Consider the following 72,089-nt stretch of genomic DNA (forward strand, 5'->3'; position numbering starts at 1 on the left):
TTTCAGCTAGGCGCAGAAAGTGTGTATCAAGTATTATCAAAGGGTGGTACTTCTACAGCGGGGTGTGGGCTTTTCTCAACCAGGCATAGTATATTAGATACATAAGTTTTAGCATCTCCCTTTTCATTAGTCTTAGGCGTGCTACTCTCATCAAACAAATTTTCAGGAACAAGCCAAGCATAGTTATTTTCTAGTGCATCATTCATAGCTAGGAGCTTACATGGTATTGGTGCTTTGATCTCCCCTCCATCATCAATATTATTAATGTATCTTATTCTATCCATATCCATCTTTTCAAGGAGACTAACAAAATTAGTAGGAGAACCAAGCATATTAAATTTAGCAAACACCTTTCTAGCTTCTCTTGCTAGACCACCAAATTCTCTAAGAAGGGTTTCTAATACAAAATCTTTCTTTTCCCCTTCTTCCATATCGCCAAGTGTGAAAAACATGTGTTGGATTATAGGATTAAGATTAACAAATTTAGTTTCCAACAGGTGAACTAAATGCGCAGCAGCAATTTCATAAGTAGGCGCAAGGTCTACCAAGTGTCTATCTTCAAAATTTTCAATAGTACTAACATGATTGAAAAATTCTTCTATATTATTTCTCCCAACTATAGACCCACGTCCTACCGGTATGTCTTTTGTGGTAAAATTAAAAGGAAACATGATGAAATAAGTAAAGTAAATGCAAGTAACTAATTTTTTGTGTTTTTTGATATAGTAAACAAGATAGCAAATAAAGTAAAACTAGCAACTAATTTTTTTGTATTTTGATTTAGTGCAGCAAACAAAGTAGTAAATAAAACTAAGCAAGACAAAAACAAAGTAAAGAGATTGAGAAGTGGAGACTCCCCTTGCAACGTGTCTTGATCTCCCCGGCAACGGCACCAGAAAATGTGCTTGATGGCGTGTATTTCACACGTTCGTTGGGCAACCCCAAGAGGAAGGTATGATGCGCACAGCAGCAAGTTTTCCCTCAGAAAGAAACCAAGGTTTATCGAACCAGGAGGAGCCAAGAAGCACGTTGAAGGTTGATGGCGGCGGGATGTAGTGCAGCGCAACACCAGGGATTCCGGCGCCAACGTGGAACCTGCACAACACAACCAAAGTACTTTGCCCCAACGAAACAGTGAGGTTGTCAATCTCACCGGCTTGCTGTAACAAAGGATTAACCGTATTGTGTGGAAGATGATTGTTTGCAGAAAACAGTAGAACAAGTATTGCAGTAGATTGTATTTCAGTATAGAGAATTGGACCGGGGTCCACAGTTCACTAGAGGTGTCTCTCCCATAAGACGAACAGCATGTTGGGTGAACAAATTACAGTTGGGCAATTGACAAATAAAGAGAGCATGACCATGCACATACATATCATGATGAGTATAGTGAGATTTAATTGGGCATTACGACAAAGTACATAGACCGTCATCCATCTGCATCTATGCCTAAAAAGTCCACCTTCAGGTTATCATCCGAACCCCCTCCAGTATTAAGTTGCTAACAACAGACAATTGCATTAAGTATGGTGCGTAATGTAACTAGTGACTACATCCTTGAACATAGCACTAATGTTTTATCCCTAGTGGCAATAGCACAACACAACCTTAGAACTTTCATCACTTGTCCCAGTGTCAATGCAGGCATGAACCCACTATCGAGCATAAGTACTCCCTCTTGGAGTTACAAGCATCTACTTGGCCAGAGCATCTACTAGTAACGGAGAGCATGCAAGATCATAAACAACACATAAGCATAACTTTGATAATCAACATAACAAGTATTCTCTATTCATCGGATCCCAACAAACGCAACATATAGAATTACAGATAGATGATCTTGATCATGTTAGGCAGCTCACAAGATCCGACAATGAAGCACAATGGGGAGAAGACAACCATCTAGCTACTGCTATGGACCCATAGTCCAGGGGTAGACTACTCACACATCACACCGGAGGCGACCATGGCGGCGTAGAGTCCTCCGGGAGATGATTCCCCTCTCCGGCAGGGTGCCGGAGGCGATCTCCTGGATCCCCCGAGATGGGATCGGCGGCGGCGGCGTCTCGGAAGGTTTTCCGTATCGTGGCTCTCTTGCTTTGGGGGTTTCGTCACGGAGGCTATTTGTAGGCGGAAGGGCAGGTCAAGAGGCGGCACGGGGGCCCCACACCACAGGGCCGCGCGGCCAAGGGGGGGGGCCCGCGCCGCCCTAGGGTGTGGCCCCTCCGTGGCCCCTCTTCGTCTCTCCTTCGGACTTCTGGAAGCTTCGTGAGAAAATAGGCCCCTGGGCTTGGATTTCGTCCAATTCCGAGAATATTTCCTTACTAGGATTTCTGAAACCAAAAACAGCAGAAAACAGCAACTGGCACTTCGGCATCTTGTTAATAGGTTAGTTCCAGAAAATGCACGAATATGACATAAAGTGTGCATAAAACATGCAGATAACATCAATAATGTGGCATGGAACATAAGAAATTATCGATACATCGGAGACGTATCATACGGCTCTGCCCGATAGCTGTAGGGTCTTGCCCTCTTCTCCATCATGTGAACTCTTGATATTGCTTCACTCCTGAGGTCATCACAGAACTGTCGAATTTCCAGGAAGTGTCGGCAGTTCCTCAATAGGTGACTGGATTTCTCCCGACCGTCCTTTGGGTCGATATAGGAGTGGAGATAGCATGGTGCATCGAGTTGCTCCGTGTCCGATAGGTGCGGTGAGCGAGCGCGGCCATGGATCGGTTGCACGCCCTCCTGTTCGGACTGACGAGGGTGAGGCGCTGCACGTTCTTCTTCTCCATGGTATAATTCCCTCCGTCTTTTCTTTAGCCCTGCTGCGGGATCGAAACTTCCTCGGCTGCCTCCATGCGTGCTTCTGGGTGGAATTCCCAAGGTATCCTCTGTCGAAACCGAGGGCCCCAATCTGGACATATCTGTCCTGGGGAGGCAAAGAAAGCCTCCGGAGTCGATGATGAAGTGGACGCCTCCAAAGGTGGTGGTCATGTCGTCACATGATTCCGCAGAAATCGAGTGCGACGACTTGAGGTGTGGTACAAACTCGAAGGATATGCAGCGAATCGGATCTTTTGGACCTGGAGGTGATGGTGACTCGAGCACGAACGCTGCAGATGTGACTGGTACTGCCGATGCCCTGCCTTGTGCCGACAGGTTTCCCACAGACGGTGCCAATTGTCGAGGGTGCTCCTCGGCAATGCCCTCCGATAGGGCTTAGGGTTGATGGAATCCTGCAAGCTGACACGAGACATCGGTACACAGATAAGAGGGGAGAGCGATTTACCCAGGTTCGGGGCCCTCGATGAGGTAAAACCCTTACGTCCTGCATGTCTGTTCTTGATTATGATGAAAACAGGTTACAATGGGGTGCCGAATAGTTCGGCTGTGATCTCGTCGAGATAGCTAATCGCTAGGGTAACCTAGTTCTAAGCTTCTGTTGGCTAAAATTGCTAAGATTGATCGTCCTCCTCGATAGCCCCTCTCCTGGCCTTTATATAGCTGGCCAGGTCCCGAGAGACCTAATCGAGTACGAGTAGGTTTACAGTAGATCTATCTCCAATCTTTCCTTGTTCGGCTTCTTCCGTGTCTTGTACTCCAAGTAATCTTCCGCCGCACCGTCCTAGTGGCCCATCTTGCCATCGGGTACCTTCATGGGCCTCCAGTTGGACCGTGTAGGGTAGAGCAACATTGGTTACCCTAAGGGTAATGCCCACATCACCCTCCTTGTAAGTGGGAATCAGGTTTTTCCGGATTATGCATGTAAACCGGTTACTAGCTGCCTGAATTAGGCGTATTAATCATGCTATTGACCTACCGGGGGTCATCCCCCCGACACTAGGTGTTGGTCCTCACACCGCTGCAGAACTTTGTTAAGATTGAATAGGCAATTATTGAAAGAGGTACCATTTACAAAAAATCATCCATGAATACATCCATAATTTTCTCAATATAATCAGCAAATATAGCATTCATGCATCTTTGAAAAGTAGTAGGAGCATTACATAAACCAAATGTCATTCTTCTATAAGCAAAAGTACCAAAGTGACAAGTAAAATTAGTCTTTTCTTGATCATCTTAGTGCATTGGAACTAAATAGCAAAAATATGAATGTTTAGATAATGTTTCTAGTATTTGATCAGTGCATGGCAAAGGATAATGATATTTATGAGTAGCTTTATTTAGCTTTCTAAAACCAATGCACATTCTACAACCAGTAACAGTACGCTTGAGCTACAATTTCATTTTGATCATTTGGAACCACAGTTATTCCACCTTTCTTAGATACACAATGAACATGATTTACCCATTTACTATCAACTTTAGGATAAATAATAGTTTCTTCAATCAGTTTAATTACGTATTTCCTTATCACTTGTTTCATTTTTGGATGAAGACGGTTTTGGTAATCAACCACGGGCTTTGCATCTTCTTCCAAGTTAATCTTATGCATGAATAAAGCGGGACTTATACATTTTAAATCATCTAGTCAATAGACAATAGCTGGCCTATGAGGACGCAACACCTCAAGTAATTTTGTTTATTCTTCTCCTAAAAGGTTAGCACTAATAATAATAGCATATATTTTATTCTCATCAAGGAATGCATATTTCATATGTTCAGGCAAAGATTTTAATTCAAAGCTAGGATCATCTTTCGGTGGTGGTAATACTCGTAGATTATCAGGTGGAATATGCAGTCACAATTGTGGTGGTTGTTGAGGTAATATTTGTTTTGATGCTTCTCTTGCATTATTCTTAAATGTCTCCTCTTGATTAAGTACATATCGTTCCACCGTGTCCGATGAAGCGATTGTCACAGAAGCAAGAGTTTCCACTATATCTTTTTGGAATTATTCTTTTTCTAAATACTTATCAGTAAACTTTGAAAATTTAAATTATAATCTTTCACTAGTACATTTAATGAATACTTTATCCTTTGGTAAACTAATTTGAGCATCCACATTATGTAATAAAGGTCTACCAAATATAATAGTACAAAATGCATCTTGAGAGCTACCAAGTACCATAAAATCAGCAGGGTATTTAATCTTTCCTATTAAAACTTCAACATATCTTACCTTACCTAAAGGACAAATGTAATCTTTATTAGCAAGTTGAAACACTGTACTTATCTCTTCCATGTGTATGTGATCAATGTTAGGCTTGATTTCAAGATATAGAGAATATGGTATCACACTTATACTTGCTCCAATATCACAAAGACCATGATAACATGAAGTTCCAATATCACATGATCTAATGGGTTTGCCAACTTTAGTGGTATTACCTTGAATTGCCTTAGTGGAATCTTCACATAAATTGACATCACAAGGAGTTTCTTCATTTAATTCCTCAATGGCCGAAATTTGATTCGGCATATCAATTTGTTCATATGGTTCATGACATCTTCGAGCTCTCTTGTTTGCAACAATGATGAGTAAATTTTCCTTCACTCTCCTTGGATATGGATGAGTTTGAACATATTATTCTATTATGACAGATGATGCCTGTTTTACCTGCTTCTCATCTTTAGAAACATATGAAGAATTTTTAAGAGGTTCAACATAAACTTTAAAACAATTTTTAGGAACATTCAATTGGTTAGCAAAAGATTTAGTAACTTCTACCAACACATGAGGATCAAGCCCAAACCTATTATTTAATTCTTCAAACAATATAGTAGTAGAGAAATTTGCTACACATGCATATTCATATTCAAAACGAGATTCGTTACCTTTATCAAGATGCGATGCATCGGTATTATTAGTAATAGTATCCAATAAATCCCTTGCTTCTTGTTGAGTTCTATTAGTAAGACTCCCTTTAGATGAATTATCCCAAAAATCCCTATGATGCTGGGGTAGCCTCACATAGAAATTGATCAATATAACACTATCAGGAATACCATGACGAGGATTCTTAAGGATGAGTTCATTAAGACTCCCCCAAGCTTGAACAATACTTTCTCCGACATGAGGCCAAAAATTATAAATATGACAACGATCGTCATAAGCTTATTTAGGATTGTAGTATTTAAAGTAAGGATTTCCTCATACATTCCCAATCAAGATGACATTTATCATTCAGAGATCTAAACCATATGCGAGCATCACCAGAAAGAGATACATATAGTAATTTCATGTTCACTTCATCATGATGAATACCAGATAATTCAGGTAGAGAGCACATATATTCAATAGCATGTAAATGTACCATAGTAGTTTGACTTTTATCCTTTGTTAAAGTTAGTTCCATAGCTCTCTTGTGGCAATACCAATAGGAATTTGATATGCCACTTTTGGTTCAGGGGGGTTCTCAGTATTATCCTTAACAGATCGAACATATTCACAGAAAGTTAAGCGCATAGCATCACGACTTGAAGTACCCATGATGAGACACATAAAAAGTAGTAAAAATAGTAAACGCTTGCTTACCAAGCCACTTACCAATAGCGCTACGCTCCCAAGACAATGGCGCCAGAAAACTGTCTTGATGGTTCCCAAGTGTAGGAGATCAATTGTAGTACTTTTAAATAAGAAAGGTTGTCGAAACCACGAGGAGCTGAAGGTATTGGTTAGCGGATTTGACAAGTAAACAATAATAAGAATGCACTAGTTTTGGTGTTTTGGGTGTATAGTTTGCTACAAAATAAAGATGGAAAGTAAATAGCAATATGTAAATGCTCTCAATGAGAGAAAGCTCAATCATCTATGCAGTAAGAGGACACGCTTAAGTGTGTGTGTGTGCTTATATGTGACAAGTGTTCCCGGGGGCGGCTTAGATTTACTATCATTTAGAGTTCTACACAACATGGTAAATATTTTGTCAAGTTTCATCCCCTTAGGGGCCGAGCCTAAATTAGGTGCAGCCATAGATATGAGCAAATGCACCCCTTATGATGGGTCCTAGAGCCATTTACATGTGAAATTATAAGATTCATTAAGACATAAATGTCCCACCATAGCAATTAGATCATTGGTCCTTGACATAAACCCCTCTAATGCAACTCAAAATATTGGAACACGGTTTCTGTCATTCCGTCCATTCCAACACTCATTCATTATATTAAAGTGTAGCCATATGTGCCCATATAGTTGAAGTAATAGGCAGTCGATGGTCTCATAAAACCATCATAGAACAACATAAATGATAAAAACTTGACCAAATAATCATTGCACATCATATAGAATCATAGCCAAATAATCCTATACCCTCATGAACATGGGGAACTACTCAAAGTTTCAAACATGATATGGACCAAAGGCATACTTATTACAACACAATTTGAATATATAATCTCTCCACCAAATAAAGACAAAGTATCAATCACAAACATGCAACTAGACCTTAAATTAATAATATTCGGGGTTCAATCAAACACAACCTGTGAGGGGGATGAAGTCAATCTCGTAGATGGTGATGGTGGTGATGATAGTGTTGATGGTGTTGATGGAGATTTTGATGGAGATGCCTCCCCCTATGTCCAGGAGGAGTGGTGGTGACGATGGCGTCGATTTCCCCTTCAACGAAGGCACCAGTGTGGCAGGATCTTCCCTCTCCCAGAGTAGGAGAGGACTTTCGCCCCCACCGCCACATCATAAATCTCGGGAAAAATGGCTTAGGTTTTTTGGCGAAACGGAGGCATCTGTATAAAGGGGAGGCTAAGGCGATGCTCGAGGGCGAAACGAGCCTAGGTGGTGCGCGTAGGCAGGGGGTGCGTGCCACCTGTCTATTTTGGCCCTCGTGGCCTCCCTCGCGTGCTTCTTTGGCCCACGGTCCTTCTCCAGGTGGAAAATTGATCAGGTTTTTTTCCTTCGATATTTAGGTGTCGGAATGTCCCTAACACAACAAAATACAAAAAGGAGGTTTTCTGCCTCCCAGAAATTAAATACCAATGAAAGAGACTTTGTAGGAAAGTCCCGGTAATCAACTAAAAATGCATAAATAATGATTTATGATGGAAAATATCAATGAAAATTAATCATATATGTAACAATATGGATGATGTAAAATGCACATATCACCCACATGCGCTCTACACTTCAACACAAGTTTGCAACATTGTCCATTGGTATCTTGAAAAAATAATTTAGTGCATGATATTTTATTTTATTGCATACTTAAAGGTTATGTTATCTATTTTACTTCATATGATGATTTCTCGTTATTATTTACTTGTGAATGATTTATCATACATAGAGTAGAAATGATCATACTAAACTTTTTGTATTGTCAGCAAACTCCAAAGTCCATGTTTATTTATCAACTTTATGCTCGACGATAAGTATAGGTTATACTTGGGGATGTTGATACATGTAAAATGTATCGATGTACTTGTTGGATATGGTGCCCTAGAGGCAAATAATAGAGAGTATTTATTATTATATATCAATAGTTCACAATAAGTTTTATGTCATGCTATAACTATATCAACCGGAAACATTGGTGCATGTGTGGTATGTAAACAACCCAGTGTTCCTAGCAAGCTTTATGAAACTAGCTCATTAATTGCTCAACAGATGATCGAGGTTTCCCAATCATGGACATATACGTCAATTGGAAATGGGGTTATATCATTGGGTAAATGATATGATGAACATCTAACTATAAGTATTGCAACAGTATCAAGTCACAAAATACACATTGCGATAGTTAAGAAAGCATAGTAACCTAATCCTTAGAATGTGAGATCATATCTAATCACTGTAAGTGGAGGGCATAGTTGTCAGAATCATGATTCTACTATGCGATTCTATGAGTTTGCAACCAAAACTTGATGCAACAATTCAACGATTCTGTTAAGTAGAATCTAACTTTTTATGATTCTAAAATTTAAGATCCTACCATCTCTGATCCTACAATAATAGAGGTTATGTTCTGATTTAGAATCGCGATTTTGACAACATTGTTGGAGGCTACTATGATTGCACCAACCGTCACACCATAACTGGGTGATCATAAAGGTGTACACTTTGTATTCTGAAGCGATGGGTTGAGGCGTTGATGCATGTAAAATGCATGGATGGACTTTGTAGTTTGCTGACACATATTAACATATATTTGAAACATATATGATGTTATATGCATGTTTTATATTGCGTTTTGGGGATTTAGCAATTATCCCTTTATTTGGGTTATAACTCTGCACGACAGGAAAACCATGTTTTGTGTATTATTATTTTACTTTTACTAACCTAAACGAAGTAAAATAGATGTCGGGGGGAAGACCCCGGGTAGGGCAATGGACGCGGAGCAGCCGGCTGGCCACTGGCCGGCTCGCGGCAAAGGCCGGCTGAGGTGCAGCCGGCTGGCGCCGTGGCCGGCTGGTCCGGAAGCCGGCTGGCTCTAGGTCCTAGTCGGCCTGGCTACGGCCACCAATGCTGTAGCTGGGCCGGCTTCTACAAGCCATATCCGACTGGGGTTGGTACCTCAGACCGACTCGAGGCTGGCGAGTCTTGCACTGGAAGGAACCGGGTTGGTGATCCGGGTTCCTAAAGTCCACGCTGACTCCATCTTCCGTAAAACGCGGGGCACTGTGGAGCAATAGTGCCGCGCGATGGACAGGCCGTCAGGGCTTACGACGATCCGTACCGGCTACAGTGGCTGACGGCGACAGGGACACCTCCTCCATACCGCTGACCGTGGCAGCCGGATGGGACAGGCCACGATGCCCCAACCACTCCTGACGTCACCGCCTCGGGAAGGAGCGGAAGCCGAAGCCGGCCCAGCCGGCCAGTAAACTATAGGGTCTTATATGTAAAGTGCCGGTGCCTATATAAGCCGCACTACCCCCTCTCGTGCAGGGGATCGATCATTTTATTGCTTTCACCTACCTACTGAGCTGCCCTGTGAGAGAGATCATCATCTCCCTTAGCCTCTCAGGGCCAGCCGGACACAGCTCTAGGAGCACCACTGTACTGTGTGATCATCATATACACTCATAGCAGGAGTAGAGGTTTTACCTCCACCGGAGGGCCTCGAACCTGGGTACGTCGCCGTGTCGCTCGTGCCCATACCCGCTTCCGGATACCGCCGTGAGATCCCTCAGGAACCACTTCGTTTAGCCACCCTATGGCATATGCCGTGACGATACCACGACATTTGGCGCCCACCGTGGGGCCTTCAGCATCCTCGGCCGGTGTCTTCATCCGGACGGGCCTCACCATCACCACCGGCGAGCGAGTCGCTTCAGGCTTGATCTGGAGATTCGGCTCCCTCAACTGCGTCAGCGACAACGCTGGCTGCTTCGCTGACCGGCCCTTCCCGGCCGGTGGCAGCGTCATCTCCTTCGGCGGCTTCGACGTTTACGTCGCCACCATCGCACCGCCGCGCTACCCGCGGCAGGTGCTGCGCTGCGCTAGCCCTCCTCCGCGAGCCGGCAGCAGCGCTCCCGCCAGCCCCGCCGTCGTGCAAGTCATGATGGCTGGCGAGGAGCTCCCCGAGAAGAACCCGCGCACCCGCGGCCCCGGCTTGGAGCGTAACGTCGACCCCAACGCCTCCGGCTCGGGCCCGAAAGCGCCACCACCACCGTCCCGGCTGGATGCAGTCCGGGCAAAACTGAGCACCCCGCTCACGCCTGGCGGAGATCCCACCGCCGTCGAGGCGGACTTGGAGGCGCACCGCCAGCTCCTCCTCAAGCAAACCGAAGAACTGGCTGCTGCTAAGCGCCAGATGGAGATCACCCGGCGCGAGTACAACCGCGCCCACGGTCTCACTCCAGGCGGCGACGAGCCAAGCCGAGCTGGCCACATCCGCCGCAGGGGCCGCGACCTTGGCGCTGAGATCGCCCGCGACGGCGCTCCTTCGCCGGCTCCGTCCGCGGAGCTACCCGTCTACAACACCCCCGACAAGAACATGCGCGCGGCAGAAGCCGCCGCAGAAGAGCTGAACCGCCTTGAAGGCGAAGAGTTACGCCGCCAGACCAGGCGGGTGACCGAGCTGCTTAACGCAGCCAACAGGCAGATCGCCGACCCCAGGTATGTCAATGCCCCCAGAGCTTCTCACGCTCGTGGAGCTGCAGGCAACGACAGGGAAGGCGCCAGGGACACGGCCGAGTCCGCCTCCCCAGGACCAAGTCGGCGCCATGACTCCCGGGCCACGCACAGCTCGGGCCGGCCAAGCCAGCAGCCGAGCGGCAGCAGCCGCAGCCGGCCCCCTCCAAGCCGGAACCAGGAGCAAGACTCCGGGCCCCGCCGACATCACCGAGCGGCTCCAGAAGCAAGCGGCGCGCGCCAGCCGGCACACTCCCGGCTGGGCCCGCGCATCGAGCCCGCCGACGCCCGAGATCGCCTCGACCGGCTGGTCGAATCCCGCATTGCGGAAGAAGAAGCTCCAGCCGGCCCAAAGTGCTTCGGGCCCCGCATCGCCAACGAGCCCACGCTCGAAGGCTTCACGCTCCCCCGCGACACCCCCAAGTACGACGGCACCGCCAAGCCGGAGGACTGGCTGCAGGACTACTCCACCGCAGTCGGCATCGCCAAAGGCAACAAGCGCTGGGCCGTGCGCTACTCCCCCCTGATGCTGGTCGGCTCCGCCCGCACATGGCTCAACAACCTGCCAGCCGGCAGCATAAACGGCTGGCTTGACTTCGAAGCGGCCTTCATCAGCAACTTCACCGGCACCTAGCGCCGGCCGGGTCGCCCCCTAGCGCTCGAGATGTGCAAGCAGGGCCCCGACGAGACGGATCGCGCGTGCACGACGCGTTGGTGCGAGATGCGCAACTCCTGCGAGGGCGTGCACGAGATCCAGGCCATCAGCTTCTTCATGGGAGGCTGTCGGCCCAACACCATGCTGTGGCACAAGTTGCGCCGCAGTGACCCCAAGTCGATGGCCGCCTTGATGGCCATCGCCGACAAGTACGCACTGGCAGAGGAAGCCGGCAAGGCGCCGGCTGACATTTCACCGGCTCCAGCAAGGCGGGACAACAACAGGCCGGCTGAGCACAAGCCGGCCGAGGGCGGTTCGCATGGCAGCCGGCGGGACAACTACCGCGGCAAGCGTCACAGCGACCAGCCGGACCGCCGGTACGGCTCCGCCCACGTAGCCGCCGTGGCGGACAACGCGCAGGCGGCAGCCGCCGCCCGAAGCAAGACCGGCGGTGGAAGCCGAAGTACACCTTTGAGCAAATGCTCGACTCGCCGTGCAAGTACCACAGCGGCAAGAACCCCTCCAACCACACCACCCGCGATCGCCACTTCATGAAGCGGGCGACAAGCGGTGAACCCCTACCGCCTCCACCCCCGCCTCCACCAGCCGGCGGGCCGGTGGCCCAGCCGGCGCAGAAACGCCAACCTCGAGCACCACGAGGCTAACCAAGTGCACCATGCCGGCCGATATTTGGCCGAAGACGCCGCCTACATCATCTTCACCTCCGAGCCCGAGGACAGGACGAGCCAAGAGCGCCGTTCCCTCGAGGTCAACGCGGTCATACCGCCGGTCCCCCAGAACCTAAACCGGTCGAGCTGGCCATCACTTTCGATCGCCGTGACACACCGGCTGTCCTGCCGAAGCCGGGCAGCTACGCCATGGTCCTCGACCCCATCATCGGCACAACCCGGCGCAGCGTGCGTTTTTCGCGCGTCCTCATCGACGGCGGCAGCAGCATCAACATCCTCTACCGCGACACCGCCCGCAAGCTGGGCATCCAGGAGGCCGAGTTGCGCCCCACCCCCACCGTCTTCCACGGCATCGTGCCAGGCCATTGCTGCCAGCCGATCGGCCGGATCACGCTGGAGGTGATGTTCGGGCAGCCGGATCACTTCCGCACCGAAAGAATCGAGTTCGAGGTGGTGGACCTCGTGAGTCCCTACCACGCGCTCTGGGCAGGCCGGCCACGACCAAGTTCATGGCGGTGCCCCACTATGGGTACCCGAAGATGCAGCGGCCTGGCCCCACGGGGGTCATCACCGTAGCCGGCGACTATCGCCGCTCCATGGACTGCGCCACGCAGAGCTCCAAGATGGCCCAGACGCTGGTCATCGCCACCGAGAAGCAGCTCATCCACGACGCCGTTGCCCTCGCCAAAGCCGCGCAGACAGACATGCCGGCTGCAGGCAACCCGGCTGGGACGACTCACTTCCAGCCGGCCGACCACACCAAGAAGATCCTCCTGGACCCGGCGCAGCCGGACAAGTTCGTCACCATCGGTGCCGGCTTGAACAAGAAATAGGAAAGCGAGCTCACCAGCTTCCTCCGTGAGAATCGGGACATCTTCGCATGGACCCCAAGAGACATGCCGGGTGTGCCGAGGGAGTTGGCTGAGCACCACCTCCACGTCCGGCCTGAAGCCAAGCCGGTGAAGCAGCCTCTCAGGCGCTTCGCCGAAGAACGAAGGAAGGCCATCGGTGAAGAAATCGCCCGGCTCCTAGCTGCCGGCTTCATCATGGAAGTGCTGCACCCGGACTGGTTGGCGAACCCGGTCCTGGTGTTGAAGAAGAACGGCTCCTGGCGCATGTGTATCGACTACACCAGCCTAAACAAGGCGTGCCCGAAGGACCCCTTCCCCCTGCCGCGCATAGATCAAGTCATAGACTCGACTGCCGGCTGTGAACTGTTGTCTTTCTTAGACGCCTATTCAGGCTACCACCAGATTCCTTTGAATCCGGCTGATCAAATAAAGACTTCGTTCATTACCCCGTACGGGGCTTACTGCTACACGACTATGCCATTCGGCTTGAAAAACGCAGGCGCCACCTACCAAAGGTGCATGCAAAAGTGTTTGCAGGATCAAATCGGCAGAAACGTTCACGCGTACGTGGATGACGTCGTTGTCAAGACCAAGGAGACGATCACCCTCCTTGATGACCTGAGAGAAACCTTCACCAATTTGAGAAGATTCCGGATGAAGCTCAACCCGGCCAAGTGCACATTTGGCGTGCCGTCTGGCCAGCTCCTTGGCTACCTCGTCTCTCAGCGAGGGATCGAAGCCAACCCGGACAAGATCAGCGCCCTGGAGAAGATGGAACTGCCGCAGTGCCTCAAGGACGTCCAGAAGTTTGCTGGCTGCCTGGCCTCCTTGAGCCGCTTCGTCAGCCGGCTGGGGGAGAAGGCACTGCCCCTGTATCAACTAATGAAGAAGGCGGACAGGTTCGTCTGGTCACCGCAGGCGGATGAGGCCTTCCGTGACTTGAAGCGCGTGCTCTCAACCGCGCCAATCCTTGCAACGCCGGCTCCAATGGAGCCGATGCTGTTGTACATCGCAGCCACCAACCGAGTGGTTAGCGTTGTCCTGGTGGTGGAGCGCAAAGAAGCCGAAAACAGGGAGCAGCTGGTTCAGCGCCCAGTCTATTACCTTAGCGAAGTGCTCTCCCAGTCGAAGCAAAATTACCCCCACTACCAGAAGGTCACCTACGGCGTCTACATGGCGGCCAAGAAGCTCAAGCATTACTTTCAAGAACATCCCATCAGGGTGGTTGCCACAGCGCCTTTGGCGGAAATCATCGGCAGCAAGGACGCCAACGGCCGGGTTGCCAAGTGGGCCCTGGAGCTAGCCGCCCACACTATCCTCTACGAGCCACGCACAGCCATCAAGTCGCAGATCCTCGCGGACTTCTTCGTCGGCCCAGGCTGAGATGCGGTACTTGCCGCCCGTGCCGGATTCCACGCATTGGAAGATGCACTTCGACGGCTCGAAGATGCGCAACGGCTTGGGAGCCGGCATCGTCATCACCTCTCCTAAGGGGGACCGGCTGGACTACGTCCTGCAGATCCACTTCGCCGCATCCAACAATGTGGCGGAATATGAAGCGCTCATTCATGGGCTGAAGCTGGCCAAGGAGATTGGCGTGCGTCGCATACTTTGCTTTGGCGACTCCGACTTGGTCATACAAAGCAAGCATCCGCGGCGCGGGACGCGAAGGACGCCAATATGGCCTCGTACCGCTTCCATGTCCAGCAGCTATCCGGCTTCTTCGACGGCTGCGAATTCCACCACGTGCCACGAGCAAACAACGAGGCGGCTGATGCCTTATCCAAGATTGGCTCAACCCGGCAAGCCATCCCGCCGGGTGTCGCCTTGGCGGTTCTCAAGAAGCCGTCCATCATACCGTCACCGGACTCGGATTCAATATTCGTGCCGGCTGACCCGGGGGCTGCTCAGCCGAACCCGGGGCTTCATCGCCCAAGTCGGGGCTAACAAGCCAAACCCGCCGGCTAGCATGCCGAACCCGGGGACTTCTCAGTCCAACCCGGGGGCTTCATCGCCCAACTCGGGGGCTAGCAAGCCGAACCCGCCGGCTAGCAAGCCGGACCCGGCGACCATGCAGTCGAATCCGGAAGCTCCCATGCAGGAGGCCCTGTTGGTCAGCGTATTCGAGATAAGATGCGCACCTTCATGGGCACAAGAATTCCTCTCCTACCTCACCGACGGTGTGCTGCCTGATGATAGAGTCCAGGCCAGGCAGATTGAGAGAAGGGCCAAGGCCTACACCATCATCAACCACCAGCTGTACAAACGCAGCGTAAGTGGGGTGTTCCAGCGGTGCGTCGAGCCGGCTGAAGGGATTGAACTCCTACGGGAAATCCATCAAGGAGAGTGCGGACATCACGCCTCATCCAGAGCCATAGTGGCCAAGGCCTTCCGGCACGGCTTTTACTGGCCGACTGCGCTCAGAGACGCAGAAGATTTGGTGAAGAAGTGCAACGGCTGTCAGCGCTTCGCAAAGCAAAGACACCAGCCGGCTTCCGCCTTGAAAACCATCCCCATCACATGGCCATTTGCCGTATGGGGCTTGGATATGGTGGGCCCATTCAGAACAGCGCGAGGCGGCATGACACATCTCTTGGTGATGATTGATAAATTCACCAAGTGGATCGAAGCCAAGCCAATCAAGAAACTGGACGGGTCCACAGCCGTCACATTCCTCAAGGAAATCATTGTGAGATTCGGCTACCCCCACACCATCATCACCGACAACGGCACCAACTTCTCCCAAGGCATCTTCTCTCGCTATTGCGGGAAATGGGAATCCGGATGGCCCTATCTTCTGTGGCACACCCGAGTCCAACGGACAAGTGGAAAAGGCTAACGGCTTAGTCCTAGCCGGCATCCGGCCCCGGCTGGTGGAGCCGCTCGAGCGAACAATGGCTGCTGGATTGAAGAACTGCCCAATGTGCTGTGGAGCCTACGCACAACGACAAATCGCTCAGTCGGCTTCACACCATTTTTCCTCGTATACGGGGCCGAAGCCGTCCTGCCGACTGATATCGAGCACGACGCGCCAAGGATCAAGCTCTACACAGAAGCCGAAGCCAAAGAAGCTCGCGAAGATGGAGTCGACCTGGTCGAAGAGGCCCGGCTGCTGGCTGAGTCTAGATCTACCATCTACCAGCAAAGCCTCCGACGCTATCACAGCCGGAAGGTCCAGCCCTTAGCATTCCGAGAAGGAGACCTAGTGCTCCGGCTGGTCCAGCGGACAGCCGGACAGCATAAACTGTCATCCCCATGGGAGGGTCCCTTCATCGTGAGCAAGGCGGTAGGCAATGATTCCTACTATCTCATAGATGCCCAAGAGGCTAAGAAAAACAAGCCGGACAAGGCTGACGAGGAGACTAAACGTCCCTGGAATGTCAGGTTACTCCGCCCATTTTACGCATGAGAGCAGGAATGTATGTATCCCTTGTATCCCCTTTGTGAGTTATGAAAAAGCTTGCGCCAAGAGCGCCGTTTCCGACAAGTTTTTCGCATACTTTACCTTGTTTCGCCAATTGGCTTAAACCCTCTCACGCGGTCGGCTCAGTAACGTGATCCGGTTTCCGACAGCCGGCTTCCGATCCAGCTACAGACCGCAACCCGGCTGTCCGGCTGGCGGGAGTAAGGCCTAGTGAGCCGGCACGCGAAAAACGACTAAGGGAAAGAGTAAAAGCGAGTTGACTTGCAACTTTTCCCATAAGTGCCGGATTGCCGAATTTAGCCCGTTCGACTGAAATACTATCGGCCTCACCCAGCGGCCCGCTCTTGACCCGGCGACGGACCGCAAGTCGGACGTACGACCGGCAAGGGCACAGCCAAAGAGTGGGGCGGATGGGAAAAAGCGAACGAGTCGAAAGAAAGCAACTCGGCACATAATTGGTTAACAAACACATTAAAGTGTGGCATAATTAAAAGGCGATAATATTGTCTTACATCTGCACCCGGCATCCCGGGGATTTAATAAACTGTCTTGCAAAAGAACAACTGAAAAGCAGGAAATCTAAGCCGGAGGGGCATCAGTGGAGCCGGCGGCCGGGTCGTCCTCAGGCACGTCTTCCGCCTCCTCATCATCCATGTATTCTTCATCGGATGGAGGAGGGTTCGGGTCCGCGACGAAGAGGGCCTTGTCGACGAAGCCGGCGATGGTGCTGGCTCGAGCAAGACGGGCGGCCTTGAGCTCGGCCGGGAGCTTGTCCTCCACGCCAGCTCGCCGGAACTCAAGCTGCCCCAGGTCCACCTCGTTGTACCAGGAGAGGACGAAGGACAGCGCCATGTCGGCGCCGGCGCGCGTGGCCGACTCCTTCCAGTCGAGGAAGCGGTCCGGCGCCCGCTCCATCGAAGAGATGAGGCCGGAGATGTCTTGCGGCGCCGCCTCCCCAGGCCACAGCATGGGCACCAGCTCTTCGGCCGCCTTCCGCAGCTCCCAGCCGAGCTTGGTGACGGGCTCGATGCGGGCAGCCATGGACGCCAGATGGTCCTCCATGGAGAAGTACTCCGAGCTGCCCTCGCCGGTTTCCCGCCTCCTGGAATCGCGTGCGACGCCAACGGCTGCCAAAGCCGCCTCCTGCGTCTCCGGGAAGGCCGCTGCAAGAAGAAGAAGCAAGTCAGAAACCATCAAAGCCGAAATAAGCTGAAAAATGCAAATTTTCGAAGTCCTAAACCAAAAGGAAAAGCCTGGCGGCAGCCGGCAAGAACCGACTGCCGCCAGCCCGAAGACGAGGGTAGCGAAGGAATAAGAAGTTTCTGCTGCCGGCTACCAACGAAAATCGGCAGCCGACAGCCGAAAGCCGGCAAAGGGAAGGAACATAAAGATGCACTCACCCGCCAAGCCGCGATCAAGCGCGCTGAAATCATCGGTCCAACGCTTGGCGGTAGCCGTCAGCTCCGTGGACTTGGCAGTGACCTCCTCCTGCAGCGCAAGCCGCTGCTTCTCCACCTCCGACAGCCGCCGGCTCAGATCATCCACCTTCTCCTTCTCCGCCGCCCTGAGGGAGTTGAGCTCGGTGATGTGGTTCTTCTCCAGCAGGCGCAGCCGTGTCAGCTCCTGCTCAGCCAGCTTGAGCTTGCCGGTGGCGGATCGGCCCGCCTCCTCGCTCTCGGCGCACTGCGCGCGAGCGGCTCGGAGATCCGACTCCAGCTGCGGGACCTTGGCGGCCTCAACTGCGAGCGGCCGGAAAGAAATGTCAGCCAACCAAGATTAAAAAAGAAACAAGACATCAAGTCGAAAGAAGCATAGAGCTTACCCTTGACAGCCTCCAGCTCGCGAGCCAAGCCGGCTCGCTCGATCTTAGCCTTGTGGTAGCTGGTCACCACCTGGTTGTACAAGAAGGTGCGCCGCTCCTCAACCGTCTGAAAGAATCAATTGCTTAGACAAGACCTGGACTGGCTTCAGGCAGCCGGCCCACGTCTCGGAGGGCTACCAGGACAAGAAAATTGCAAAAGAAAAGAAAACACACCTTCTCAGCATCCTCCAGCGTCGCCAGCTGGGCAAGGGTCTCGGCGGCCTTGGTCTTGAGGCTGGCCCGATAGCCGGAGAAAAGCATCTTCATGGGCGCCGTGCCAGGCTGCCCCTCCCGGCTGAGTACCTCGCAGGAGTTCGCCTGATGCCATGCCCTCTCCATGGTTCCTGCCGAGCCGAAGCTGGAGTCGGAGGCGGACGGCACAGCCACCAGCCGGGCACCCTTGGCCACGTGAAGGCCCTCAGACGGGCCCGCTGCGCCCTCCGTCCTCACCAGCGCGCGCGAGTCGGCGCCCTCCGTGCGCACCGGCTCGTCCCTAGCCGGCTCCTGCCTGGTCGGCTCGTCCCTCGTCGGCTGCGGCGGCGGCGTCGCTCCGGGCGCAGCGGATGGCCCAGCCGGCCCGATTGTCTCCGGCGCACAGGCGCCCCTCCGGACTCTCGTCCAACTCCACCACGGTGGGCCTGCTGCCGGCTCCGGCCGCAGCGGCGCGGCCCCCGCGCCGCCAGTCCTAGGAGCAGCCCCGCCGGCTCCGGCCCCCGGCCGAAGGCGGCATGCCCCGCCCGGCCCCAGCGGCTGGGTCCAGAAGAGGTGTCCGGCGCGGGAACATGTCGTCCAGCGTCGGCTGCCGCGTTGGCTCGACCCGCGTGCCGCGATCTGGCGCTGAGGCCAGCGGCACGGCAAAGGAAGAAGCCCCTGTCGCAGGCGGCGGCGGCGTAGGTGCGCGCGAGGAAGGCTGTGGCGTCTGCTCCCTCCTCTGGCGCGGAAGCGGCGACACAACGCGCGGAGCTTGCCGGGAGCCGCCGCCCTGGGCAAACTTGATAGGGGCCCTAGCCGGATAAACAGAAAGATAATAAGCATAAAAGGAAAGAAAAGGAATCAAACAAGAAAACGAGAGAGAACTCACCCGGCCTGCTCCGGGACCTTCTTCGGCTGCCGCCGGCGCTGCTTCTTCGCCCTCGACTCCGCGGCGGCGGTGGAGCCGGCTCTCTTCGTGCCCTTGGGCGCCGAAGTCGCCGTGGTGCTTGGCGGCCTCGTGCGCAGAGGCACGGCGGGGATTGGCCCCGTGCCGGACGTCGCCGGCTCCTCCTCCTCCTCCTCCTGGTGTTCTGGTGAAGGGGGCGGATTGTGCTCCCCCTGGCCGCCTAGATCAGGCGCCTGCGGCAGGTCGTCGTCGCCGGCATGGTCGCCGGCTTGGTCAGCCGGATCGACGAGATCCGGCGTCCACCTCTTCATCGCCAGGTCGCCGTCCTCGGCGTTCTGGCGCTCAAAAACCTAGAAAGACAGAAAAACATGAGCATAGCCGGAAGTCGGCAGAAGAAAAAGGAAGTCGGCCTCGCAGCCGCAAGCCGGAAAATGGCAGAGACACGAAGCTTACCCGCGCCGGTGGATGGTTCCTGTCGCAGGGCACCAGCCCGTAGCTCCAGTCCTCCGCCAGGTTCGCCTTCGTGATGTGGTTCACCCGGCTGGCCACCTGGGCCTTGGTGAGCGGCACCTTGGACGTCCGGTTCGGATCGAACCGGCCGGACATGTGCCCGATCTTGTGGGTGCGCATCTGGAGCGGCAGCACCCGGCGCTCGGCGATGGTGCAGAGAAGATCCTCAGCAGTCAGCCCGCCAGCGGTGGCTGTCGCCAGGAGATCCCAGAGCAGGTTCACCTCGGCGTTCTGGTCCGTCGAGCGGGCGTTGTGGCTCCAGTTGATCCGGCCGACTGGAGGAGCCGGATTGAACTCCGGCAGGTTGATCCGGTCGACGAGCTCCCCCTCGTTGCGCACGTAGAAGAATGACATTTGCCAGTTCTTCACCGAGTCGACGGTGGGGATCTTGGGGAAAGGCGTACCAGGCCGGGTGTAGATCGAGGCGGCGCCGCAGGCTCGCAGGCGGCCGTCGTTGGTCTGCGCCTTCAAGAAGAAGAGCCGGCTCCAGAAGTCGATGTCGGGCCACAAGCCGGCGTAAGCCTCCATGAACACTACGAAGCAGCTCAGGAGGACGCACGCGTTGGCCGGCAGGTGGTGCGGCTGAAGGCCGAAGTGGTCGAGGAATTGCCGGAAGAACGGCGAAGCCGGCAGACCCAGCCCGCGGTCGAGGTGCGCGCCGAAGACGACGCGCTCGCCGGGCCGCGGCTCGGGCTCCACCTCCTCGCCGGGCACCCGCGTGATGACCGACTGCGGGACTCGCCGTAGGCGCACCAGGCGCTCGATGTCGTCCTCCCGCATGTAGGAGCCCCTCCACGATCCACTGGGGGACGCCATTGACGAGGTCGAGGAAGAAGATGACCAGGAGAGGCTGAACGGCGAGGAAGAACCTTGCGACCGCGGCGGCGACAGCGGCGGCTGAGGACGCTCCGTCGAGACGCGCGGCCCCGTGGCGCCGGATTGGCGGGGTGGCGGCGGCGGATCGGTGGAGATTCGCCCGCCGGAGTTCGCCAGCGGAAGATGTTCACCGGAGCAGCAGCGAGCTCGAGCGCGCAGAGGATAGCGATGGGGGCAAGAGTGCGAGGAAGAAGAAATGGCAAGTGGCCGCCTCGGGGCGCCCCCCCCGCGGCATTTATAGCCACCCGACGCGGGCGGTTGGCCTCCAAGTGGCGGTCGTGGGCCGTAACTCCTCTCACGTCGCCGGATTTACTGCGCCGTAACCGCGCCATAACTCCTCCCACGTCCACGACGGTTACCGAAAACGGCCACACCACGTCGCCCACTACCGCACCGGATCCGGGGGAACATTGATGTGACCAGACGAACCGACCACCGGGCCAGGCGTCAGACCCGTCAAGTCGGGCGCAGGACCCGAGGCGGCGGAGACCCCGGCGCGCCGCAAGCCGGAGCCGGACCAAAAGTTCCACTCAAGCCAAAATTCATCAGCAAGGCGGAGGCGCCATCAGATCTCGCGAGAAAGCAAAAAACTGCACAAGTGTAAAAAGCGGCCGGCTAGAAGCAGCCGGCAGGAACGAGCCGGATGAGGGCGCAGCCGGCTGAATGGAAATTCTCAGTCGGCCCCTCCAAGTGCCGTCTAATATACTCGAGAAGCCGGGAAAACCTGCCTAGGTCCTTCTGGGCGCAGGACCTTGCCAGCTTCGGGGGCTAATGTCGGGGGGAAGACCCCGGGTAGGGCAATGGACGCGGAGCAGCCGGCTGGCCACTGGCCGGCTCGCGGCAAAGGCCGGCTGAGGTGCAGCCGGCTGGCGCCGTGGCCGGCTGGTCCGGAAGCCGGCTGGCTCTAGGTCCTAGTCGGCCTGGCTACGGCCACCAATGCTGTAGCTGGGCCGGCTTCTACAAGCCATATCCGACTGGGGTTGGTACCTCAGACCGACTCGAGGCTGGCGAGTCTTGCACTGGAAGGAACCGGGTTGGTGATCCGGGTTCCTAAAGTCCACGCTGACTCCATCTTCCGTAAAACGCGGGGCACTGTGGAGCAATAGTGCCGCGCGATGGACAGGCCGTCAGGGCTTACGACGATCCGTACCGGCTACAGTGGCTGACGGCGACAGGGACACCTCCTCCATACCGCTGACCGTGGCAGCCGGATGGGACAGGCCACGATGCCCCAACCACTCCTGACGTCACCGCCTCGGGAAGGAGCGGAAGCCGAAGCCGGCCCAGCCGGCCAGTAAACTATAGGGTCTTATATGTAAAGTGCCGGTGCCTATATAAGCCGCACTACCCCCTCTCGTGCAGGGGATCGATCATTTTATTGCTTTCACCTACCTACTGAGCTGCCCTGTGAGAGAGATCATCATCTCCCTTAGCCTCTCAGGGCCAGCCGGACACAGCTCTAGGAGCACCACTGTACTGTGTGATCATCATATACACTCATAGCAGGAGTAGAGGTTTTACCTCCACCGGAGGGCCTCGAACCTGGGTACGTCGCCGTGTCGCTCGTGCCCATACCCGCTTCCGGATACCGCCGTGAGATCCCTCAGGAACCACTTCGTTTAGCCACCCTATGGCATATGCCGTGACGATACCACGACAATAGAACTAGGATTTTGGGGGTTTCAATATTTAATAAAGAGAAGAATCTGGAGCGATTGGATCTCACTAGATAGGCCAAGAGGACCAAATGGCCCCTAGTGGTGCACCTAGCTAGGGAGGGCGCGCCACCTGGTCTCTTTCCCACCTCGAACATCCGATTCGCTTGTTTCTTTCGCCCATGAACTTTGGCTGACCTAAAAACCCTATATAAAGGACTTCGTGAGGCTTCCTCGGGGAGAGGCCGCATAAACACCAAAATAGAGCCAAAACCACCGAAGATTGGTGGGGAAAACTCCGCTGGAGCCTCCACCGGAGGGATCTCCACCTTCTCCAACGTCTCCACTATCATCACCATGATGAAGAGGGAGTAGTCCACCTCTGGACTACGGGTTTGTGGTAGTAGCTTGATCTATTTCTCTCTTGTACTTCATAGATGTAGAACCATATGAGATGCACAACATTATTATGGTCATATATGTAATTCCTATGTGGTGGATCTTTATTACATGATATTGAAATTTGATATTGTTACCTATTATGTGTAAGATGTATTGATAGATGCATATCTTGTACCCCGATCTTAAGTACTTTTTCTTATACAACTTGTATGCAAGAACATATGTGGGGAGAAGTGTGGATTAGATGGAGTAGCATGGTTGTAGTGATTGAATAGTGACAACAAATTCAAGATCTACTATGGTATTCACCTTTGTTTTCCTGCCTCAGTTGTGATAAAGTGAATACATGTTCTATAATTATCATGTGACAGTGTGCTAATCTTGTTTGATCAAGGTAGCTTATTTGATAGTCAGACATTATGTCAAATTACTTAAGGCTATAGTCTGTTGATTCCTAATTCAAGATTTTTTTAGAGTTTTTTCTTTATTGAGGAGTATAAGAGAGATGTGTGCATCATATCTATGTTAGGACGTAATGCCCATATGAATGCTTATAAAACACATTTTGAAGTTCCACCAATATTATGTCATTGATGAATTGTTAGTGTCCATACTACAACTTAAAAAGAGAGTAGACAAGTGAACCCATGAACCCCGGTCCATTTGAAATCCCTAGAAACACCTTCCCAACACTATTACCTTACATTATATTTACCAGTATTATTTAATCCTAAAATACAAAAAAAATCTCTACATGCACACACAAAAAACCCAAATACCACTAGCCTTTGTTTGCTATTATATAATTTACTTAGGTTGTTTACTTTACTTGAATTTACTTCTACACTTGTATTTCCTATTAGTAATACTAAACCTTGTGCTTGACCACCAGACGATGGAGTTGGGGACACAAGGCAAAAAAAAAATTTGCAGGCTGCCAGAAGAGGAGATGATGAATTCATATTCTAAGCCGATTCCCCGAGAGTTAGAGATAAACCCTCAAGTCACCCTTGCGGGGGAAAGACGCTTTCTACAACACTCTGCACTTGGAGTCACACAGAGTTGTTGTCAGCAGGCGTATGTATCAAGAGCGGGATTTTTTCATCCGCGTGACAAAAGATACTCTGGGCCCACTTGGTGAGATTACCTCCAAGTTGTGCAAAGCATGACTAGGTCAAGAGAATGGAATCACACGGGAATGAGTTGAATGGCCTTGTCGGTAACAAGATCGAATTAGGTATGGTGATACCGATGATCAAGTCTTGAACGAGTGCTAGTATCGAAGTAATAAAGGGAATGGGACTCGACATTTGCGGTTCAACGAATTTATACATTCGTAGAATACACATGGATCATTATGGTTCTCTAGAACCCCCTAGTGATCATTGATCGGAGAGGCGTCTCGATCATGTCTGAGTAGTTCTAGAACTATAGTGAAACACGCTTAAGTGTTCAACAAAAACTAAGATGGTTTTGGATTCACTGTGAACATCTGAGAAAAGATAAGAGAGAACAAGAAAGGGTTTCGGAGAATCCGAAGGATGTTCAGAGTGGTTCTAGGGGTGTCTTGGATCATCGGGAAGTAAGTAGAACATAATATGTATTAATTAAATGAATTAATATTTAATTATATATTATTTGTTAATTAAAAGGAGTAAAACGCCTTAATGGTCCCCTCCCCGATGTGGGACCATACAGTGGTCGGCCACCCCCATGGGCTAATGAGGGGGCGGCTAGGGCCTTGTTTGGCCCAGCCGACCAACCCCCCTTTGGCCTAGCCGACCATCCCCTCCGCTTTTAGTCCCACATTGCCTAGCCATGAGTTTTTTCCCTTCCCTTGCCCCTATATATAATGGGGCATGTGGAGAGAGGAGAAACCACGATGGAAAGTAGAAAAAGGTAATTCCCTTGAGGAAAAGGAGAGACCCCTTTGCGCGCCTCTCCTCCCCCCTCTCTCGTGTTTCTCTCTCCCGCGTGTGCTTCCCCGAAGAGCTGCAGACGGAGGGAGTCTACTCCACCAAGTATGCGGGAGTGCACCTGGGATCTGAATCTAGAAGATCTACTTCCGTACCTATGGTGGATTGGATACAGAAGCATTGTTGAGCACTGTATGGCTGAGAAACGACGAGGTGCTATACTTTCGACACTTGACGTCATACCAGGAGGACTGCACTCGACCCTGAGAGCGGCGACGAGTACGACTACATCATCCGCGTTCTAGCGGAACATTAAATGCTTTCAGTCCACAAGGGTACGTCATCAAAACCATCTCCGTTACAGCATTACTCTTACATAGATTTGGGCAAACGGGATGGGCTTGTTAGAATTTTTTGTTTTCTGATGCAAAACCCTACAATACTTTGTAGTTTACTATGATATATTATATCATATTTGAATCATATATACATATTTATTTCCTTCAATTATAATGATTTCAAAGATTTCCCAAAATATCCTTTTTAAATTTTGGTGATAACTCTTGAGAAAGGAAAAACCTTTTTTGTATTCTTTTGACTTTCATAGACCTTACCGTACTCAAAAGTACCTGTGATTTTTTCCATGTTAGTATTTCACCCATAGAAGTATTGTGGCAAAAGGTTAGAAGAAAAAGGCTAGGGTAAGCTCGAGATGGGCCCCATGGCGCGACCGCGCATGTCGTGTGATGGGTGGGTCCTACCACCTGGAGCTTCCGATGTCATCCATCTATTCATCTTGACATAAACTAACTGTAAATATGGTCCTGACCCTGATCAAAAGATGGATGGAGGACGAGATACAAAATTATGAAACAGAGAGTCTGAAATCCGCTGCAGGTGATAGAATGGAGGCGTAATTGCTGTCAGAATCGCCTTCAATCGCCTCTTCTCCTTCACCAATGCATCCATGTTGCTCTACACCATGTGGCGGGGGGAGGGGGGTAAGATGAGATTTGCAACATAGAAAACAAAAACTACATACGAGATGCGAATAGCACAAAGATCCAATCTAGGAAAATCCAGGATCTAATCTATGGATATGCAAGCAAGAAGCAAAATCAGATCCACATACCCTTGTAGATCGCTATGAGGAAGCGTATTTAACGCAGTCGATGTAGTCATTCTCTCTGCGATCCAATCCAATCAACAATGCAACAAGCGATGCCTCCGAGTTATGCACATGTGCATCACAACAATGTCTCCTTCTTCTTGATCCAACAAGTATGGGTGGAGAGGTAGATAGAATCTAGATGGTAACAACGCAGCGACGGTGAAGGCTATGGTGGAGCTCCGCGTGCAGAGCTTTGCCTACATGCATGAGGGAGAGGGGCAGCAGGAGGGTATGGCAACTACGGTTGGCATTTCCCTGCCCCCTGCGCCCCTCCTTTATATAGGGGTCGGCGGTGCGGGCAGGCCTTGGCCCCCTCTCCAAGATGGTGGCTGGCGGGTCCCCGATGGGGTAAACTTGACCCCCAAGTTTGGGTGACCCCTGATGACCCACAAGTATAGGGGATCGCAACAGTCTTCGAGTAAGGTAAAACCCAAATTTATTGATTCAACAAAAGGGGAGCCAAAGAATATTTATAAACCTTAACATATGAGTTGTCTGTTCAGCTGCACCTGGAAATAGACTTGTTCGCAACAGTTTATTAGTAGTAACAATTTTATAGGAGTAGTAGTAGTGATGTAACAACAGTAATGAAATAAAAACAACAACGGCAGTGATTGCAGTAGACAGCAGGATTAAAATACTATAGGCATAGGGATAGATGAACGGGCGCTGCATGGATAAGATAATTCATATAATAAGCAAGACATGGGCATTTGCAGGTAACCATGATAAAAGCATCCAAGTACTAAGTAACCATAGGCGTGTGTTCCTATTTAGTCGTACGTGCTCGCAAGGAGAAACTTGCATTACATCTTTTGTCCTACCAGCCCGTTTGTAGCGGGGCCTCAAGGGAATCTATTGTAATTAAGGTACTCCTTTTAATAGAGCACCGGAGCAAAGCATTAACACTCCATGAACACACGTGATCCTCACATCACAGACATCCCCTCCGGTTATCCCAATTGATGTCACTTTGGGGCCTCGGGTTCCGGACAACGATATGTGTACACAACTTGCAGGTAAGATAAAAAACAATAATTATCTTCATGAATCAATAACTTGTTCAGATTTCATGAACAAGGCAAGAAGGCGAAGGACAAGTAAAGTTTAGACATAGAACTCTTTGTAAACTAGTCGAACCCGGACAGAACTCTTGGGACCTGGCCTGCAATATAAGGGACAGGAGAGGGTCTGCCGAGGGACACACAATCACCACAACCAGATTCACCGCAAGTCTAGAGCTAGGTCATTAGAAATCTTAGCCTCTCGACGAGATCTTAGTCATAGCCTTTGGCTACCCCATTGTAAACCCGATATTTTCAATAATCAAGATAAAACAAGCAGGAAGTAAGGGTTTTACCTCATGGAGGGCCCCGGACCTGGGTAAATCTCGCTCCCTGTTTGTTTGGTATCAGATGTCTCATGTCAGCCTGCAGGATTCCGTTAACCCTAAGCCCCAACACGTGGGCATTGCCGAGGAGCACCCTCGTCAATTGGCGCTGTCTGTGGGAAACCTGTCGGTACAAGGCATGTCATCAGCAGCTCCGGTCACATCAGCAACGTTCGTGCTGACTTCACCAACACCTTCAAGCCCAAAAAATTCGGTTCGTTGCGGGTCCTTTGAGTTCACTCCACGAGCTGAAGCACCGCATCCGATTCCTTCGGGGTTGCATAGCAATATGAATGCAACCTTCGGCGGTGTCCACTTCATCGTTGATTCCAAAGGATTCCTTCGAATTCCAACTTCGGCTGCATCAAGCTTAAGGACTTTGGCTCCAGAAATTATTGTCCCACCGATAGCCTAAGTGGGCTTGCCTGGGAACAGCAACGGGAGCAGCCGAAGGAATTTCGGTAGCAGAGAGGAGCAACAGAAGAGGCGAAGGGATCTTCGTTGCGAAGCAGAAGAACGAGTTACAAGTCGCCTCCATCATTGTGATAAAGGATGTGATAGCGTGCAATTAAGCAAGAATCTCAGCCGTGCACCTTATTTGCCAGCCGCGGAGCATCTTGTCGCCCCATGTTACTTGCATGCTTACATCGACCCAAAAGACAACATCGAGAAGGCTACGCATCTACTCAAAGATTGTCGGCAGTTCGTAGATATTCAGAAGCTATGTGAAGAGCTAAGGTTTGATTCGGAAGCAAAGGCTCGTTCGGCGTAAGGAAGAGCAACGGCTTACAATTATTCTCAACAACAACAATATGTGCCAGACGAATATATCTACATACCTACCGAAGTTTACCTTGCATCTCGAGGGAAAGTGAACGTGATTCACAAGACTAGCTTTTCAAAGAGGGAGGCCAAGAAGTTTTCACGGGAGATAAAGTATGCAGAAGTGGCTATGGCAGCGGTACCCGATTATATCGATTGGTCGGATCCGAACATCCGGTTAAGCAGAGCGGATCATCCGATAGCCGTCCCAAGGCCCGGTCAAGCTGCTCTAGTCCTTGAAGCACAGATCAGAGGATACAATATGACCAAAGTGTTCATGGATGGAGGAAGTGGTCTAAACCTTTTGTTTGCAAGTACAATGAAAGCAATGAGATTGTCAGTCGATATATTAAAAGAATCTGACACTGGTTTCCATGGCATCATCCCAACCCGGCCCACTTATCCCGTTGTTCAAATTTCATTGGATGTTGTCTTCGGCACACGTACCCAGCAACTTCAGGATGGAGAAACTCGAGTTCGAGGTGGTAGATTGGGAATCGCAGTACCACACCAGCCTCGGCAGGCCAGCGTTCGCCAAGTTCATGGAAGTTCCTCATTACACATATTTGAAGCTAAATATGCCAGGCTATAATGGGACAGCAATAACTGTTCACGAGAGTTTTTCTTGTTCTGATAACTGCGACAGAGATTTCCAGAAGATCGCTTCCAAATTCGGAGTCCGGGAAGAACTTAATGCACTTAACGTAGTCACCGATCATACACAGCCACCTGCCGACATTTGGAACACAAAGTCCGACGAGTTTGACTTTGCCAAGGAAGCAAAGAAGCATCAAGTGCACCCCTGTGATCCGAAGAAAACTGTCAACACATCGGCAGATCTTACTGCCGCATAGGAAAGCACGCTCATCGAGTTACTCCGTGAGCGCTGGGAAATATTTTCATGGGAACCATCCGACATGCCAGGTATTCCCAGGGAACTCGATGAGCACGCCCTCAATGTTGACCCCAAAGCCAAACATGTACATCAGAAGTTACGTCATTTCTCAGAACCAAAAAGAAAAGCTATTGGCGAAGAAGTTAACCGGTTCCGCAAATCTGGTTTTATTTGAGAGCTCAAGGAAGCTAAATGGGTAGCTAATCCAGTCATGGTGCCAAAGAAAGATACGACAGCTCTTCGTATGTGTATCGACTTCACAAGCCTCAACAAGCATTGCCCAAAGGATCATTTCTCATTGCCTCGTGATACGTCTCCAACGTATCTATAATTTCTGATGGTCCATGCTAGTTTTATGACAATACCTAAATGTTTTGCTCACACTTTATAATGATTTTATGCATTTTCCGGAACTAACCTATTAACAAGATGCCGAAGCGCCAGTTCCTGTTTTCTGCTGTTTTTGGTTTCAGAAATCTTAAACAGGAAATATTCTCGGAATTGGACGAAACAAAAGCCCACGATCTTATCTTTCACGGAAGGTTCCAGAAGTCCGAAGGGGAGACGAAGATGGGTCAGGGGGCCCCCACACCACACCTGGGCGCGGGCCCACTCCTGGCCGCGCCACCAGGTGGTGAGGGCACCCTGGTGCCCCTCCGACGCCGCCCTTTTGCCTATATATGCTCCCAGACGTGAAAACCCTATGACACCTGACGATATTCCACGAAGAGTTCCGTAGCCACCGCCATCGCGAAACCAAGTTTTGGGGGACAGAATCTCTGTTCCGGCACGCCGCCGGGACGGGGAAGTGCCCCCGGAAGCCATCTCCATCGACGCCACCGCCTCCATCATGCTCCGTGAGTAGTTCCCCCATGGACTACGGGTTCTAGCTGTAGCTAGTTGGTACTCTCTCTCCCATGTACTTCAATACAATGGTCTCATGAGCTGCCTTACATGATTGAGATCCATCTGATGTAATCGGTGTTGTGTTTGTTGGGATCCGATGGATTGTTACATTATGATTAGTCTATCTATATAAGTTTGTGAAGTTGTTGTTGCTGCAATCTTGTTGTGTTTAATGCTTGTCACTAGTGCACGAGTGGCATGATCTTAGATTTGAGCTCTATAATTATTGCTTAGATTGTATCTACAAGTTGTTTGCACATGTCTATGTCCGAAACCCGAGGCCCCAAAGTGACAGCAACTGGGATAACTTGAGGGGATGGCTTAGATATGAGGATCACATGTTTTCACCAAGTGTTAATGCTTTGCTCCGGTGCTCTATTAAAAGGAGTACCTTAATTACCAGTAGATTCCCTTGAGGCCCGGCTGCCACCGGCTGGTAGGACAAAAGATGTTATGCAAGTTTCTCATTGCGAGCACGTATGACTATATATGGAAAACATGCCTACATGATTAATAATCTTGATGTTCTGTCTTAATGCTATTTCAATCCTATCAATTCCCAACTGTAATTTGTTCACCCAACACTTGTTATTGGAGAGTTACCACTAGTGTAGATAGCTGGGAACCCCGGTCCATCTCTTATCATCATATACTCGTTCTATATGTCATTGGAAGTAGTATCAACTATTTTCTGGTGCCATTGCCTACGTGTTATTCTTTATTCTTTGCTGTGTTATCACATTACTATTGCTCTCATATTACTGCTGCTTTCACATCACCCATGTTACTAGTGCTTTTCCAGGTGCAGCTGAATTGACAACTCAGTTGTTAAGGCTTATAAGTATTCTTTACCTCCCCTTGTGTTGAATCAATAAATTTGGGTTTTACTTCCCTCGAAGACTGTTGCGATCCCCTATACTTGTGGGTTATCAAGACTATTTTCTGCCGCCGTTGCCGGGGAGGCATAGCTCTACTCATAAGTTCACCTGGGGAGTACACTCTACCTCTCTCTCTCTGTTTTTATGTTATTTTGTTTTGCTTAGTTTACTTTTGTCTAGTTTATTTGTGCTTAATTTATTTCTGTCTAGTATTATTTTGCTTAGTTTACTTTTGCCTAGTTTGTTTTTGTCTTGTTTTATTTTTCTTATATACCCGAAAATTCATACAAAATTTAAAAAATCAAAAAATTAAAAACTGTTGTTATGGAAGAACCCACAACCTGTATGGAGCTTATAGAATTATATATGAATTATATAGAATCAAGAACGGGCAAAGTCATGAGTGCCGTTATAGAAAAATTGGATACAATTTCTAAAATCTTGCTTAAACGCCATGATATAAATTGTTGCTCTAAACAGGATACTAAACATCTTAAATTCCAATGTGGCTTTAGTGAAGAAGTTTTAATTGTGAACTATCATTGGAATAACTATATTCATCTTGGGTTCGAACAAGTAGAACAATTTGTTTTATTTATGGGAGCTTCTGAGATTGAATCCTTCATGTCTAAAAATTATGAAACTTGTGTTGTTTGTAAGGACCTTAAAGATTATGTCTCTTCTATCCTTAATTTTTGCATAGAAAGTTACAGTGAAAATCCTTATATCATTGATTATAAAGAGAGACTCATTAATGCACAAGAATGCACTCACAATTTGCAGGAACCTGTGAAAGAAGAAATTGATGAACCTGAAAGCTCGTTGGATGAAAAAGAGGAGGAAATTGATGAACCTGAAAGCTCATTGGATGAAAAAGAGGAGGAGAGTGATCAACAAAAGGAGGAAGAATGGATTAGCTACCCATGCCAACCTTCTAATGAGAGTAACTCTTTATCTCTTACACTATTTGATTGTCCTCCATGCCTACCAAAGGAGGATGAATGTTATGTTCCTGTGGATTCTCTTGAAATATTCCCTATGAGTAAAACTTGTGAGAATAATTATGCTACTGTTATCTATGATAATCCATGCTATTTCGAAAAGTGTTATGATAATGCTTTGTTTGTGCCTGATATCGAAATGCATGGTACTAAAGAGTTTTGCTTAGCAAATGTTTATGATAAAGTTCTAGATGATGGTCCTATGTTACTTGATAATATTAATTGTACTACTAATGAATATGGGATTGGATAAGTCTTGTCTTTATCTAGGAGTCCCATATCTTTTGAGAATGATCAATCATCTTGTTATATTATTGATAAAAGTGGGTTTGAAAGTTTTAATCCCACTATTTTTGAGCTTGATAAAAATTATGTGTTTGTAGATCATGAAAAGCATGCTGTAGGTGATAGTTATATTGTTGAGTTTATTCATGAAGCTACAGAAAATTATTATGAGAGAGGAAAATATGGTTGTAGAAATTTGCATGGTACTAAAATACCTCTCTATATGCTGAAACTTTTGAAGTTGCTCGTGTTTTATCTTCTTATGCTTGTCACTTGGTTCTTCATGAATTTATTTATGTACAAGATTCCTATGCATAGGAAGTGGGTTAGACTTAAATGTGTTTTGAACTTGCTTTTTGATGCTCTCTTTTGCTTCAACTCTCATCCTTATGTGAGCATCATTAAAATTGTTGAGCTCATCTTAATGGCTATAAAGAAAGCACTTCTTGCGAGATAACCCATGTCTTTATTTTGCTACTGTTTTGTTGTGTCTTGGAAGTTGTTACTACTGTAGCAACCTCTCCTTTTCTTTATTTTATTGCATTGTTATGCCAAGTAAAGTCTCTAATAGAAGGTTGATGCTAGATTTGGATTTCTGCGCAAAAACAGATTTCTATCTGTCACGAATTTGAGTAGGTCTCTCTGTAGGAAACTCAGAAAAATCTGCCAATTTTCATGCGTGTTCCTCAGATATGTACGCAACTTTCATTAGTTTTGAGTTTTCTGATTTGAGCAACGGAAGTACCTCTTAAAAATTCGTGTTTACTGGCTGTTCTGTTTTGACAGATTCGGACTCTGTTTTTTGCATTGTCTCTTGTGGACTTTAAGTAAGGCTTTCTAGACGTGGAGAGCTGTAGCTAATGTTTTATTGAGTTCTTGCAATGTGTCACTACAGGACCAAAGTGGATTAAAGTTTTTTGAGTACTAACCCCTCTAATGAAGTTTATGAGAAGTTTGGTGTGGCAGAAGTTTTCAAGGGTCAAGAGAGGAGGATGATATATGATCAAGAAGAGTGAAAAGTCTAAGCTTGGGGATGCCCCCGTGGTTCATCCCTGCATATTTCAGGAAGACTCGAGCGTCTAAGCTTGGGGATGCCCAAGGCATCCCCTTCTTCATCAACAACTTATCAGGTCACTTCTAGTGAAACTATATTTTTATTCAGTCACATCATATGTGCTTTACTTGGAGTGTCTGTTTGTTTTTATTTTTGTTTGTGTTTGAATAAATTCGGATCCTAGCAATCCTTGTGTGGGAGAGATACACGCTCCACTTTTTCATATGAACACTGGTGTTCTTCGTTTTATTTTTCATGTTCATGGCGGAAGCTAAAAGCCGCAACATTTATTGATATTTGGTTGGAAACAGAAAATGCTTCATATTGTCTTGAATAATTTGATACTTGGCAATTGTTTTGAGCTCTCAAGTAGATCATGTTTAAGCTCATGCACCATGTAGTTTAAACCTGTTAGTGGAGAACTATCGTAGAGCTTGTTGAAATTTGGTTTGCATGATTGGTCTCTCTAAGGTCTAGATATTTTCTGGTAAAAGTGTTTGAGCAACAAGGAAGACAGTGTAGAGTCTTATAATGCTTGCAATTTGTTCTTATGTAAGTTTTGCTGTACCGGTTCATACTTGTGTTTGCTTCAAACAACCTTGCTAGCCAAAGCCTTGTACTGAGAGGGAATGCTTCTCGTGCATCCAAAACCTTGAGCCAAAACCTATGCCATTTGTGTCCACAATAACTACCTACTATGTGGTATTTTCTGCCATTCCAAGTAAATACTTCATGTGCTACCTTTAAACAATTCAAAAGCTATTGTCTCTTATTTGTGTCAATGTTTTATAGCTCATGAGGAAGTATGTGGTGTTTTATCTTTTGATCTTGTCATTTACTTCTGACAGACTTTCACCAATGGACTAGTGGCATATACATCCACTTATCCAATAATTTTGCAAAAAGAGCTGGCAACGGGGTACCCAGCCCCAATTAATTACAACTTTCATTAATAATTCTCTTCACATGTTTTGCCCTGATCTATCAGTAAGCAACTTAATTTTGTAAATAGACACTCCTTCATGGTATGTGAATGTTGGAAGGCACCCGAGGATTCGGTTAGCCATGGCTTGTGTAAGCAAAAGGTTGGGAGGAGTGTCATCCAATAATGAAACTAAAATACATGTGTAAACAAAAGAGAAGAGGGATGATCTACCTTGCTGGTAGAGATAACGTCCTTCATGGGAGCCGCTCTTGAAAGTCTGGTTGATAAGGTAGTTAGAGTACCCGCTACCATTCGTTGACAACAACAAACACCTCTCAAAACTTTACTTTTATGCTCTCTATATGATTTCAAAACTTGAAAAGCTCTAGCACATGATTTAATCCCTGCTTCCCTCTGCGAAGGGCCTTTCTTTTACTTTATGTTGAGTCAGTTTACCTACTTCCTTCTATCTTAGAAGCAAACACTTGTGTCAACTGTGCATTGATTCTTACATGCTTACTTATTGCACTTATTATATTACTTTGTGTTGACAAATATCCATGAGATATGCATGTTGAAAGTTGAAAGCAATTGCTGAAACTTTAATCGTCCTTTGTGTTGCTTCAATGCCTTCTACTTTGAATTTATTGCTTTATGAGTTAACTCTTATGCAAGACTTTTTGATGCTTGTCTTGAAAGTACTATTCATGAAAAGTTTTGCTATATGTTATCTATTTGTTAGCAAACTATAGATCGTTGCCTTGAGTCACTTCGTTCATCTCATATGCTTTGCAATAGTATGATCAAGATTATGTAAGTAGCATGTCACTACAGAAATTATTCTTTTTATCGTTTACCTACTCGAGGGCGAGTAGGAATTAAGCTTGGGGATGCTTGATACGTCTCCAACGTATCTATAATTTCTGATGTTCCATGCTAGTTTTATGACAATACCTACATGTTTTGCTCACACTTTATAATGATTTTATGCATTTTCCGGAACTAACCTAGTAACAAGATGCCGAAGCGCCAGTTCCTGTTTTCTGCTGTTTTTGGTTTCAGAAATCTTACACAGGAAATATTCTCGGAATTGGACGAAACAAAAGCCCACGATCTTATATTTCACGGAAGGTTCCAGAAGTCCGAAGGGGAGACGAAGATGGGCCAGGGGGCCCCCACACCACACCTGGGCGCGGGCCCACTCCTGGCTGCGCCACCAGGTGGTGAGGGCACCCTGGTGCCCCTCCGACGCTGCCCTTTCGCCTATATATGCTCCCAGACGCGAAAACCCTATGACACCTGACGATATTCCACGAAGAGTTCCGTAGCCGCCGCCATCACGAAACCAAGTTTCGGGGGACAGAATCTCTGTTCCGGCACGCCGCCGGGACGGGGAAGTGCCCCCGGAAGCCATCTCCATCGACGCCACCGCCTCCATCATGCTCCGTGAGTAGTTCCCCCATGGACTACGGGTTCTAGCTGTAGCTAGTTGGTACTCTCTCTCCCATGTACTTCAATACAATGGTCTCATGAGCTGCCTTACATGATTGAGATCCATCTGATGTAATCGGTGTTGTGTTTGTTGGGATCCGAAGGATTGTTACATTATGATTAGTCTATCTATATAAGTTTGTGAAGTTGTTGTTGCTGCAATCTTGTTGTGTTTAATGCTTGTCACTAGTGCAGGAGTGGCATGATCTTAGATTTGAGCTCTATAATTATTGCTTAGATTGTATCTACAAGTTGTTTGCACATGTCTATGTCCGGAACCCGAGGCCCCAGAGTGACAGCAACTGGGATAACTTGAGGGGATGGCTTAGATATGAGGATCACATGTTTTCACCAAGTGTTAATGCTTTGCTCCAGTGCTCTATTAAAAGGAGTACCTTAATTACCAGTAGATTCCCTTGAGGCCCGGCTGCCACCGGCTGGTAGGACAAAAGATGTTATGCAAGTTTCTCATTGCGAGCACGTATGACTATATATGGAAAACATGCCTACATGATTAATAATCTTGATGTTCTGTCTTAATGCTATTTCAATCCTATCAATTGCCCAACTGTAATTTGTTCACCCAACACTTGTTATTGGAGAGTTACCACTAGTGTAGATAGTTGGGAACCCCGGTCCATCTCTTATCATCATATACTCGTTCTATATGTCATTGGAAGTAGTATCAACTATTTTCTGGTGCCATTGCCTCTGTGTTACTGTTACTATTGCTCTCATATTACTGCTGCTTTCACATCACCCCTGTTACTAGTGCTTTTCTAGGTGCAGCTGAATTGACAACTCAGTTGTTAAGGCTTCTAAGTATTCTTTACCTCCCCTTGTGTCGAATCAATAAATTTGGGTTTTACTTCCCTCGAAGACTGTTGCGATCCCCTATACTTGTGGGTTATCACCTCGCATCGATCAAATAGTCGAATCCACAGCAAGCTGTGATCGCATCTCCTTTCTCGATGCTTCTTCAGGATATAATCAGATCAAGCTCAAGACGGAAGACCATGAGTTAACTGCGTTCATAACTCTGCATGGTGTTTGCTGCTACAACGTCATGACCTTCGGATTAAAAATGCAGGTGCAACCTATCAGCGGTGCATGCAAGCCTGCCTCGGGGAGCAAATTGGCCAAAATATTGAGGTTTATATCGACGACATCGTTGTCAAAACCAAAAACGCGGCCATGCTCATTGATGACTTGAGAGAAACTTTTGACAATCTCGATGGATATAAAATCAAGCTGAACCTGAAGAAATGCTTCTTCGGGGTACCAGGAGGCCAAGTACTCAGGTACTTTATTTCAGCCAGAGGAACTGAAGCTAATCCTTTAAAGATTAAAGTTGTCCTTGACATGGAGCCGCCCAAGAATCTACAAAAGGTGCATCAATTGGCAGGACGATTAACAGCACTTAGTAGATTTACCGCAAAACTGGGAGAAAAGCCCTTGCCATTCTATCAGCTGATGAAAATATCCGAAAAGTTTGAGTGGACAGCAGAGGCGCAAGATGCTTTCGACAACTTGAAGAAGGTTTTGTCAACCTCTCTAGTCCTCGTGACTCCACAGGACAGGGAGCCAATGCTGCTCTATATAGCCGCAACTATTCAAGTCGTCAGCATTGTGCTCGTCGTCGAACGCGCAGAAGAAGGAAAAGTCCATGGCATGCAACGCCCCGTCTACTACCTCAGCGAAGTACTCACACCAGCAAAACAACGGTACCCTGACCACCAGAAGTTGGCATATGCCGTATGGAGGACATCACGAAAGTTACGGCATTACTTCGTGGAACATCCGATTATCGTTGTCACCGAGGCTCCATTGAAAAACATACTAACCAACCCAGATGCCACAGGCAGAGTATCCCAATGGGCCATCAAGTTAGCACCACATGACATTTCTTATGTTAATCGAACAACTATCAAGTCCCAGGTCCTTCCTGATTTCTTGGTCGATTGGATTCAGTCGCAAATTCCGGCGGCACCCGACATGTCGGGTTCATGGACGATGTATTTAGATGGATCTAAGCGAAGCACAGGCGCAGGAGCTGGAGTAGTGCTAATATCGCCGCAAGGATACAAAATGAGATATGTGCTAAGCATGAATTTCTCATTACCAACGAATAATGAAGCAAAATACGAAGCATTATTACACGGTATGCATATGGCCAAAGCATGTGGAGCTACTCGTTTGGATATGTATGGAGATTCAAATCTTGTAGTTCAGCAGTCGATGAATTTATGCGACGCTATTAGCGACAATACGATTGCTTATCGCCAGATGTACCAATCAATGGAAGCTAAGTTCGAAGGTTGTGAGTTAAAACATATAGGCAGAGCTAGCAATGAGGAAGTTGACGCTTTGGCTAACATCGGCTCTACATGCTCTCCTATTCCAGATGGAGTCTTCTATTAAGTAATTACTCAAAGGTCTATTAAAGAAAAAACTTCGGCACCCCCTGAAGCATCGGCTATTGACCCGGGGGCTACGCCCCAGGAAGCTGTCGAAGATATTAATGATGGATCTAAACAACAAGTTCTTCTTCTCGAGCCTTTATGGACTGAACCTTTTCTGGCATATCTGATGGAGCAGCGGTTGCCAGACGATCCAACGGAAGCCTAGACGCATCGTACGATGATTTAAAGCATTTATCATAGTGGATGGTGACCTTTATAAATGAAGTATCTCTGGCATCTTCCAACGGTGCATCTCCATCAACGACGGAAAGGCCCTGTTGCGAGAAATACACGAAGGGACATGTGGCCATCATGCAAGCAGCAGAGCACTTGTGGCTAAAGCTTTCAGAGCTGGGTTTTATTGGCCAACAGCAGCCGATGCAAGAGACTTAGTTCGGAAGTGCGACCCTTGTCAATGTTTTGCACCAAGACCACACACACCTGCCACAGATCTAATGACAATACCTTTGGCCTGGCCCTTTGTGCAATGGGGACTTGACCAAGTTGGTCCACTGCCGAAGTCATCACCTGGCGGTCATACTCACTTATTGCTGGCAGCCGATAAATTCACCAAATGGATGGAGGCCATACCAGTCACCAATCAGACAGCCAAAACTACTGTCAAATTCTTCAAAGGAATAACTTGTCATTTTGGTGTGCCTCTGAATGGATCGTAGCGAACAAGAGGGGGGGTGAATGGTTGCTACGTCAAGTTTTAGTCTTTTTCAATTTTAGTGCAACGGAAGATAAAGGTGATTGCTTTAGTGGTCTTGGTGATCCTACAATGATCCTAGAACAAGTGCAACAAGCAAAGGAACAATCACAAGATAGTAAGAGTAAGGAGCGGGACAATCAGAGGGCGCGGAGACGAGGCGAGGTTTGTTTCCCGTAGTTCCTCCCACAAAAGGGAGTACGTCTGCGTTGAGGAGGTGCTAGCCTCACACAAGAGGCTAGCTGGCCACACCACGAAGGAAGGCCTCACCTTCTTCCTCGAGAGAGCTCCACAAAGGTGCTCCCCCTTCTCCACTAAGGCACCGTTCGAGGCGGTGATTCCTTCACAAGGTTGGGGCGAGCTCCACACCACAAGGAGGCTCCCAACAATCCATGGAGCTGGTACAACACCAAGCTAGCATCCATGGATGCACTTCCTCCAATGTCCCACAATAGGAACCCTAACACCAAGATCCACTAAGGAATAACAAGTATTGGTGAAATCACTCTTGGTAGAACTATAGATCGAGGTCTCCTCCACCACTCCTCAAAATTTGAGCAAGATTGGTTGGATGGTTGGGGAGATCCTCAAGGATTAAGCTCAGCAACAATGGAGGAGAGAGAGAAGAGATGAAACGAATTGGGGAAGAAGGGGCCCTTGAATAGGCTCCTCCAAATCCAACCATTATGTCCAGTTTTTGCCTAAGTGGTACTACCGCTTTTGGAAAGCGGTACTACCGCTCTGAGTTCGAATCCCCACAGAACTTGTCCACGTGGACACATTGCGGTACTACCGCTCGCGGTACCGCTTGAGGTACCGCAATAGGGTCCAGACCTTAGTGGATCCAAAGCGGTACCGAAGCGGTACCAGAGCGGTACTGCCGTAACATGTTACAGTACTTGAGCGGTACCGTGGGCGGTACTACCGCTTGCAAGCGGTACTACCTCTCAAGGTAACGTAAAGGTACCGTAACTTGTTCTGTGGGACAAATCCAGCGCAGAACTCAGAGCGGTACCGTGAGGCGGTACCTATAGGGGTAGCGGTACTACCGCTACAGGTACCGGTAGTACCGGCCTGGCTAAAACTGGTTTTCTTCCCTTTTTCTCTCCAGCCATGTCACCTCGCGAAACACACACAAAACCAGAAAACCTACAGCTACCTATAACTACGCTTCAGTCATCCGATCTTGACGTGTCCAGCGAGGTCACCGTGCACTTGCAAATCTAGCAATGATACTCAAGGCACACGGTGAGATAACTCAAGTGTTGTCATCAAACACACAAAACACGGGGTTTAGACTTTGCTCTTTCAATCTCCCCCTTTTTGGTGTTTGATGACAACACAAGATTTTTCAAAAGCATATGATATTATGATGAGATTTGTAGATTTGCAACATCTCGACGAAGCTCCCCCTAAACGTGTGCATACTTTGAATATGTATTTGAATACAAATACACACGTCTTAGAGGCATAACTCCCCCTTGATTTTACAAACCAAGCACATATGTAACAAGGATACAAGATCATGTTCAAATAACATATGCGCAATATGGAGGTAACATAAGATCATGTAAGGAGATTTGGGTGAAGTTATCATACCATAGCCTTGAGAATACCCAAACTCACCATAAGATACCTCCATAGAGTTGTTGATGTAGCCACAAGACAAGATAAGCAACTAGGATCACAAGGCTACAAACAACAAAGGTCCCCATCCACATAGGAACTTCTCCCCCTTTGGCATCGGAACACCAAAAAGGAGAGTAGAGAAACTAGGAGGATGGAGAAACAAGAAAATACAACCAATCTTGCAAAAACCATAAGGGAAAACAAGCGTGAGTGAGATGCTCCAAAAACATGAAGAAAAATATAGCCAAGAAGAAGGACAAAAAGAAGGTCACAAGGAAACACAAAGAACCGAAAGACTCCTCAAGGAGGAGGTTGGTGGCCGAAGCCACCGTGTAAGAGTGTAATAGTGTGAGGTCGCGTAGATGTATCTAGGACTCACGGACTACAACTCAATATGAAGCTCATAAGTCACTCAATTGACAAATAGCATATGTTTTGGATTTCTTTATGCATTATGGGGGAGGGATAGCTCAATATATTTAAACAGCACTCCCCCTATGTTCATGCGTGCCTTTCATCTAGATATATAGTTTGAGAGTGGTATGTGCGCACGACGGTCAAGCAAAGTTCGACGGATCAATGATATTTAGCTCATGCCTCAACTCAATGAAACGCTTCTCATCCAAGGGCTTTGTGAAGATGTCCGCCAATTGCTCCTTGGTGCCAATGAAGGATAGAACAATATCTCCACGTGCAATGTGATCTCGAATGAAGTGGTTCCTTATCTCAATATGCTTCGTCTTCCCATGAAGAACCGGGTTGTAGGCGATCTTGATGGCGGTCTCATTGTCGCACAATAGAGGAACCTTGCTATACTCGAGTCCATAGTCCCGCAAGGTTTGCCTCATCCATAAGATTTGCACACAACTACTTGCTGCGGCGACATATTCGGCTTCCGCGGTGGAGACGGAGACACAATTTTGCTTCTTCGAGGACCAACACACCAAAGATCTTCCAAGAAAGTGACACGCTCCGGATGTAGACTTCCTATCAACCTTGTCTCCCACCCAATCGGAGTCGGTGAAGCCCACCAAAGCAAAGTCCGTGTCCCTTGGGTACCATAGTCCGAAGTGTGGGGTATCAACTAAATATCGAAAGATCCTCTTGACCGCCACAACGTGGCTTTCTTTCGGACTTGCTTGAAACCGTGCACACATACCAACGCTTAACATTATATCCGGGCGAGAGGCACAAAGGTAAAGAAGCGAAGCTATCATTGAATGGTAGAGCTTGGGATCCACCGCTTTGCCGTCTCGACAAGGGTGAGTTGACACTTGAGATGCATTGGAGTTCCAATTCCCTTGGCGCCCTTCATGTCGAAGCGGTTGAGCATGTCTTGTAGATATTTTGCTTGATTGATGAAGGTGCCTTGTCCCATTTGCTTGATCTCAAACCCAAGGAAGTACTTGAGTTCACCCATCATTGACATCTCAAACCTATTTGTCATTAACATAGCAAACTCATCATTGAATTTTTTGTTAGTTGAGCCAAATATGATGTCATCTACATAGAGTTGGCATATGAAGAGCTCCCCATTGACTTTCTTAGTAAAAAGAGTGGGATCAATTTTCCCCACTACGAAACCACGGTCTTCAAGCAACTCCTTTAGGTGCTCATACCAAGCTCTAGGAGCTTGTTTGAGTCCATATAGGGCCTTTTTGAGCTTGAAGACATGGTCCAGGAAATGGGGGTCCTCGAAACCCGGGGGTTGCTTCACATACACCTCCTCATGTAGAGGACCATTAAGAAAAGCACTCTTAACATCCATTTGTTGCAACTTGAAGCCATGATGAGAGGCAAAGGCCAAAAGGATACGGATGGACTCGAGCCTTGCAACGGGTGCAAAGGTTTCACCAAAGTCCACGCCTTCGACTTGAGAATAGCCTTGTGCCACCAATCTTGCTTTGTTGCGGATGACCATGCCATGTTCATCTTGCTTGTTCTTGAAGACCCATTTTGTGCTGATAACATTGCGGCAATGATCGGGTCGCTTCATGAGAGTCCACACATCATTCCTCTTGAAGTTGTTGAGTTCCTCTTGCATCGCATTCAACTAATCGGGATCTTTAAGAGCTTCATCAACTCTGAGTGGTTCCACCATAGAGACAAAGGCGTGGTGCTCACAAAAGCTTGCTAGTTGTCTTCGGGTAGTTACTTTGCTCTTTAGATCACCAATGACGTTACTCAAAGAATGGGACATGAGGCGCAAGTGTCTTGCAATAGGATCTTCACGGCGAGTGACGGCTAAAGGAGTAGATTCATGTGGGTCCTCTTGGCTTTCATCATGGTTTAGGTCCTCGCCTTGACCTTCATTGTTGTTGAAGTGGGCATCATCATCATGAGATCCGGATGACTCGGGGGTACTAGCAATGGTATTGTCCATATAGATCATCCCCAAACCATTCGGAGAAGAACTTGAAGCTTGGCCTTGGTCACTTGATGTCGGTTGTTGTTGTAGATGAGCTTGTGGTGAGTGTTGTTCTTGAGCTTGTGGTAGATGTTGTTCTTGAGCTTGTTGAGGTGAGCTCGTACTTGATTGTTGTTGTAGATGTTGAGGTTGAACTTGAGGTTGTGGTAGACGTTGGCTTGCATTTGTAAGATCAATGGAAGAAGCCTGGCCTTGTGGTGTAGATGGCTCCACTTGGGTGGAACTTGGTCCTTCCCCGGTACTCATAGAAGGTAGCTCTTGGGGTCGGCGAATGCCAACACCCATCCTCCCTATGGCATTCAGGGGAATTGCATCTCCTTTCTCACAAGAAGCACTTCGCTCCTCCAAAGATCTATCATCTTCATCGACTGTCACGTCACAAGATTCTACAACCCACCCATTTGACTTGTTGAAGACTCTATAGGCGTGAGAATCCGTAGCATAGCCAATGAAAATTCCTTCTTGAGCTCTGATACGTCTCCGACGTATCGATAATTTCTTATGTTCCATGCCACATTATTGATGTTATCTACATGTTTTATGCACACTTTATGTCATATTCGTGCATTTTCTGGAACTAACCTATTAACAAGATGCCGAAGTGCCAGTTGTTGTTTTCTGCTGTTTTTGGTTTCAGAAATCCTAGTAAGGAAATATTCTCGGAATTGGACGAAATCAAAGCCCAGGGGCCTATTTTCTCACGAAGCTTCCAGAAGTCCGAAGGAGAGACGAAGAGGGGCCACAGGGGAGCCAAACCATAGGGCGGCGCGGCCCCCCCCTTGGCCGCGCGGCCCTGTGGTGTGGGGCCCCCGTGCCGCCTCTTGACCTGCCCTTCCGCCTATAAAAAGTCTCCGTGACGAAACCCCCAGTACCGAGAGCCACGATACGGAAAACCTTCCAGAGACGCCGCTGCCGCCGATCCCATCTCGGGGGATCCAGGAGATCGCCTCCGGCACCCTGCCGGAGAGGGGAATCATCTCCCGGAGGACTCTACGCCGCCATGGTTGCCTCCGGAGTGATGTGTGAGTAGTCTACCCCTGGACTATGGGTCCATAGCAGTAGCTAGATGGTTGTCTTCTCCCCATTGTGCTATCATTGTCGGATCTTGTGAGCTGCCTAACATGATCAAGATCATCTATCTGTAATTCTATATGTTGCGTTTGTTGGGATCCGATGAATAGAGAATACTTGTTATGTTGATTATCAAAGTTATATCTATGTGTTGTTTATGATCTTGCATGCTCTCCGTTACTAGTAGATGCTCTGGCCAAGTAGATGCTTGTAACTCCAAGAGGGAGTACTTATGCTCGATAGTGGGTTCATGCCTCGCATTGACACTGGGACAAGGATGAAAGTTCTAAGGTTGTGTTGTGCTGTTGCCACTAGGGATAAAACATTAGTGCTATGTTCAAGGATGTAGTCACTAGTTACATTACGCACCATACTTAATGCAATTGTCTGTTGTTAGCAACTTAATACTGGAAGGGGTTCGGATGATAACCTGAAGGTGGACTTTTTAGGCATAGATGCAGTTGGATGACGGTCTATGTATTTTGTCGTAATGCCCAATTAAATCTCACTATACTCATCATGATATGTATGTGCATTGTCATGCTCTCTTTATTTGTCAATTGCCCAACTGTAATTTGTTCACCCAACATGTTGTTCGTCTTATGGGAGAGACACCTCTAGTGAACTGTGGACCCCGGTCCAATTCTCTTTACTGAAATACAATCTACTGCAATACTTGTTCTACTGTTTTCTGCAAACAATCATCTTCCACACAATACGGTTAACTCTTTGTTACAGCAAGCCGGTGAGATTGACAACCTCACTGTTTCGTTGGGGCAAAGTACTTTGGTTGTGTTGTGCAGGTTCCACGTTGGCGCCGGAATCCCTGGTGTTGCGCCGCACTACATCTCGCCGCCATCAACCTTCAACGTGCTTCTTGACTCCTACTGGTCCGATTAAACCTTGGTTTCTTACTGAGGGAAACTTGCCGCTGTGCGCATCACACCTTCCTCTTGGGGTTCCCAACGGACGTGCCAACCACACGCATCAAGCAAATTTCTGGCGCCGTTGCCGGGGAGATCAAGACACGCTGCAAGGGGAGTCTCCACTTCTCAATCTCTTTACTTTGTTTTTGTCTTGCTTAGTTTTATTTACTACTTTGTTTGCTGCACTAAATCAAAATACAAAAAAATTAGTTGCTAGTTTTACTTTACTTGCTATCTTGTTTGCTATATCAAAAACACAAAAAAATTAGTTACTTGCATTTACTTTACTTAATTCATCATGTTTCCTTTTAATTTTACCACAAAAGACATACCGGTAGGACGTGGGTCCATAGTGGGGAGAAATAATATAGAAGAATTCTTCAACCATGTTAGTACTATTGAAAATTTTGAAGATAGACACTTGGTAGACCTTGCGCCTACTTATGAAATTGCTGCTGCGCATTTAGTTCGCCTGTTGGAAACTAAATTTGTTAATCTTAATCCTATAATCCAACACATGTTTTTCACACTTGGCGATATGGAAGAAGGGGAAAAGAAAGATTTTGTATTAGAAACCCTTCTTAGAGAATTTGGTGGTCTAGCAAGAGAAGCTAGAAAGGTCTTTGCTAAATTTAATATGCTTGGTTCTCCTACTAATTTTGTTAGTCTCCTTGAAAAGATGGATATGGATAGAATAAGATACACTAATAATATTGATGATGGAGGGGAGATCAAAGCACCAATACCATGTAAGCTCCTAGCTATGAATGATGCACTAGAAAATAACTATGCTTGGCTTGTTCCTGAAAATTTGTTTGATGAGAGTAGCATGCCTAAGACTAATGAAAAGGGAGATGCTAAAACTTATGTATCTAATATACTATGCCTGGTTGAGAAAAGCCCACACCCCGCTGTAGATGCACCACCCTTCGATGATACTTGATACACACTTTCTGCGCCTAGCTGAAAGGCGTTAAAGAAAAGCGCTTATGGGAGACAACCCATGTTTTTACCTACAGTACTTTGTTTTTATTTTGTGTCTTGGAAGTTGTTTACTACTGTAGCAACCTCTCCTTATCTTAGTTTTGTGTTTTGTTGTGCCAAGTTAAGCCGTTGATAGAAAAGTAAGTACTAGATTTGGATTACTGCACAGTTCCAGATTTCTTTGCTGTCACGAATCTGGGTCCACCTCCCTGTAGGTAGCTCAGAAAATTATGCCAATTTACGTGCATGATCCTCAGATATGTACGCAACTTTCATTCAATTTGAGCATTTTCATTTGAGCAAGTCTGGTGCCATTTTAAAATTCGTCAATACGAACTGTTCTGTTTTGACAGATTCTGCCTTTTATTTTGCATTGCCTCTTTTGCTATGTTGGATGAATTTCTTTGATCCACTAATGTCCAGTAGCATTATGCAATGTACAGAAGTGTTAAGAATGATTGTGTCACCTCTGAATATGTCAATTTATATTGTGCACTAACCCTCTAATGAGTTGTTTCGAGTTTGGTGTGGAGGAAGTTTTCAAGGATCAAGAGAGGAGTATGATGCAACATGATCAAGGAGAGTGAAAGCTCTAAGCTTGGGGATGCACCCGGTGGTTCACCCCTGCATATATCAAGAAGACTCAAGCGTCTAAGCTTGGGGATGCCCAAGGCATCCCCTTCTTCATCGACAACATTATCAGGTTCCTCCCCTGAAACTATATTTTTATTCCATCACATCTTATGTGCTTTTTCTTGGAGCGTCGGTTTGTTTTTGTTTTTGTTTTGTTTGAATAAAATGGATCCTAGCATTCACTTTATGGGAGAGAGACACACTCCGCTGTAGCATATGGACAAGTATGTCCTTGGTTTCTACTCATAGTATTCATGGCGAAGTTTCTCCTTCGTTAAATTGTTATATGGTTGGAATTGGAAAATGATACATGTTGTAATTGCTATAAATGTTTTGGGTAATGTGATACTTGGCAATTGTTGTGCTCATGTTTAAGCTCTTGCATCATATGCCTTGCACCCATTAATGAAGAAATACATAGAGCATGCTAAAATTTGGTTTGCATATTTGGTTTCTCTAAGGTCTAGATAATTTCTAGTATTGAGTTTGAACAACAAGGAAGACGGTGTAGAGTCTTATAATGTTTTCAATATGTCTTTTATGTGAGTTTTGCTGCACCGGTTCATCCTTGTGTTTGTTTCAAATAAGCCTTGCTAGCCTAAACCTTGTATCGAGAGGGAATACTTCTCATGCATCCAAAATACTTGAGCCAACCACTATGCCATTTGTGTCCACCATACCTACCTATACTACATGGTATTTTTCCGCCCTTCCAAAGTAAATTGCTTGAGTGCTACCTTTAAAATTCCATCATTCACCTTTGCAATATATAGCTCATGGGACAAATAGCTTAAAAACTATTGTGGTATTGAATATGTAATTATGCACTTTATCTCTTATTAAGTTGCTTGTTGTGCGATAACCATGTTCACTGGGGACGCCATCAACTTTTCATTGTTGAATTTCATGTGAGTTGCTATGCATGTTCGTCTTGTCTGAAGTAAGAGAGATCTACCACCATAGGGTTAAGCATGCATATGTTAGAGAAGAACATTGGGCCGCTAACTAAAGCCATGCTCCATGGTGGAAGTTTCAGTTTTGGACAACAATCCTCAAATCTCAAATGAGAAAATTATTAACTGTTGTTATATGCTTATGCATAAAAGAGGAGTCCATTATCTGTTGTCTATGTTGTCCCGGTATGGATGTGTAAGTTGAAGAATAATCAATAGCGAGAAATCCAATGCGAGCTTTCTCCTTAGACCTTTGTACAGGCGGCATAGAGGTACCCCTTTGTGACACTTGGTAAAAACAATGCATTGTGATGATCCGGTAGTCCAAGCTAATTAGGACAAGGTGCGGGCACTATTAGTACACTATGCATGAGGCTTGCAACTTATAAGATATAATTTACATGATGCATATGCTTTATTACTACCGTTGACAAAATTGTTTCATGTTTTCAAAATCGAAGCTCTAGCACAAATATAGCAATCGATGCTTTTCCTCTATGAGGACCATTCTTTTACTTTCAATGTTGAGTCAGTTCACCTATTTCTCTCCACCTCAAGAAGCAAACACTTGTGTGAACTGTGCATTGATTCCTACATACTTGCTTATTGCACTTATTATATTACTCTATGTTGACAATATCCATGAGATATACATGTTACAAGTTGAAAGCAACCGCTGAAACTTAATCTTCTTTTGTGTTGCTTCAATGCCTTTACTATGAATTATTGCTTTATGAGTTAACTCTTATGCAAGACTTATTGATGCTTGTCTTGAAGTGCTATTCATGAAAAGTCTTTGCTATATGATTCACTTGTTTACTCATGTCATATACATTGTTTTGATCGCTGCATTCACTACATATGCTTTACAAATAGTATGATCAAGATTATGATGGCATGTCACTCCAGAAATTATCTGTGTTATCATTTTACCTGCTCAGGACGAGCAGAACTAAGCTTGGGGATGCTGATACGTCTCCGACGTATCGATAATTTCTTATGTTCCATGCCACATTATTGATGTTATCTACATGTTTTATGCACACTTTATGTCATATTCGTGCATTTTCTGGAACTAACCTATTAACAAGATGCCGAAGTGCCGATTCTTTGTTTCTGCTGTTTTTGGTTTCAGAAATCCTAGTAAGGAAATATTCTCGGAATTGGACGAAATCAAAGCCCAGGGGCCTATTTTCTCACGAAGCTTCCAGAAGTCCGAAGGAGAGACGAAGAGGGGCCACAGGGGAGCCAAACCATAGGGCGGCGCGGCCCCCCCCTTGGCCGCGCGGCCCTGTGGTGTGGGGCCCCCGTGCCGCCTCTTGACCTGCCCTTCCGCCTATAAAAAGTCTCCGTGACGAAACCCCAGTACCGAGAGCCACGATACGGAAAACCTTCCAGAGACGCCGCCGCCGCCGATCCCATCTCGGGGGATCCAGGAGATCGCCTCCGGCACCCTGCCGGAGAGGGGAATCATCTCCCGGAGGACTCTACGCCGCCATGGTTGCCTCCGGAGTGATGTGTGAGTAGTCTACCCCTGGACTATGGGTCCATAGCAGTAGCTAGATGGTTGTCTTCTCCCCATTGTGCTATCATTGTCGGATCTTGTGAGCTGCCTAACATGATCAAGATCATCTATCTGTAATTCTATATGTTGCGTTTGTTGGGATCCGATGAATAGAGAATACTTGTTATGTTGATTATCAAAGTTATATCTATGTGTTGTTTATGATCTTGCATGCTCTCCGTTACTAGTAGATGCTCTGGCCAAGTAGATGCTTGTAACTCCAAGAGGGAGTACTTATGCTCGATAGTGGGTTCATGCACGCATTGACACCTGGGACAGTGACAGAAAGTTCTAAGGTTGTGTTGTGCTGTTGCCACTAGGGATAAAACATTAGTGCTATGTTCAAGGATGTAGTCACTAGTTACATTACGCACCATACTTAATGCAATTATCTGTTGTTAGCAACTTAATACTGGAAGGGGTTCGGATGATAACCTGAAGGTGGAATTTTTAGGCATAGATGCAGTTGGATGACGGTCTATGTATTTTGTCGTAATGCCCAATTAAATCTCACTATACTCATCATGATATGTATGTGCATTGTCATGCTCTCTTTATTTGTCAATTGCCCAACTGTAATTTGTTCACCCAACATGCTGTTCGTCTTATGGGAGAGACACCTCTAGTGAACTGTGGACCCCGGTCCAATTCTCTTTACTGAAATACAATCTACTGCAATACTTGTTCTACTGTTTTCTGCAAACAATCATCTTCCACACAATACGGTTAACTCTTTGTTACAGCAAGCCGGTGAGATTGACAACCTCACTGTTTCGTTGGGGCAAAGTACTTTGGTTGTGTTGTGCAGGTTCCACGTTGGTGCCGGAATCCCTGGTGTTGCGCCGCACTACATCTCGCCGCCATCAACCTTCAACGTGCTTCTTGACTCCTACTGGTCCGATTAAACCTTGGTTTCTTACTGAGGGAAACTTGCCGCTGTGCGCATCACACCTTCCTCTTGGGGTTCCCAACGGACGTGCCAACCACACGCATCAAGCTCTTGAATCAAACTTGGATAGACGGGTGTCTTTGACAAGCACATAACATTTGCATCCGAAAACCTTGAAGTATGACACATTGGGCTTGTTTCCGGTGAGAATCTCATATGGTGTCTTCTCTAGGCCTTTGCGAAAGTAGAGACGATTAGTAGCATGGCATGCGGTAGAGATAGCTTCCGCCCAAAAATTGTAGTTGGACTTGTACTCCATCATCATGGTTCGAGCGGCTTCGATCAAGGTTCGATTCTTCCTTTCGGCGACCCCATTTTGTTGGGGAGTATATGGCGTGGAGTATTGGTGTTGGATTCCTTCTTCGCCGAGGAAGTCATCCAAAGTATAGTTCTTGAACTCCGTTCCATTGTCGCTCCTTATTGTGAGGATCTTGTTGTCGTACTTGAGTTGAACTTGATTGGCAAACTCCATCATGGTTCGTTGAGTCTCACTCTTGTACTTGAAGAAGAATACCCAACAATAGCGTGAATAGTCATCGACAATGACGAGGCAATACTTCTTTCCTCCAAGACTTTCATGGGACAGTGGACCGAAGAGATCAACATGTAAGAGCTCCAAGCATCTTGTGGTAGAGATGATAGTCTAGGCCTTGTGAGGAGCTCCATGCATTTTTCCTTGTACGCAAGCCCTACAAACATGATCCTTACAAAAAGAGACATCTTCTTTTAGTCCGAGAATGTGGCCACCCTTGTGGAGACTTTGCAAAGTCCTCATGTTGACATGGGCTAGTCGGCGATGCCATAACCAACCCTTGTCACCTTTGGCGAATAGGCAAAGAGCGGAGGATGTTGTCTTTCCGGAGAAGTCAACAACATATAATCTGTTCTCTACATATCCAACAAAAGCTACACAGAGTGTCTTGCTCCACAAGAGGACCACCATATGTTAATCAAAGAAAGTACATAGACCCATGCGAGCAATTTGATGAACGGAGAGTAAGTTGTCACCAAGGGTCTCGACAAGGAGGACATTCACAAGTGAGATGTCAGGTGTTACCACCACCTTGCCAAGACCCAATACCTTAGAGCACGTGTTGTCGCCATATGATACGGTAGAGTAGGAAGGCTCGAGGTCGACAACAATATTCTTGCTTCCGGTCATATGACTTGTGGCTCCACTATCAACCACCCATATAGCACCACCGGAAGCATAGTCCTACAAGGAATCAAGTCTTGGATTTAGGTACCCATTTTTCAATGGGTCCTAGCATGTTAGTAACAAGGGGTTTGGGAACCCAAATAGTCCAATCAATGATACGTCTCCGACGTATCGATAATTTCTTATGTTCCATGCCACATTATTGATGTTATCTACATGTTTTATGCACACTTTATGTCATATTCGTGCATTTTCTGGAACTAACCTATTAACAAGATGCCGAAGTGCCAGTTGCTGTTTTCTACTGTTTTTGGTTTCAGAAATCCTAGTAAGGAAATATTCTCGGAATTGGACGAAATCAAAGCCCAGGGGCCTATTTTTCCACGAAGCTTCCAGAAGTCCGAAGGAGAGACGAAGAGGGGCCACAGGGGAGCCAAACCATAGGGCGGCGCGGCCCCCCCTTGGCCGCGCCGGCCTGTGGTGTGGGGCCCCCGTGCCGCCTCTTGACCTGCCCTTCCGCCTATAAAAAGTCTCCGTGACGAAACCCCCAGTACCGAGAGCCACGATACGGAAAACCTTCCAGAGACGCCGTCGCCGCCGATCCCATCTCGGGGGATCCAGGAGATCGCCTCCGGCACCCTGCCGGAGAGGGGAATCATCTCCCGGAGGACTCTACGCCGCCATGGTCGCCTCTGGTGTGATGTGTGAGTAGTCTACCCCTGGACTATGGGTCCATAGCAGTAGCTAGATGGTTGTCTTCTCCCCATTGTGCTATCATTGTCGGATCTTGTGAGCTGCCTAACATGATCAAGATCATCTATCTGTAATTCTATATGTTGCGTTTGTTGGGATCCGATGAATAGAGAATACTTGTTATGTTGATTATCAAAGTTATGCTTATGTGTTGTTTATGATCTTGCATGCTCTCCGTTACTAGTAGATGCTCTGGCCAAGTAGATGCTTGTAACTCCAAGAGGGAGTACTTATGGTCGATAGTGGGTTCATGCCTGCATTGACACCTGGGACAAAGGATGAAAAGTTCTAAGGTTGAGTAGTGCTGTTGACACTAGGGATAAAACATTAGTGCTATGTTCAAGGATGTAGTCACTAGTTACATTACGCACCATACTTAATGCAATTTTATCTGTTTAGCAACTTAATACCGGAAGGGGTTCGGATGATAACCCGAAGGTGGACTTTTTAGGCATAGATGCAGTTGGATGACGGTCTATGTACTTTGTCGTAATGCCCAATTAAATCTCACTATACTCATCATGATATGTATGTGCATGGTCATGCTCTCTTTATTTGTCAATTGCCCAACTGTAATTTGTTCACCCAACATGCTGTTCATCTTATGGGAGAGACACCTCTAGTGAACTGTGGACCCCGGTCCAATTCTCTTTACTGAAATACAATCCCATCGCAATACTTGTTCTACTGTTTTCTGCAAACAATCATCTTCCACACAATACGGTTAACTCTTTGTTACAGCAAGCCGGTGAGATTGACAACCTCACTGTTTCGTTGGGGCAAAGTACTTTGGTTGTGTTGTGCAGGTTCCACGTTGGCGCCGGAATCACTGGTGTTGCGCCGCACTACATCTCGCCGCCATCAACCTTCAACGTGCTTCTTGACTCCTACTGGTTCGATTAAACCTTGGTTTCTTACTGAGGGAAACTTGCCGCTGTGCGCATCACACCTTCCTCTTGGGGTTCCCAACGGACGTGCCAACCACACGCATCAAGCAAATTTCTGGCGCCGTTGCCGGGGAGATCAAGACACGCTGCAAGGGGAGTCTCCACTTCTCAATCTCTTTACTTTGTTTTTGTCTTGCTTAGTTTTATTTACTACTTTGTTTGCTGCACTAAATCAAAATACAAAAAAATTAGTTGCTAGTTTTACTTTATTTGCTATCTTGTTTGCTATATCGAAAACCCAAAAAAATTAGTTTACTTGCATTTACTTTATCTAGTTTGCTTTATTTACTGTTGCTAAAATGGCCAACCCTGAAAATACTAAGTTGTGTGACTTCACAACCACAAATAATAATGATTTCTTATGCACACCTATTGCTCCACCTGCTACTACAGCAGAATTCTTTGAAATTAAGCCTGCTTTGCTGAATCTTGTTATGCGAGAGCAATTTTCTGGTGTTAGTTCTAATGATGCTGCTGCCCATCTTAATAATTTTGTTGAACTATGTGAAATGCAAAAATATAAAGATGTAGATGGTGATATTATTAAACTAAAATTGTTCCCTTTCTCATTAAGAGGAAGAGCTAAAGATTGGTTGCTATCTCTGCCTAAGAATAGTATTGTTTCATGGACTAAATGCAAGGATGCTTTTATTGGTAGATATTATCCCCCTGCTAAAATTATATCTTTGAGGAGTAGCATAATGAATTTTAAACAATTAGATACTGAACATGTTGCTCAAGCTTGGGAAAGAATGAAATCTCTGGTTAAAAATTGCCCAACCCATGGACTGACTACTTGGATGATCATCCAAACCTTCTATGCAGGACTAAATTTTTCTTCATGGAATTTATTGGATTCAGCTGCTGGAGGTACCTTTATGTCCATCACTCTTGGTGAAGCAACAAAGCTTCTTGATAATATGATAATCAACTACTCTGAATGGCACACGGAAAGAGCTCCACAAGGTAAGAAGGTAAATTCTGTCGAAGAAACCTCTTCCTTGAGTGATAAGATTGATGCTATTATGTCTATGCTTGTGAATGATAGGACTAATATTGATCCTAATAATGTTCCGTTAGCTTCATTGGTTGCACAAGAAGAACATGTTGATGTAAACTTCATTAAAAATAATAATTTCAACAACAATGCTTACCGGAACAATTCTAGTAACAACTATAGGCCATATCCTTATAATAATGGCAACGGCTATGGTAATTCTTATGGGAATTCTTACAACAATAATAGGAGTTCACCCCCTGGACTTGAAGCCATGCTTAAAGAATTTATTAGTACACAAACTGCTTTTAACAAATCTGTTGAAGAAATGCTTGGGAAAATTGATATACTTGCTTCTAAAGTCGATAGTCTTGCTGCTGATGTTGATCTTTTGAAATCAAAAGTTTTGCCTAATGAGAATCATCATAATAAAATTACTACTACAGCAAATGCCATTCAAGTTAGAATTAATGAGAATATAAGATTAATGGCTGAACTGCGTGCTAGGTGGGATAGAGAAGAAAATGAAAAACTAGCTAAAGAAAAGAATGTAGCTAAAGTTTGGACTATTACCACCACTAGTAATGCTAATGCTACACATGTTGCTGCACCTCCTACTCATACTAATAAAAGAATTGGTGTTAGCAATGTTTCCACTTCTAATGCAAAGCGCGAAAAACTGCCTGAAACTGCTAAAACTGCTGAAACTGCCTGTGATAAAGCTGCTGAAATTTTTTCCAACATTGGGGATGATGATCCCATTGCTTTAAGATGAAGGTTAAAGATTTTGATTGTAATGCTTTATGTGATCTTGGTGCAAGTATTTCTGTTATGCCTAAGAAAATTTATAATATGCTTGACTTGCCACCGCTGAAAAATTGTTATTTGGATGTTAATCTTGCTGATCATTCTACAAAGAAACCTTTGGGTAAAGTTGATAATGTTCGTATTACCGTTAACAATAACCTTGTTCCCGTTGATTTTGTTGTCTTGGATATTGAATACAATGCATCTTGTCCCATTATATTGGGAAGACCTTTTCTTCGAACTGTTGGTGCTATTATTGATATGAAGGAAGGTAATATAAAATATCAATTTCCTCTCAAGAAAGGTATGGAACACTTCCCTAGAAAGAGAATGAAGGTACCTTTTGATTCTATTATGAGAACAAATTATGATGTTGACACTTCGTCTCTTGATAACACTTGATACACACTTTCTGCGCCTAGCTGAAAGGCGTTAAAGAAAAGCGCTTATGGGAGACAACCCATGTTTTTACCTACAGTACTTTGTTTTTATTTTGTGTCTTGGAAGTTGTTTACTACTGTAGCAACCTCTCCTTATCTTAGTTTTGTGTTTTGTTGTGCCAAGTTAAGCCGTTGATAGAAAAGTAAGTACTAGATTTGGATTACTGCACAGTTCCAGATTTCTTTGCTGTCACGAATCTGAGTCCACCTCCCTGTAGGTAGCTCAGAAAATTAAGCCAATTTACGTGCATGATCCTCAGATATGTACGCAACTTTCATTCAATTTGAGCATTTTCATTTGAGCAAGTCTGGTGCCATTTTAAAATTCGTCAATACGAACTGTTCTGTTTTGACAGATTCTGCCTTTTATTTCGCATTGCCTCTTTCGCTATGTTGGATGAATTTCTTTGATCCACTAATGTCCAGTAGCATTATGCAATGTCCAGAAGTGTTAAGAATGATTGTGTCACCTCTGAATATGTCAATTTATATTGTGCACTAACCCTCTAATGAGTTGTTTCGAGTTTGGTGTGGAGGAAGTTTTCAAGGATCAAGAGAGGAGTATGATGCAACATGATCAAGGAGAGTGAAAGCTCTAAGCTTGGGGATGCCCCGGTGGTTCACCCCTGCATATATCAAGAAGACTCAAGCGTCTAAGCTTGGGGATGCCCAAGGCATCCCCTTCTTCATCGACAAATTATCAGGTTCCTCCCCTGAAACTATATTTTTATTCCATCACATCTTATGTGCTTTTTCTTGGAGCGTCGGTTTGTTTTTGTTTTTGTTTTGTTTGAATAAAATGGATCCTAGCATTCACTTTATGGGAGAGAGACACGCTCCGCTGTAGCATATGGACAAGTATGTCCTTGGTTTCTACTCATAGTATTCATGGCGAAGTTTCTCCTTCGTTAAATTGTTATATGGTTGGAATTGGAAAATGATACATGTAGTAATTGCTATAAATGTTTTGGGTAATGTGATACTTGGCAATTGTTGTGCTCATGATTAAGCTCTTGCATCATATGCTTTGCACCCATTAATGAAGAAATACATAGAGCATGCTAAAATTTGGTTTGCATATTTGGTTTCTCTAAGGTCTAGATAATTTCTAGTATTGAGTTTGAACAACAAGGAAGACGGTGTAGAGTCTTATAATGTTTTCAATATGTCTTTTATGTGAGTTTTGTTGCACCGGTTCATCCTTGTGTTTGTTTCAAATAAGCCTTGCTAGCCTAAACCTTGTATCGAGAGGGAATACTTCTCATGCATCCAAAATACTTGAGCCAACCACTATGCCATTTGTGTCCACCATACCTACCTATACTACATGGTATTTTTCCGCCATTCCAAAGTAAATTGCTTGAGTGCTACCTTTAAAATTCCATCATTCACCTTTGCAATATATAGCTCATGGGACAAATAGCTTAAAAACTATTGTGGTATTGAATATGTCATTATGCACTTTATCTCTTATTAAGTTGCTTGTTGTGCGATAACCATGTTCACTGGGGACGCCATCAACTTTTCATTGGTTGAATTTCATGTGAGTTGCTATGCATGTTCGTCTTGTCTGAAGTAAGAGAGATCTACCACCATAGGGTTAAGCATGCATATGTTAGAGAAGAACATTGGGCCGCTAACTAAAGCCATGCTCCATGGTGGAAGTTTCAGTTTTGGACAATAATCCTCAAATCTCAAATGAGAAAATTATTAACTGTTGTTATATGCTTATGCATAAAAGAGGAGTCCATTATCTGTTGTCTATGTTGTCCCGGTATGGATGTCTAAGTTGAAGAATAATCAATAGCGAGAAATCCAATGCGAGCTTTCTCCTTAGACCTTTGTACAAAGCGGCATAGAGGTACCCCTTTGTGACACTTGGTAAAAACAATGCATTGTGATGATCCGGTAGTCCAAGCTAATTAGGACAAGGTGCGGGCACTATTAGTACACTATGCATGAGGCTTGCAACTTATAAGATATAATTTACATGATGCATATGCTTTATTACTACCGTTGACAAAATTGTTTCATGTTTTCAAAATCAAAGCTCTAGCACAAATATAGCAATCGATGCTTTTCCTCTATGGAGGACCATTCTTTTACTTTCAATGTTGAGTCAGTTCACCTATTTCTCTCCACCTCAAGAAGCAAACACTTGTGTGAACTATGCATTGATTCCTACATACTTGCTTATTGCACTTATTATATTACTCTATGTTGACAATATCCATGAGATATACATGTTACAAGTTGAAAGCAACCGCTGAAACTTAATCTTCTTTTGTGTTGTTTCAATATCTTTACTTTGAATTATTGCTTTATGAGTTAACTCTTATGCAAGACTTATTGATGCTTGTCTTGAAGTGCTATTCATGAAAAGTCTTTGCTTTATGATTCACTTGTTTACTCACGTCATATACATTGTTTTGATCGCTGCATTCACTACATATGCTTTACAAATAGTATGATCAAGATTATGATGGCATGTCACTCCAGAAATTATCTGTGTTATCGTTTTACCTGCTCGGGACGAGCAGAACTAAGCTTGGGGATGCTGATACGTCTCCGACGTATCGATAATTTCTTATGTTCCATGCCACATTATTGATGTTATCTACATGTTTTATGCACACTTTATGTCATATTCGTGCATTTTCTGGAACTAACCTATTAACAAGATGCCGAAGTGCCAGTTGCTGTTTTCTGCTGTTTTTGGTTTCAGAAATCCTAGTAAGGAAATATTCTCGGAATTGGACGAAATCAAAGCCCAGGGGCCTATTTTTCCATGAAGCTTCCAGAAGTCCGAAGGAGAGACGAAGAGGGGCCACAGGGGAGCCAAACCATAGGGCGGCGCGGCCCCCCCTTGGCCGCGCCGGCCTGTGGTGTGGGGCCCCCGTGCCGCCTCTTGACCTGCCCTTCCGCCTATAAAAAGTCTCCGTGACGAAACCCCCGCATCGAGAGCCACGATACGGAAAACCTTCCAGAGACGCCGCCGCCGCCGATCCCATCTCGGGGGATCCAGGAGATCGCCTCCGCACCCCTGCCGGAGAGGGGAATCATCTCCCGGAGGACTCTACGCCGCCATGGTCGCCTCCGGTGTGATGTGTGAGTAGTCTACCCCTGGACTATGGGTCCATAGCAGTAGCTAGATGGTTGTCTTCTCCCCATTGTGCTATCATTGTCGGATCTTGTGAGCTGCCTAACATGATCAAGATCATCTATCTGTAATTCTATATGTTGCGTTTGTTGGGATCCGATGAATAGAGAATACTTGTTATGTTGATTATCAAAGTTATGCTTATGTGTTGTTTATGATCTTGCATGCTCTCCGTTACTAGTAGATGCTCTGGCCAAGTAGATGCTTGTAACTCCAAGAGGGAGTACTTATGCTCGATAGTGGGTTCATGCCTGCATTGACACTGGGACAAAGGATGTAAAAGTTCTAAGGTTGTGTTGTGCTGTTGCCACTAGGGATAAAACATTAGTGCTATGTTCAAGGATGTAGTCACTAGTTACATTACGCACCATACTTAATGCAATTGTCTGTTGTTAGCAACTTAATACTGGAAGGGGTTCGGATGATAACCTGAAGGTGGACTTTTTAGGCATAGATGCAGTTGGATGACGGTCTATGTACTTTGTCGTAATGCCCAATTAAATCTCACTATACTCATCATGATATGTATGTGCATGGTCATGCTCTCTTTATTTGTCAATTGCCCAACTGTAATTTGTTCACCCAACATGCTGTTCGTCTTATGGGAGAGACACCTCTAGTGAACTATGGACCCCGGTCCAATTCTCTTTACTGAAATACAATCATCGCAATACTTGTTCTATCGTTTTTCTCGCAAACAATCATCTTCCACACAATACGGTTAACTCTTTGTTACAGCAAGCCGGTGAGATTGACAACCTCACTGTTTCGTTGGGGCAAAGTACTTTGGTTGTGTTGTGCAGGTTCCACGTTGGCGCCGGAATCACTGGTGTTGCGCCGCACTACATCTCGCCGCCATCAACCTTCAACGTGCTTCTTGACTCCTACTGGTTCGATTAAACCTTGGTTTCTTACTGAGGGAAACTTGCCGCTGTGCGCATCACACCTTCCTCTTGGGGTTCCCAACGGACGTGCCAACCACACGCATCAATCAACATTGTCCTTTTGAGGACCAATAAAGCGAGCACGAATATGTCCATAGTAATCAACAAAAAGAACGTGAGAAGGGTTGTTAGAGCCGGCGAAACCCTTCGAGGCAGAGTTGGGTACTCCATCCCTTCTTGAGCTAGCATTGCTCTCCTCAAGGTTGATCTCCATGTTCTCCTTGTTCTTCTTATTCTTGGTCCTCTTATTCCTCTTCCTCTTTGGCTTGGTAGCCATTTCTCCTACCTTGCAAGAGCCTTCTTTGACTCCATCTTTGGCTCCAATGACTCCTTCCAAGTACTTGGTTTGAACTTGGAGTCTATCGATCTTGGCCTTCAAACGGTTGACTTCATCTTCATGCTCCGGATGGGGGTGGCAAATATCAATTACTTGGACTTCTTTTGCCTTGTTAACCCGGAAGTGTTCCATCAAGGCTTCTTCTTGGAGAGCATTCATCTTCATGAGTGTACGCTTGTCACTCTCCAACTTGGCAATGTCACTTTCATGAGTGCCACATGCACGGTCCTTGCTCAAAGGAAAATACTCCTTGAATGCTTCCTCTTGCATGGAATTGACCTCCATGAGCTTGGCTTCCCTCCTCTTCAAGGCGGCTATTTCTTCCTCATGATCACAACAAGTGGCCTTCTCCTTGCTCATACGGAGACATTCCTCCAAAGACTCTTCTTGCATGCTACTCAAACTCAATAGCTTGGCCTTGGTGGTCTCAAGAGTGGCAATTTCTTCTTCATGGTTGCAACATGAGGTCTTCTCTTTGCACAAGCGGTAATATTCATCCAAGGCTTCTTCTTGAAGAGCATTGACTTCCAAGAGAAGAGCATTGTGCTTTCTCAAAGAAGCAACTTGATCAACAAGCTCGTCATGGCAAGAGTTGGGGTCTTCATCATCTTTCTCTTTGTTAGCTTCCTCAAGAGAGAGCATCTTCTTTTTGAGCTCACCCATCAAACCAAGAGTATGATCTCGGTCCTTGATGAGTTGGGAGACAATAGCCTTGTTGGTGTCTTCGAGGACAATGACACTAGCTTCAAGAGACATGCGCAAATTTTCTTCATCTTCAAGCTCCTCTTTGAGCGAGGCAATCTCATTTGCCGCTTCCCTTTCCAACCTTTCCTTCTCCTCTATGAGGTCTTGTGCCGCACCAAGTTGGCTCAAGAGAGCCCCAACATGAGTCTTGGTATCCCCTTGCATGTTAGTGAGAAAAGCATCCAAACCCATAATCTCACGTTTAACGGTGAGACTAGTGGCATCATCAATATATAGGGCATTAGTCAAGGGTGATGGTTTGGAGGGGGATTTTACCTCCGAGGATGCCTTTGCCATAAGGCAACGAGCATTGTTGGTGGCGAGGTTCTCATTTGGAGAGTCGAAGAGGGAGATAGAGGGAGTGGTAATGGCGATGGCGGCCACTCCCTCTCCTTCCTTGTTGGAGCTCTTGTCCCCACGTTCTTCATCCTCATCGGAGGAGTATTCTTCTCGAATGATGAAGGCTCTAGGCTTCTTGGTGAAGGAGACCTTGTCGTCATCGGACTTGGGGGAGAACTTGGAGAATCCTTTTGAGAGTGACTTGAACTTTTCCTTGCGGATAAGTCTTCCACCATGATCTTCTCTTCTCTCAAACATACAATCCGCGACAAAATGACTCTTGTCGCCGCAATTGTAGCATGTTCTTCCCTTTTGCCCCTCCCTTGGGCTCTTGGAGAAACTTCTTGGAGAATCACGTGATCTTCTTGGTCTTGTGCTTCGGGACTTGTTTCCATCTCAAAATTTCTTGGCGGCGAGAGCCATGTGCTCATGATAATTGATCTTGAGATCATCCGGTCCCCACTCAATGGGATCCTCATCGCTTTCACTAGCCTCATGTACCTTCCTCTTAAATGCAAGGTTGGGCTTGCGTGTGTTGTGGGCGCAAGCAACAAGATCCTCCGCATTCTTCTTGGAGATGTCCAAAGCGATGACTTCCCTAAGAACTTCATCGGATGTCATAGCACGGAAGGAGGCGTTTTGGCGGATGGCCGTCAACTTCACTTCCTCATAAGGGAGGAGAGCGTTGTAGAACTTGCGCTTGATCCAATGGTCATCCACGAACGTTGCTCCAAGATCTTGCATTTGTACGGCGAGAGCGATGAGGCGCCGATACATTTCTTCTGGGGTCTCTCCTTCAATCATGACGAAACTGTCGGCCATATTGTTCACTTCATCGAAACGAGAGCTTTGGATGCTCGCATTACCGAGGAAGAGCTTGTCGAGTTTATCCCATGCTTCCTTGGCGGTCTTGAGCGAACGGATATGAGCGCGGTCCTTTGGCGTGACGGCCATGTGAATCATGTTGATGGCGGTGGCGTTGAGTTGGTCATCCACCACATCTCTTCTTGTCAATTTCTTTGGATCTCGTGGTGAGTAGCCTTCCTCAATAATGCGCCAAAGCTCGGTAGACGCGCTGCGCACATGAGATTTCATCAAGAATTGGCAATTTTCAAAGTTGTTTGACTCAAGTAATGGTGGTGAACCATGCGACAAGATATGTGGCATAGGCATTTGGAACGTTTGTGGTGTAATCACTTGGTGGTGGCACCTCATGATAACCCCCTAGACGTTCCGCAACCGGTGTCTCATCCTTCCCCTTTGTTGAAGTGCCGGTCTCCCCAAGCCCTTCCTTTTGTGGATCTTTTGTCGCTTGCGCGACAAAATCAACAAGAGGAAAGGGGGTAGCTTTTGGTGGGGGGTTCTCGGCACTTGCTTGAGGATCAACACTAGGGTTTGGTTTTCGAGCAACCAACTCCATCATCATCGCCTTCATTTGGTTAACGATGGATGACTCCAATTTCTTGAGGTCATCCAACGTAGCCATTGTGGTATCGACGGAAGATGATGGAGCGGGTGGCACAAGGGAAGGTGACCCATTCGCCACACCCGCATCTTGTTCGACCATCTCTTAGGCGGTAAAGCCCGAGCAAGAAAACCTTGCTCTGATACCAATTGAATGGATTGTAGCGAACAAGAGGGGGGTGAATGGTTGCTACATCAAGTTTTAGTCTTTTTCAATTTTAGTGCAACGGAAGATAAAGGTGATTGCTTTAGTGGTGTTGGTGATCCTACAATGATCCTAGAACAAGTGCAACAAGCAAAGGAACAATCACAAGATAGTAAGAGTAAGGAGCGGGACAACCGGAGGGCGCGGAGACGAGGCGAGGTTTGTTTCCCGTAGTTCCTCCCACAAAAGGGAGTACGTCTGCGTTGAGGAGGTGCTAGCCTCACACAAGAGGCTAGACGGCCACATCACGAAGGAAGGCCTCACCTTCTTCCTCGAGAGAGCTCCACAAAGGTGCCCCCCCTTCTCCACTAAGGCACCGGTCGAGGCGGTGATTCCTTCACAAGGTTGGGGCGAGCTCCACACCACAAGGAGGCTCCCAACAATCCATGGAGCTAGTACAACACCAAGCTAGCCTCCATGGATGCACTTCCTCCAATGTCCCACAATAGGAACCCTAACACCAAGATCCACTAAGGAATAGCAAGTATTGGTGAAATCTCTCTTGGTAGAACTATAGATCGAGGTCTCCTCCACCACTCCTCAAAATTTGAGCAAGATTGGTTGGATGGTTGGGGAGATCCTCAAGGATTAAGCTCAGCAACATTGGACGAGAGAGAGAGAAGAGATGAAACGAATTGGGGAAGAAGGGGCCCTTAAATAGGCTCCTCCAAATCCAACTGTTATGTCCATTTTTTGCCTAAGCGGTACTACCGCTTTTGGAAAGCGGTACTACCGCTCTGAGTTCGAATCCCCACAAGAACTTGTCCACGTGGACACATTGCGGTACTACCGCTCGCGGTACCGCTTGAGGTACCGCTTGAGGTACCGCAATAGGGTCCAGACATTACTGGATCCAAAGCGGTACTGAAGCGGTACCAGAGCGGTACTGCCGTAACATGTTACGGTACTTGAGCGGTACCGTGGGCGGTACTACGGCTTGCAAGCGGTACTACCGCTCAAGGTACCGTAAAGGTACCGTAACTTGTTCTGTGGGACAAATCCAGCGCAGAACTCAGAGCGGTACCGTGATTCAGTACCTATAGGGGTAGCGGTACTACCGCTACAGGTACCGGTAGTACTGGCCTGGCTAAAACTGGTTTTCTTCCCTTTTTCTCTCCAGCCATGTCACCTCGCGAAACACACACAAAACCAGAAAACCTACAGCTACCTATAACTACGCTTCAGTCATCCGATCTTGACGTGTCCAGCGAGGTCACCGTGCACTTGCAAATCTAGCAATGATACTCAAGGCACACGGTGAGATAACTCAAGTGTTGTCATCAAACACACAAAACACGGGGTTTAGACTTTGCTCTTTCAGCCTCACAACATCATTACGGACAACAGAACCAACTTTGATTCGAAGGAATTCCATGAATTCTGCAATAGCAATGGCATCAAGCTCAAATTTGCCTCGGTTGCGCATCCTCAGACCAATGGACAAGTGGAAAGGATTAATGGCCTAATATGTGATGGCATTAAAAAGCGCCTCACAGGTGCAGCTGGAGCTTGGGTCGAAGAATTACCATGAATACTTTGAAGTTTGCGGACTACACCAAATAGGTTAACGCAATATACTCCCTTCTTCCTTGTATATGGAGCCGAAGTTGTTCTACCTGCCGATGTTCGCTTTGAAGCACCCCGGGTGGCCGCATACAAAGAGAAAACCTCTGTACAAGCATTGCAAGACGTTGTGGATCTTGTTGATGAAGCTCAAGATATTGCCCTAGCAAGAACAGAAGTATATCAGCAGGTCATATGGAATTACCACAGTCGAAGAGTACGCACTCGAAGTTTCGATGTCGGTGATCTAGTACTACGATTAAAACAGAAAGGACATCTGAAGCTTGAATCTCCATGGGAAGGACCATACATCGTCACTGAAGTAATCCCAGGAGGAGCTTATCGACTGAAGAATACTACAAACGGAAAAGATTTCGAGAACCCATGGAACGTTGCACAGTTGCGATGATTTATGTGTAGGACTCGTCCTTTTTTATTTCTTTTGCAATAAGGCTTCTTACGTATTATGAATAAAACTTCTGGTTCAACTTATATGATTGTCTTCTCACTCGAAAAAATGTTCGGGATCTTTTTTATCGACTACTACTCCCATCGGGGGCTCCAGTTAACAACGCGTCATAGCTTACCCGACAATACTCGGGGGCTGCAAGGTTTATTACAATGTCGACATTGACTACTCGGAAACCGTAAGTTCTTATCAAAAATAAATTCCATCAAAGCCTCAAATAAAACATGCAAGTGTTGTAGTTGGTGGAAACAATACAACATACGAAAGGCTCATACCGGTGCACCGTGTTACGAAGCTGAATACAAAGCGCGTAGTTCCCTCTTTTACTCGAAGGGTGTCGCTCTTACAAACATACACGCGACTCTGCAAAAATTGCGATTACTACAGGGTCATCGAGTGAGCAAACTGACCTGATCACTCAGTTGCCTTCGACAAAACAGAAAAAAAATTGGCTGGACTTACGGTCCATCGATTCACAATGGTGTTAAAAAAGAACATCAAATACATACAATGTTACTTCTTGCAATGCAAGGTCATCTTAAAAAGGAGTGATTCCTTTCAATTACAAAAGCACACTATGTGCAAGGATATTTAAATAATTCCTATCATGATGAGGTCCCTTGATTTTCTTGATTCTTCAAATCTCTTTCGGTACACGCCTCCATCCTAGAAATAATAATATGAGTAGGATGCCTAGCTATGGGATAGTATTGATCTAGTCTTACATTAGCATTGACTATGGATTCTAAATCCATGGTCTTCATGGTTGTACACCACATGTAGCAACTATTACAACTACTTTGAAATAATACTACTACATGAAATGAAAAGACAACCATAAGGCTCCTGCCGGTTGCCACAATACAATAATGATCATCTCATACATATTCATCATCACATCATGGCCATATCACATCACCAAACCCTGCAAAAACAAGTTATACGCCTCTAATTTGGTTTGCATATTTTACGTGGTTTAGGGTTTTCGAGTAAGATCCAATCTACCTACGAACATGAACAACAACGGTGATACTAGTGTTGTCAATAGAAAGAGTAAATTGAATCTTCACTATGGTGAGAGAGACAGACACCCGCAAAGCCACTTATGCAATACAAGTTGCATGTCGAGCGTGGAGCAAGTCTCATGAACGCGGTCATGTAAAGTTAGCCCAGGCCACTTCATCCCACCATCCCGCAAGATGCAAAGTACACCAACCAAAAAAAACAAGAGCATCAACGCCCACAAAACCATTGTGTTCTACTCGTGCAATCAATCTATGCATAGACACGGCTCTGATACCACTGATGGGATTCGTAGCATAGAAAACAAAAAAAAATTGTACCGCAAGAACGAATAACAAGCCAAGATCCAATATAGAAGATGGTAGCAACGAGAAGATCATGAGACTAACCCTCGAAGATTTCCAAAGCCTACGAGATTAGATCTCGTTGTTGCTGTAGTTAATCACTTGCCGCTTTGAAAGCGTGTAGAAGATCTTGACGGTGCCACAGTCGGGCAGCACCTCCGTACTCGGTCACACGTTCGGTGTTGATGACGACGTCCTTCTCCCCATTCCAGCGGGCAGCAGAAGTAGTAGATCCTCCTCGGAATCCCGACAGCACGACAGCGTGGTGTCGATGGTGGTGGACATCTCCGGCAGGGCTTCGCCTAAGCGCTGTGGGAGAAGATGGAGGAGGAGAGAGGCTAGGGTTTGGGAGAGAGGGGGTGGCTAGGGGCGCTGGCCAGGGGGCCCCTTTGGTGGTGCGGCCAGGTCTAGGCTGCCCCCTCCCTCTCCTCCTCATTATATAGGTGGAATCCCTAAGGCTTTGCCCAAAAGTTCGAATAAGACCCCAATTCAAAACTTCCATATGGACGAAACCTAGAGGGACAGGGACTCTCCCTTTCCCCCCTTGCTTGGCCGGCCAAGGAGGTGGAGTCCACCATGGACTCCACCCTCCCACTTGGTTGGCTGGTTAGGGTTGGTGGAGTCCAACCGGGACTCCACCTTCCATGGTGATTTCTTCCGGAAGGTTCTAGAACATTCTAGCGCCTTCCATAAATGCACCGGATCATTTCCAAACTTGGAAAGTGACTTCCTATATATGAATCTTATTCTCCGAACCATTCTGGACCCCCTCTTGATGTCCTGGATCCCATCCAAGACTCCGAACAAACATTCGTACTCCATTCCATATTCCATATCTACTTAAAACGACATCAAACCTTAAGTGTGTCACCCTACGGTTCGTGAACTATGTAGACATGGTTGAGACTCCTCTCCGACCAATAACCAATAGCGGGATCTGGAGATCCATAATGGCTCCCACATATTCAACGATAACATAGTGATCGATTGAACCATTTACAGACGATACCGATTCCCTTTGTCACGCAATACTTTACTTGTCCGAGGTTCGATCATCGGTATCTCCATACCTTGTTCAACCTCGTTACGGACAAGTACTCTTTACTCGTACCGTGATATGATATCCCTTGTGAACCAGTCACATTCTTGCAAGCTAATTAGATATCATTCCACCGAGAGGGCCCAGAGTATATCTATCCGTCATCGGGATGGACAAATCCCACTCTTGATCCATAGGCCTCAACTCATGCTTTCCGAATACTTTATCCCATCTTTATAACCACCCATTTACGCAGTGGCGTTTGATGTAATCAAAGTACCCTTCTGGTATAAGTGATTTACATGATCTCATGGTCGAAGGACTAGGTAACCATGTATCGGAAGCTTATAGAAAATTGAACTTAATGACGTGATCTTATGCTACGCTTATTTGGGTGTGTGTCCATTATATCATTCATCTAATGACATAACCTTGTTATTAATAACATCCAATGTTCATGATCACGAAACCATGATCATCTATTAATCAACAAGCTAGTTATACAAGAGGCTTACTAGGGACTCCTTGTTGTTTACATAACACACATGTATCAATGTTTCGGTTAATACAATTATAGCATGGTATGCAAACATTTATCATAAACACAAAGATATATTATAATAACCATTTTATTATTGCCTCTTGGGCATATCTCCAACACCCTGGGCCTTGTGGTTGACGAGGTGGCTCGGCGCCGCCATGAGGTCATATTCATTGAAGCTAACCATGTCCTTGACCGCCTAGTACACGTTAGGGTGCATGGCTGTGGGCTTGTTGTCCGGGATGGCCCGTGCGATGTCCTTCACAGCAACACTCATGTTGGTGAAGGCCGCTAGCTCGTCGTCAACGGAGGCGCCTCTCTTCCTCTTGACGGCGTTCACCTTTTCAGGCGCGTCATCAGACTTCTCAGGTGGCCCATTGATGGCGCGTGAAGCACACGTCCGTTGGGAACCCTAAGAGGAAGGTGTGATGCGTACAGCAGCAAGTTTCCCTCAGTAAGAAACCAAGGTTATCGAACCAGTAGGAGATGAAGGCCACGTGAAGGTTGTTGGTGAAGGAGTGTAGTGCGGCGCAACACCAGGGATTCCGGCGCCAACGTGGAACCTGCACAACACAATCAAAATACTTTGCCCCAACTTAACAGTGAGGTTGTCAATCTCACCGGCTTGCTGAAAACAAAGGATTAAACGTATGGTGTTTAGAATGATGTTTGTTTGCGATGAACAACAGAGAACAGAGATTGCAGTAGATTGTATTTCAGATGTAAAAGAATGGACCGGGGTCCACAGTTCACTAGTGGTGTCTCCCCAATAAGATAAATAGCATGTTGGGTGAACAAATTACAGTTGGGAAATTGCCAAATAGAGATGCATATACATATCATGATGACTACTATGAGATTTAATTAGGGCATTACGACAAATAACATAGACCGCTATCCAGCATGCATCTATGCCTAAAAAGTCCACCTTCGGGTTAGCATCCGCACCCCTTCCAGTATTAAGTTGCAAACAACAGGCAATTGCATTAAGTACTGTGCGTAATGTAATCAACACAAATATCCTTAGACAAAGCATTGATGTTTTATCCCTAGTGGCAACAGCACATCCACAACCTTAGAACTTTCTATCACTGTCCCAGATTCAATGGAGGCATGAACCCACTATCGAGCATAAATACTCCCTCTTGGAGTTACAAGTATCAACTTGGCCAGAGCCTCTACTAGCAACGGAGAGCATGCAAGAACATAAACAACACATATATGATAGATCAATTAATCAACTTGACATAGTATTCAATATTCATCGGATCCCAACAAACGCAACATGTAGCATTACAAATAGACGATCTTGATCATGATAGGCAGCTCACAAGATCTAAACATTATAGCACAAGAGGGGAAGACAACCATCTAGCTACTGCTATGGACCCATAGTCCAAGGATGAACTACTCACGCATCAGTCTGGAGGTGGGAATGGTGATGTAGAGCCCTCCGGTGATGATTCCCCTCTCCGGCAGGGTGCCGGAGGTGATCTCCTGAATCCCCCGAGATGGGATTGGCGGCGGCGGCATCACAGTAACTTTTCTCGTATCGTGGCTCTCGGTAATAGGGTTTTCGCGATGGAGAGAATATATAGGCGAAGGGGCAGAGTCGGGGGACGCTCGAGGGGCCCACCCCATAGGGCGGCGCGCCCAAGGGTGGGGCCGCGCCCCCTAGGGTGTGGCCGCCTCGTCGCCCCTCTTCGGACTTCTAAAGGATCCGTGCAAAATAAGACCGTGGGCATTTGTTTCGTCCAATTCCGAGAATATTTCCTGTGTAGGATTTTTGAAACCAAAAACAGCAGAAAACAGGAACTGGCGCTTCGGCATCTTGTTAATAGGTTAGTGCCGGAAAATTCATCAAAATGATGTAAAGTGTATATAAAACATGTGAGTATTGTCATATAACTAGCATGGAACATAAGAAATTATAGATACGTTTGAGACGTATCAAGCATCCCCAAGCTTAGTTCCTACTCGCCCTCGAGTAGGTAAACGATAACAAGGATAATTTCTGAAGTGACATGCTACTATCATAATCTTGATCAATACTATTGTAAAGCATATGAGATGAATGAAGTGATTCGAAGCAATGGTAAAGATAATGACTAAACAACTGAATCATATAGCAAAGACTTTTCATGAATAGTACTTTCAAGACAAGCATCAATAAGTCTTGCATAAGAGTTAACTCATAAAGCAATAGATTCTTAATAGAAGGTTTTGAAGCAACACAAAGGATGATTAAGTTTCAGCAATTGCTTTCAACTTGTAACATGTATATCTCATGGATAGTTGTCAACATAAAGTAATATAACAAGTGCAATAAGTAAACATGTAAGAATCAGTGCACACAGTTGACACAAGTGTTTGCTTCTAAGATAGAAAGAAGTAGGTAAACTGACTCAACATAAAGTAAAAGAAAGGCCCTTCGCAGAGGGAAGCATGGATTACTCATGTGCTAGAGCTTTTTATTTTGAAAACATGGAAACAATTTTGTCAACGGTAGTAATAATTCATATGTGTTATGCATAAAACCTCCTATAAGTTGCAAGCCTCATGCATCGAATACCAATAGTGCCAGCACCTTGTCCTAATTAGCTCGGATTTTCATGGATTATCATTGCATTACATATGTTTCAACCAAATGTCACAAAGGGGTACCTCTATGCCACCTGTACAAAGGTCCAAGGAGATAGATCGCATTTGATTTCTCAGTTTTGATAGATCTCAACTTGAGGACATCCATACCGGGACAACATAAAAAACAGATAATGGACTCCTCTTTAATGCTTAAGCATTCAACAACAGATAATATTCTCATAAGAGATTGAGGATTAATGTCCAAGCTGAAACTTCCACCATGATACCTGGCTTTGGTTGGCGGCCCAATGTTCTTCTCTAACAATATGCATACTCAAACCATTTAATCATGATAAATCACCCTTATTTCAGACAAGACGAACATGCCACTACAAGAAAAGTTCTGATAGAGAACGTCTCAAAATCGTTCGCTAAGGGGTATTTTTCGTCGCCTATGGGCCTAACCCGACGATATGGGTTCTGTTGTCGAAACTGCGTCAGGCAAAGTCCTACGACGATTTTTTCGGTCCGTCGCGCTTGGGCGCCCTTCCGCCACGGAAAATCGGACCGTTGCAGAAGTGTTTCCGGGAGCCCGTTGACTGCTGACGTCACGCAAACTGACACGTGGCAGACGCCGTTAACTGGCAGTTAACGGCGTTAAGCGGCTGAAACCCCGTGGTAGATGGTAGGCCCACACGAGGCCTGCCACGTCTTAAGCGGGCCGGCCCATTAAGTTTGTGGGCCGGGCCAGCTGACTTAGTTTGACCGGTCAACTATATAGCTGGGCTGGTCCATTAGTTACGTGGGCCGGGCCTAACCTCTAAGGTTGACTGGTCAAAACATTAATGGGCCGGCCCACTAAGCATGTGGGCCGGGCCGAATGCACTCGTTTGACCGGTCAACAGGCAAAAGGGCCGGCCCACAAGACATGTGGGACCCACTTTCATGGTATCGGGCCGACCCATTTACCAAGTGGGGTCCACCTTAAAGCAAGTGGGCCGGCCCAAGAAGTTAGTGGGCCGGCCCAATTAGCATGTGGGTCCCACTTTCCTGCTATCAGGCCAGCCCATTTAGTACGTGGGGTCTACATTAGATCAAATGGGCTGGCCCAACAAGCCAGTGGGCCGGACCAAAAGCACAGGTGGGTCCCACTTTCCTGTTAAAGGGCCAGCCCATTTAGTATGTGGGGTCCACCATATAGCAAGTGGGCCGGCCCAACAAGATAGTGGGCCGGGCCAAAAACACAGGTGGGTCCCATTTTCCAGTTAAAGGGCCGGCCCATTTAGTATGTGGGGTCCACCATATAGCAAGTGGGCCGGCCCAACAAGATAGTGGGCCGGGCCAAAAGCACAGGTGGGTCCCACTTTCCTGTTAAAGGGCCGGCCCATTTAGTATGTGGGGTCCACCATATAGCAAGTGGGTCGGGCCAAAAACACATGCGGGTCCCACTTTCCTCTTAACGGGCCGGCCCATTTAGTATGTAGGGTCCACCATATAGCAAGTGGGCCAGCCCAACAAGATAGTGGGTCGGGCCAAAAGCACAGGTGGGTCCCACTTTCCTATTAAAGGGCCGGCCCATTTAGTATGTGGGGTCCACCACAAAAGCTTTTGGGCTGGCCCAACAAGTTAGTGGGTGGGGTCCACCTTAAAGCAAGTGGGTCGGCCCAATTAGAGTGTGGGGTCCACCGTAAATCAAGTGGGCTGGCCCAATAAGTAAGTGGGCCAGCCCGTTTAGTTGCTGTTTATATGCCGGCATAATAGGTGCTTTAGGATTTTGCGGGCCGGCACATATGTGATTTCGCTTAATTGGGCCGTTTAAGGGATGGGAATTCGTGATTTAGATACTGAGAATATTTACGTAGCACTGATTTCTGTCGGATAGCCTCACTTACCACAAGCACCAAAGAAAAAATGCGCGAAAGAACTATAAAAACTAACTAAATATTACATCAGCTGCAAGGCTTTGAAAAAATATTACAGAACCCAGAGAAATTGAATGGTAATTAAACCTAGCAATACAATGAAGAGATCTGGCAATCTTTTAAGTTGTCCATGCAGCACCTATATCTGAAACAAAGACATTACAAGTTAAGACAGCAACAATGGAAAGGCAAAGACACTACAATATTGTTTGCCAAAGAATTTGGAACTCATCATTT

At 46.6% G+C, this 72,089-nt stretch overlaps 2 protein-coding genes across 2 annotated transcripts; both read right to left on the minus strand.

Annotated features, from left to right (window-relative positions):
• Positions 1-17,203: 17,203 nt before the first annotated feature.
• On the minus strand, positions 17,204-18,938 carry LOC139839071 (uncharacterized). Its single transcript, XM_071829118.1, has 4 exons — positions 18,660-18,938; positions 18,447-18,552; positions 18,025-18,363; positions 17,204-17,787 (listed from the first exon to the last, which is right to left on the minus strand). The coding sequence occupies exons 1-4, from the start codon at positions 18,822-18,824 to the stop codon at positions 17,204-17,206; spliced, it is 1,194 nt and encodes a 397-aa protein (XP_071685219.1). The 5' UTR covers positions 18,825-18,938.
• A 291-nt stretch (positions 18,939-19,229) lies between these two features.
• Positions 19,230-20,622, minus strand: LOC139830889 (uncharacterized). The gene is made up of 2 exons (XM_071819660.1): positions 19,567-20,622; positions 19,230-19,489 (listed from the first exon to the last, which is right to left on the minus strand). The coding sequence occupies exon 1, from the start codon at positions 20,620-20,622 to the stop codon at positions 19,927-19,929; it is 696 nt and encodes a 231-aa protein (XP_071675761.1). The 3' UTR covers positions 19,230-19,489; positions 19,567-19,926.
• Between the last annotated feature and the right edge of the window lie 51,467 nt (positions 20,623-72,089).

The sequence above is a fragment of the Lolium perenne genome, chromosome 4 (genome assembly GCF_019359855.2).
Source record: "Lolium perenne isolate Kyuss_39 chromosome 4, Kyuss_2.0, whole genome shotgun sequence".
NCBI classification, from domain to species: Eukaryota; Viridiplantae; Streptophyta; class Magnoliopsida; order Poales; family Poaceae; genus Lolium; species Lolium perenne.

Bases quoted from the DNA above. Each gene is read 5' to 3' on its own strand.
- LOC139839071 (XM_071829118.1), bottom strand. From the start codon at position 18,824: ATGGAGAGGGCATGGCATCAGGCGAACTCCTGCGAGGTACTCAGCCGG. The intron at 18,364-18,446 runs GTAAGCTCTATG...GGCCGCTCGCAG, and splicing joins CGAGCTGGAGGCTGTCAAGG to TTGAGGCCGCCAAGGTCCCG. The intron at 17,788-18,024 runs GTGAGTGCATCT...TTCTTCTTGCAG, and splicing joins GCTTGATCGCGGCTTGGCGG to CGGCCTTCCCGGAGACGCAG.
- LOC139830889 (XM_071819660.1), bottom strand. From the start codon at position 20,622: ATGGAGGCTTACGCCGGCTTGTGGCCCGACATCGACTTCTGGAGCCGG.